The sequence below is a fragment of the Bos indicus genome, chromosome 6 (genome assembly GCF_029378745.1).
Source record: "Bos indicus isolate NIAB-ARS_2022 breed Sahiwal x Tharparkar chromosome 6, NIAB-ARS_B.indTharparkar_mat_pri_1.0, whole genome shotgun sequence".
In the NCBI taxonomy this organism is placed as follows: Eukaryota; Metazoa; Chordata; class Mammalia; order Artiodactyla; family Bovidae; genus Bos; species Bos indicus.
The window spans coordinates 90,755,235-90,827,323 of record NC_091765.1 but is presented as its reverse complement, the minus strand read 5'-3'; the positions used below and the strand labels follow the sequence as shown (position 1 = coordinate 90,827,323).

Sequence of the window (72,089 nt, the reverse complement as noted above, 5' to 3'; positions counted from 1 at the left end):
GGTGCAAAATGGTAAACCTTTGTAGAGGGAAATTCAGCAATATTTATCAAAATTATAAATGCGCTTATACTTTGAGCTAGCAATCTTGTTTCTGGGAGTTTCTTCTAAAAGCATATCTACACACATAAAAAATGACACATGAAGTACTGTTTACAATAGCAAAACAATTGGGACTAAGTCAACTAAGCATCACTAGATATCGGTTAAAATAAACTGTGGTACATTCACACAATGGAAGTCTGGGCCACTGTAAAAGAGAATGGGAAAGCACTCCATGTACCCATGTGGATATTTTGGTAAGGGAAAAAAAATCAAAGTGCAAAAGAATGCAGGTAGACACACATGGTGTGTGGTGAGCATGCTACTATTTGTGTCAGAAAAAGAAGTGATAAAAATATTTCTTTATATTCATGATGTCTGCAAAAAGAAAAGCTGGGAGGATACATAAACTTGCAGAGTAGGTACCAAAAGGTTTGAGGGCCAGGGGGATTGGTACAAAGGGAAAGCAAAACTTCAGTGCATCCCTTCTTTGTTTTTCTAAATTCACACTGAATTTAGAACAGTGTGAATGATTTTGGAAATTAAATGCTATTTATGATACTTTATTTTTCTAGGTAGCACTAGTGGTAAAGAATCCACCTGCCAACGCAGGAGAAGCAAGAGACATGGGTTTGATCCCTGGGTTGGGAAGATCACCTAGAAGAGGAAATGGCAACCCGTTTCAGTATTCTTGCTTGGAAAATTCCATGAACAGAGGAGCTTGGTGGGCTACAGTCCATGGGGTCGCAAAGAGTTGGGCATAACCAAGTACACACACACACACACACACACACACATACATACTTTCCTAGGGAACCTGAATATAATAAAGCTCAGAGGCTACTCCTTGGGAAATAACAGACCAAATCACTCTGCCAGCTCCACGAAATAAGCCCTGCGCAGTCCACTGTGAGATGGTAGCAGTAGTGGCCATAATGACATCTGGTTTCTAGAGGCGTGGGGGCTGTGGGTCTAGTGGCAGCCTCCTGGGTCCCCCATTCAGTGGCAGTGTCAGAGATGTAGATAGGACACGCCACGGGCCTGCTTCCAGCACTGGCGTCTTCACTGAGCCACACAATTGGATGTCCTGGGCCGTGATTCTGTTCCCTTTAGTGCTCTAGATGATTTTGGATTGGAGCCATCAAGCGGGTTGTCTGTAGCCACCAACAGCCTCAATTATTTGTTCAGCCGTGTACTACACATAGTATATTTTTCCACTTATGCTTTCTTTTGAAGAAGTTTAAGAAGCAATGGATTAGAGAACAAGCTTTAGAAGAAAAGGCTGCCTTCCTACCTCCCCCTTCCACCCCCTGCCAGCTTGCCTCCAGGATAAGAAGTCACAAGGATCTTGCCTTGAGGATAAGAAGTCACAAGGATCAAAGCACTCAGATTTGTTAAATAAAAGACATTCGTTTGTTCTGTAGTGCTGAGAGTGGATTTGCTGCTGTTGATATTCAAGTACTCAAAGCTCTGTACTGGCAGCTGGTTTCCAAGGAATTGAAGGCTCCATTAAAGCTGCTTTCCGCCAGAGCATTAGTGCGCTTACCTGAGAGTTGACAATTAGTGACAGTCTCCACCAGATGTACAGGGTAATTTTGGGAAGGTTGATATTTACTTCTATTTTCTCTTACTTAAAGGAACATCCTGAAAAAAATGTGTTTTGAAGCAGAGGGAGGAGGAAAGCCAGGGAGGTGGGGTAATGTGCCACAGAGTGTCTTAGCTCAGTATTCTGTAAGTCCCTTGATGTTATCCATACAGGTCAGCCTCATGGGGTACCAAGTGGGATGGAGATGGGTGAATATTTGATCGGGAGGGGCAAGTGGAAAACACCCCGTACCCCTCGTAAAAATATAGGACAGTATTAGTCTCAAACTGTTGTGTTGGCTTATTGAGTGACGAATGCTATTGTTAACAATCTTCATTTGCCAATTTTGACTGTTATTCTCTGCTCTCTCACCGATAGTGTCAAAGAATAAAGAGCAGAAAGTGGAGTCCTCTGCCCTGACTCCAAGCCCATCTTCCTGTTCTTGATAAATCTTTTCTGGATTTCACTCATCTGTACCTCCCTCCCTCCCTCCAACCAACTATCCACCTTTCCAAACATTCATACAACAAGCATGTCTTTCAAGCATTGGCACAAATTATTTTGTACCAGGTTCTATGCTAAGAACTGAGAATTAAGAGGGGTAATATAATTGCTTTCATGAATCTCGCAGACTTATGGGAAGACAGACAAATAATACAATGTGATAAGTGTTAATTACAGACATGGATATAAAAATTGTAGACAGAGGGAAGCCTGAACCTTCATGGTGGAGGAAAAGTAAGGCTGGAGCTTGGACTCATACTATAGTAGAAGCTTCCTTTATGGACCTTTTTAATGAAATAGAAAAAGCACTTTGTCTGAGTGGAAAAATAGGCAAAGGTGCCCTGTCCAGCTGGACGCAGTCTTGAGCTAGACACGTGATTGGTGAGTGGAACTTAGTCTGATTTCTCCTTGCTGGCTAGGAGCCTCTGCACGTCTCTCAGACTGTTTAAGGACCTTCTTGGTGGCCTCTCTGTTTTCTTGCCTGGAGAATTCTGTGGACAGAGAAGCCTGGTGGGCTACAGTCCATGGGGTTGCAAAGAGTTGGACATGACTGAGCGACTAACACTTTCACCTTTCATAGATTGTTTAACCTTATGGGGCAGTCCTGGCCCTCACATGTGATTTTCCAATCTTCCTACATCAGAGTCAGAGCTTCTCTTTCATTGGGACCTGCCCAGAGAAGTGAATATGTCGGTGGGTGGGGATGATCTAATTGTTATCAGCTCAATTTCCACCATACCTTACTTAAGAAGAAATACTTTAACCAAAAACTGGGAATCAAAAAATTTTTGGAGCCAGGTAGTATGGATCAGTGCTATAGTGTTATTCTTCCTGCTTTATGGGTGTGCTGGCAGACTACAAATAGCTGAACTCACTCCCTTTTCCTTTGTCTTCCTACTACTGATGATACAATAAAGTATATTTGCAAATTTCCTATATAGTAACTATATGAGTGAATTCACACCTCAAAATTTCTGGTGTTTCTTCTTATTTGCCCTTTGAAGGCTCAGCATAATAGCTTCTCTAACATGAAGCAAATTTGTATTCTTTATTGTCCATAAACCACCGAAAGGACATAGTCTAAGGAAACTTACCATCAACAGGGTCTTGTTGGAAATTTGTGCTATAGATTAAAATCCAAACAAAAAGCAAGCCCTGCAGCTGTTTGTGACTGACTGCAGTGAACTACAGCTTTCCATTATTTTATTTTGTAGGATGTCGGTGTTTGAATATTCAAGAAGTGCTCAGCTTTCATAAATTAACAGCACCGTTTGTGGTGGACTGGCCAGGGAACCAGAGCACTATCTGAAGCTGTTTGCATCATTCTTACAGACTTCACCATCCCTACAGCAATGAGAAACTGGGGCCCATGTTTAAAACTTATTTTCAGCATTATTAAATACATTTCTGATTTGTTTTAATTCAGAAAACTGGCTTCTCTCTGTACAATGACAATGATCATTGTTTAAAATTTTTTTTTTCTCACTCATTTTTCTCCTAAAGAGCTCGAAGTATAATCCAAATCAGTTTTCAGGCCTAAAGAGTAGGAAGGGGCTGGCAAAGTGAGAACTGCAAGAACGTGGGAGGGAGTGAGGGGAGTGGAAGAAGCTGGAGGGCAGGGAAGATGGGCGAGGGCAGGGAGGCCAAGGAGTCAGAGATGTATGTGAAGATTCTTACTACAGGCTGCAGTGGCAACAAACAGCTTCTTTATATGGGGAAGTCACACAAGACTCTGGAGACTTAGCTGTCTGTAAAAATTACCTAAATTATGCTAGAATTCCTTGCTTTCTCACCATCACTGGCTTGATGCCAGTGTCATGCAAGCTAAAGAAATATGTTTGTGGAAAGCAAGATAATAGTTAGCAAACAAATGGATTCAAAGCTGGAACAATAGGATTCTGATTCTCATTTTAGAAGGTGCAATTTCATATGGCAGGCCTTGTGTGATTGGTGTTCATTCATAAAGTTTGATGGTCTATTAAGATCAATACTTCTTGTGTTCCTTTAGGGAGAATTTCCCTCCATACCTTATGACTCTCCACTGTATGAGGCAGGTTAATTGTGTATTGGTCAATTGCTTGTTAATAACAAACAACAGCTTACATTGACCAGGTGAGAAGTCCTCAGTGACTAAATTAATTGGAAAACTTCAAGGCTCCACTTACCTTGTGGCTGTCAGAAAATGTCTCTCATTGTTGGTGAGTGATTGGCCATCTTCAGCACCATGACCTTAATATTGTCTTCTCTGTTTACTTTTCTGCTCGCCACAGCCTTGCATATCATTGCTGTTCAGTCGCTAAGTCGTGTCCAGTTCTTTGCGACCCCATGGACTGCAGTATGCCAGGCTTCCCTGTCCTTTACTATATCCTAGAGTTTGCTCAAACTCATGTGCATTGAGTTGGTGATGCCATCCAACCATCTTGTTCTCTGTCACTCTCTTCTCCCACCTTCAATCTTTCCCAGCATCAGGGTCTTTTCCAATGAGTCAGTTCTTTGCATCAGGTGGCCAAAGTCTTGGAGCATCAGCTTTAGCATCAGTCCTTTCAGTGAATATTCAGAGTTGATTTTCTTTAGAATTGACTGGTTTGATCTTCTTGCTGTGTGAGGGACACTCAAATATCTTCTCCAGCACTGCAATTTGAAAGCATCAGTGAGCAGAATTTGAGAAGAGTTAATTGGGAAAGGAGAACAAGTTTTTTTCTTTCAGATTGTAATTTATGATTTGATTTACAGTTGGCATGCTTTCTAAAAATTAATTAATTCAACAAATATGTATTGAGACCTACTATATGTCAAGCACAAGAGGAAGCAGCAGTGAACTCTCATACAAGTGTTCAGTTCTCATAAACCTTTCCATCTAGAGGAAGGAGACAGACAACAAACAATTATAATAAAATAATGCAACTCTAGATAGTGATAAATACCATAAAAAATGAAATAGGGGTGCACTGGTGGGAGGTTGCTTTGGGGCTGAGTGGTTAGGGAAAGGCTCTTGAAGGAGGCAACTTTTGCTTTCTTAAGCTGTGATTTATGGATGCTTTCTATGACAGGTCTGGTCTAAGCCTTTTATTTATGTCAACTCATTCAATTCACACAGTAACCCTATGAGAAACCCTATGATTGTCTCCTTTCTACAAATAGGAAACTGAAAGATGGAGCCATTTGGAGACTGGCCCAGGACCACACAGATGGTAAATACACAGATGGACCACACACTGAAGGCAAGATGCTGTCTTCATTAAGTTGAAACCCCAAAGATCCAAAGAAGCCAGCCTTGTAAAGAGTTGGAGAAGATGTGCTAGGTAGGCTTAGGGAACAGCAAGTGCAAAGTCCTCGAGTACAAAGGAGGTCGTGTTGTGTGAGGAGCAGACCAGAGACCACTGTAGCTGGAGCAGAGTGAACTGGGCTAGAGGGGAGGGTGACAGGCTCAGTGGAAAGAAACCTAGACCTTATAAGAAGGCCTCAGAGTAAGGACTTGTGGTCCTTGGTAAAGAGTTAAATGAATGCTAAGAGAAACCTCTGAAGGGTTATAAGAAGGGAAGCAGTTCTGCCTTTAGACCATATAAGAGGATAAGACCATATAAAGCCTGGGATCCATGCTTTAGTGGTTACAACATATGTCACACGCACACATGCTCATGAATGTACAGACAAACACATGCGAGAAACAGATTCTTCAGGTTCCAGGTATTGCTTTATGGTGAAAATAGTGATGTAAATGGTGACAATTTATATGATAAAATTAAAATGTTTTTAATGCTTTCTGCAATAAACATAAGTATTTATGCAGCTCCATTAAAATATTTGAACACGGTATTAAAATTTGAGGCTTATTTTTGAATCTAAGCTATGGTTTAAGGATTTTATTGACAATTCTGGTTTCTTTTTGGGTAAGCTTCTCTCAGCTGAAATTAATTTTAAAAAATCTAAGAACTACATAATAACCAAAGAAAGGGGATCTAATATGACATTACTATCAATAGAACACAAATTATGTGAAAAGTCTTGATTATAATATATAATTGATTTTACTGGAATGAAGTCAAGAAAAATGAATTTTATTCTGAAAATAGATAATTTATGAGCTATGTACATCTTTTTATTGCTTGCCCTTCAACAGAATACTGAGATATGTATAATAATAATTAAATTCAGTTATTTTTTGATATTTTGCCAACTTTTATTTGTTTTTACATTTTTTATTGAAAGATAGTTGATCTACAGTGTTGTGTTTGTTTCAAGTATGCAATAAGGTGATTCAATTGTATATATATAATATACAAACACACACATATATATATATTCTTATATATTCTTTTTTTTTTTTACATTCTCTTCCATTATAAGTTATTGTAAAATGTTGAAGGTGTGCTATACAGTAGGTCCTTGTAGGTTATCTATTTTATATATAGTGGTGTGTATCTTTTAATCCCAAACTCCTAATTTATCCTTCTTCCCGCTTCCTTTTGGTATCCATAAATTTGTTTTCTATATCTGTGAGTCTATTTGTTTTGTAAATAAGTTCATTTGTATTCTTAAAAAATAAACGATTCCATATATTAAGTGATATCATATGAAATTTGTCTTTCTCTTTCTGGCTTACTTAGCATAATAATTTCTAAGTCCATCCATGTTCCTGCAAATGGCATTATTTCATTCTTTTTTAATGGCTGAGTAGTATTCCATTGTACATATGTGCCGCATCTTCTTTATCCATTTATCTGTTGATGGACACTTAGGTTGCTTCATGTCTTGGCTACTGTAAATAGTGCTGCTATGAACATTAGAGTGCATGAATTCTTTCGAATGAGATTTTTCTGAATATATACCAAGGTGTGGAATTTCTGGATCATACAGAGTTCTATTTTTAATCATTTAAGGAACCTCCATATTGTTCTCCATAGTGGCTGCACCAATTTACATTCCCACCAACAGTGTAGGAGGATTCCCTTTTCTCCACACCCTCTCCAGCATTTATTATTGTAGAATTTTTGATGATGGCCATTCTGACTGGTGTGGGGTGGAACATCACTGTAATTTTGATTTGCATTTGTCTAATAATAAGCATGTTGAGTACCTGTCAAAGTAGGAGGATGGAGGATGGAATATATTTTATTTAATAAGTTAGTAGTGTGATCTATCAATTTAAACACTTAAATAAATAGTATTTGGCTTCCATGTGTCCCTCTGCCCAGGCCTTGCAAATGTAAGGAGTAGTTCTTTAGAGAAGTGACATGATCTGATTCATGTTTTTATTTTTTAATTTTTTTTAAGAGTACAAGAACTATTTTATTACAGTGAAGAAATTTCAAGGTAAATATTATATTTATATGACAAAACTATCTAAGTTTTGAGCAGACACACACAGCTTAAAACGGCATCAAATACAATATGTAACAATAAAAGAAACTAGAGCTTCCCTAATGGCTCAGCTGGTAAAAAATCTGCGTGCAATGTGGGAGACCTGGATTTGATATTTGAGTCGGGAAGATCCCTTGGAGTAGGGAACTGCTACCCACTCCAGTATTCTGGCCTGGAGAATTCCATGTACTCTATAGTCCATGGGGTCACAAACAGTTAGTTGTGACTGAGCAACTTTCATTTTCACACTAAACTAAATAAAACACTTGATATTTGTTGATCTTAATTGTTAATTTATCAAGTCATAGAGACCACAGGCATACTCATATGATCTCAGTAAATCATGAATTCTTTAAAGATACAAAGGAGTAAAACTTTCATCTTAGCTGCATAAGAGCAGAACGCTACTCATGAATGCAATGGCAGTCCTAATAACCTGACAGCAACTCCGTGTTTGTTGTCTGTAGAGATAATATAATCTCTGTTCATATTCTAATATTCTTTTTTAATATAAATTTATTTATTTTAATTGGAGGCTAATTACTTTACAATATTGTATTGGTTTTGCCATACATCAACATGAATCCGCCACAGGTATACACGTGTTCCCCATTCTGAACCCCCCTCCCACCTCCCTCCCCGTACCATCCCTCTGGGTCATCCCAGTGCACCAGCCCCAAGCATCCTGTATCCTGCATTGAACCTGGACTGGCGATTCGTTTCATATATGATATTATACATGTTTCAATGCCATTCTCCCAAATCATCCCACCCTCTCCCTCTCCCACAGAGTCCAAAAGAGTGTTCTATACAACTGTGTCTTTTGCTGTCTTGTATACAGGGTTATCATTACCATCTTTCTAAATACCATATATATGCATTAGTATACTGTATTGGCCAGAGAAGGCAATGGCACCCCACTCCAGTACTCTTGCCTGGAAAATCCCATGGATGGAGGAGCCTGGTGGGCTACAGTCCATGGGGTCGTGAAGAGTTGGACACGACTGATGTGACTTAGCAGCAGCAGCAGCATACTGTATTGGTGTTTTTCTTTCTGGCTTACTTCACTCTGTATAATAGGCTCCAGTTTCATCTACCTCATTAGAACTGATTCAGATGTATTCTTTCTAATGGCTAAGTAATACTCCATTGTGTATATGTACCACAGCTTTCTTATCCATTCATCTGCTGATGGACATCTAGGTTGCTTCCATGTCCTGGCTATTATAAACAGTGCTGCGATGAACATTGGGGTACATGTGTCTCTTTCAATTCTGGTTTCCTCAGTGTGTATGCCCAGTAGTGGGATTGCTGGGTCATAAGGCAGTTCTATTTCCAGTTTTTTAAGGAATCTCCACACTGTTCTCCATAGTGGCAGTACTAGTTTGCATTCCTACCAACAGTGTAAGAGGGTTCCCTTTTCTCCACATTCTCTCCAGCATTTATTATTGTAGAATTTTTGATGATGGCCATTCTGACTGGTGTGAGGTGGTACCTCACTGTAGTTTTGATTTGCATTTGTCTAATAATAAGCATGTTGAGTACCTGTCAAAGTTGGAGGATGGAGGATGGAATATATTTTATTTAATAAGTTAGTAGTGTGATCTATCAAGGAGAAGGCAATGGCACCCCACTCCAGTACTCTTGCCTGGAAAATCCATGGACAGAGGAGCCTGGTAGACTGCAGTCCATGGGGTCACTAAGAGTCGGCCATGACTGAGCGAATTTACTTTCACTTTTCACTTTCATGCATTGGAGAAGGAAATGGCAACCCACTCTAGTGTTCTTGCCTGGAGAATCCCAGGGACAGGAAGCCTGGTGGGCTGCCGTCTTTGGGGTCGTACAGAGTCGGACATGACTGAAGTGACTTAGCAGTAGCAGTGATCTATCAATTTAAACATTTAAATAAATAGTATTTGGCTTCCATGTGTCCCTCTGCCCGGGCCTTGCAAATGTAAGGAGTAGTTCTTTAGAGAAGTGACATGATCTGATTCATGTTTTTAAAGGATGAGAAAAAAGCAGCAAAACTGTACTCATTTCTAAAGCTGATATTGTTGATTTATGTTTTTAAAAGATTAAAAGATCAATGAAACTATATTCCTTTCTAGAACACAAAAACTAAAAAAGATCTTTTACTCATTGATTTTTTTTCTTGAATATTTAGTTTAGAGAAAATGTAGACATTTTATTATAGTATGGGAAAGAAGACACAGGTATCTTGGATTAATCTTTGTCCCACAGCATGTCAAATATGAATTATTGGATGCTGAAAAGCCTATAACAACCCTCTTATGTTTCCTAGAGCAGTAGTTTTCTGTGCCGCATATTAGAAATACTGTACTTGGGATCTGTACTTGTAGAGTTTTTAAAGCATCCATTTACCTGGGCCCCCACTGTAGCAATAGGCATTAATTTGTGTGGCTCTTGAATTTATAAAAGCTTTAGGAGACTCTACTGAGAGATCAGGGTTGAGAATTATTTTTTCAAAGACTTCTTGCTGTCTTCTACTTTATTTGGTAAGTTCAGTGATTTCCTCCACCTTTTCTTTTATCAATTTTCTGGTAGGTACTATCTCTTTATTTCCCTGGCAATTTTCTTCCTTTTATTGGATACAGAGAAAATTAGTATCATTTTATTGGGCTGTGATTGCTTGGAAAAATAAAGTCACATGTGGGTTAAAATTACAATTGACTTAATTGGGAGGCAATGTCAGTGGGGTCTTAGCCCATAACCTTATGTACCAGCTTCAGGTAGATGGTATATGATATGATTAAAAATATTATTGGACAATATAAATATAGTGTGTGTATGTGTATATATATATCTCCACAAATCTGATTTCACTACTCAAGAAAGGTTGTTCACAGAATCCCAGGACTAAAATGTGGCCATCTGTGCCAAGGTTTCTCTGCATACCCTTCATACTGGACTCAGGGCTAAGTTCATTCCCAAGCCTTATAGCAGACTGCATAACGATGCTATGATGAAGGGCAGAGCATCTGAGTTCATAAACAAGGTGCAACATAGGGGATATGTGACTAGCTGGGAAGGACTTTCATGAGAGAGAATCATAAAACTGCTTGCAAGAGGCCTCTGCTAAAAAATATGGCTGTTACTAGCATGGTTTTTGAACAGATTTCAGGTGGAGCAGCAGCCTTTATGAGCTGAGGCAGTAAATTCCCTTTATTAACATAAACAAGTCTCCTGAAAGGACAGAGTCAAGGAAGCTTCAGAATACAAGAGGTCTCTAGGTTAAGGGTTCTCCCCTGGACCCCAGATCATTATTTCTGGGGTTGTGCTGGCTTTTTGTTTATAGATCCTTCCTAGCAATTTACATTCTGCTTTATAATATATTTTTTTTCCATTTCACTGAACCCTTTCACCGTGTGTTGGCTCTTCAGGTATGTTATTTTGTTTTCTTTCTTTCCATCGCTAAGTCATGTCTGACTCTTGTGACCCCATGGATTGTAGCCTGCCAGGTTCCTCTGTCCATGGGATTCTTCAGGCAAGAACACTAGAGTGGGTTGCCATTTCCTTTTCCAGGGGATCTTTCAGACCCAGGAATAAAACCCAGGTCTCCTGCACTGCAGGCAGATTCTTTACTGATTGAGCTATGAGGGAAGCCCTTTCCATTCCTGCCACCACTATTGCAGTCCAAGCTACCAGCCCTGCCTGAATTACTATAAAAGCCTCCAACTGCTATCCCTGCCTCTTGTCTTTGAACCCACTAGTTCATTCTCTACATTCCACATTCCAGATCTTTCTAAAGCTTAAATTGATTAGATTACTCCTCTGCTTAAAAGCTCAATTATTCCTCACTACTCTTAGGATAAAATTTAAATCCCCAAGGGGTCTTAGGAAGCATGTCCTCCCCATCCTCACCTGCCTCTGCCACTTCCTCTTCTCTCTCCTGATCCCTACCCTCTACCCTCTACCTACCAGTTGAGGGTGATCCACTAACATCCTGCATCAGAACTACCTTAAGAGACTTGTTAAGAAATCCAGATCTCTGCATTCTAACTAGTACTAGTTGGACCAGAACTCCAGGGGACTCCCAAGGGGAGTCTTTTAAGTGCCATCTGGAGAAACATCAGCCAGGCCATTGAAATTCCTGAGAGAGATGAAATGCAAGGCACCTGGATCGCAATGAGTGCACCTGTTCATTACCCAGCCATCAGAGGATGATTTCAGAGGTCAGAGGGGTCTGGTTGGACAGAGATATTGCTGACTCTCTGTGGCGATTGTGTCTGATATCACCACACTTAGAAATCTGAGAATCCTTTGAATACCCTTGAAAAGTCTCCTTTTAAAATGTAAGCCATCTTAGACATGTAACTTGCAAAAAGATCTTAAGTTAGACCTTCAGAGATCTAGGTACAGTACAATGCAGAGAATGCAACTTAGAGTCGGATAACCCAAGTAAGGCTTGAAGCTGTCTTCACTTTTATTTTGAACTTGGGCAAGTTGTTTTAATCTCCTGGTTACGTTATAGTTTCCTCATCTGTGAAATGGCACTAATGGTTTTGAGAGGTTTAAATGAAGTGAAGAAATGTTTTATAAACTGCTGATTGCTATCACTCAAGTTTATAGTTATTCTTCCTCTGGTTTTGGGTTAAGAAGAAGGTGAGTAATAGACCCCAAAATGGGATACTTGGGATTCAGAAAGTATTCTGAAGGGCTTTCAATGATATCACGGTATGTCAAAATTTGTGGAATACAGCTTTGAGAGAGATTTAAAAAACTAATATTGAAAATGTTTGTTCTTCAAAAGTAAACTCTTATGAAAATGAAAACACAAGGCACAGAATGGGAGATAATATCAGTTAAACATTTATCTGACAAAAACTTATATTTAGAATATATTAATAACTAAATAATAGGATGACAAATGACCTAGTTAAAATGGGGGAGAATATTTGAACATTTAACCAAGAAAATATATGGATGACTAGTAATCACATGAAAAGATGCTCAGCATAGTGTTATTATGGAAATGCCCCTGAAACCACAATGTGATACCACTACATGTACATGCAGAATCACTCGATTGTGACCGACTCTTTGTGACCGCACGGACTGTAGCCCACCAGGGATGTCCGTGGGATTATCCCAGCAGATTACTGGGGTAGGTTGCCATCTCCTTCTTTAGATACTACTGCATACTTAACCACTAGAATGGCAAAGTTTGATCATATCAAGTGTTGGCAAAGATATGGACTAACCAGAACTCTTATCCACTGCTGGTGGGAGTGCAAAATATTAGTACAAACACTTAGAAAAAGAGCTTGGCGGTATGGGAACCCACTTGGAACCCCAGAGTTGGTATACAGATTATTTTAAACTGAAAACATTTGGGATTCAACAGATGCAGAAATAAGCCTGCTTGGAACTTTCTTTATCTGACTAAAATGGACACTTCTGAGAAATGAAGATTGCCATAAATTTCCTCTTCAGGGCAGCTTCTATTTCCAGGAGGGAGCCAAGAATAAACCTTTCACAAATCCTTCCCTGGAGGACAATTATGATAGCAACTGGGGACAAGTAATGTGGGCATGATTTAATCACTGAATAAAATAGGAATCCATAAAGCCACACTGATATAAATAAGTAAATAAAGAGATATAAATGGAAAGTTTGATTAAAATAGGATAGTTACATAGTTTCAAAGTACCTCCCCACAAAATGAATTACAGAGGGAAAGAGGATAACCTCAGGGTGGAAAAGTCTGGCACACAACCCTCATTAGACGATCTAAGTGAACATCACCAACATGAGGACAAATCAAAAGTATGGGACACTTGGTGTGATGGAAAGTATTTCTGTGATTTTCCTGCCAATGGTGAGTAATCTGAATCTAATCATGTGGAAACATTAGACAAAGCAAATAAAGGGATTTTCTTTAAAAAAAACAAAAAAACTTGTTGATAATATGTGAAAGTATCAAGGTCATGAAGTTAAAGACTGAAAAATCATGCCAGATTGCTAGAAACTAAAGGGGCGTGAAAAATAAATGCAACACGTAACTCTGCATGGAATCTTTTCCTATAAATGACTTACTGGGAAAACGGTGGAACTTGAATGGGATGTATAGCTTTTGAACTGTGGTGCTGGAGAAGACTCTTGAGAGTCCCTTGGACTGCAAGGAGATCCAACCAGTCCATTCTGAAGGAGATCAGCCCTGGGATTTCTTTGGAAGGAATGATGCTAAAGCTGAAACTTCAGCACTTTGGCCACCTCATGCGAAAAGTTGACTCATTGGAAAAGACTCTGATGCTGGGAGGGATTGGAGGCAGGAGGAGAAGGGGATGACAGAGGATGAGATGGCTGGATGGCATCACTGACTCGATGGACGTGAGTCTGAATGAGCTCCGGGAGTTGGTGATGGACAGGGAGGCCTGGTGTGCTGCGATTCATGGGGTCTCAAAGAGTCAGACATGACTGAGCTACTGAACTGAACTGAATAGATTAGGAGGTAGCAATGTATCAATGTTAGTTTCCTGATTTTTTTTGCTGTCTATTCTTTTTATTTTATTTTTAATTAAGTATAGTTGATTTACTAGGTTGTTTTAGTTTCAGGTGTACAACAAAATGACTCAGTAATACACAAATATACACATACTCTTTTTCAGATTCTTTTCCCTTATAGGTTATTACAAAATACTGAATATAGTTTCCTGTGCTATACAGTAAATTTCCTTGTTGTTTATCTATTACGTATATGGTAGTGTGTGTATATTAATCCCCAACTCCTAATTTCCTGGTTTTGATAGGTGTATTTTGGTTATATAGGCTAATTCTCTTGTTTGTAGGAAATGTGATATTCAAGGATGATAAGCATCATATTGACAATTTACTTTAAAATGGTTCAGAAAAGTAAACTTCTTTGTACTACACTTGCAACTTAAAAAAAAATAAATTTGGGATTGTTCAAAACAAAAATTTGAAAAATTTTATACAAAAGAATCAAATTAAAAAAAAAGAAAAATTTTATACGAAAGAAATCATCTTGTAGAGTGGATTAGTATAGGGCAAGAGAAGTCAGGACACCAAGTATGATGTTTTGCAGTAAACAATATACAAAGGACAGTTGTTTCAAACAGGATAGTAGCAATAGAAATGGAAAAATGTGGGGACAGTTTTAATATGCTTAGGAGGAGCAACTGATGGCAGGTGGAACTTGAAAGAAAGAGATAATTCAAGTATGATTTCTAGGTTTGGGGCCTAGACATCAGAGTGGTTAGTGATGCCATTTTATGAGATGGGGAAGACTGGTTTGGGATTGAGTTTGGGAATGAAGCTAAGAGTTCTGATCTAGCTATGTTAAATTGGAGAGTTTCATAAGATATCCAAGCGAAGATGCTGAGTAAGCAGTTGGAAATACACGTATGGCACTTAGGGGAGAGGTGTAAAGTTTGGAGTCACCAACACACACAACTTCAGCCATAGAACTGAATGTAATCACTGTTTAAAATAAGGTTCTTGGCTGAAAACATCCTCCAGTATTGTGTTGGCAATTCTGGGTACTACTTCTCATTTTATTCCTCCCCCTCCCTCTCTCCCCCTCCCCTCCTCTTCCCCTCTCTCCCTTCTTTTTCTTTCTGTCTTTAGAACAGTAGTTTTTCCCTCAATGATACTCTTAACCTCAACATTTGAGATTTACTTTTTCAAATACATCTTTGCATTTTGACAGAAGGAAATGGGGAGGCTATTTGTTCCTTACTTTTATGTTATTATTAAATCCACAAATACGAATTTCCTGTGACTTGTGATCCTGAGAACTTAGGACTCTTGAAAGGGGACCATGAAAAATCTGTTCTGTTGGTGACATTTCCACCCTTCTCTTGTTACTTAGAGGCCTCAGCATGAGAAGTATATTTTAGAAATTCATCTGGAAAGTAGTTTTTTTTATTCTGCAATTTTGCCTTCAAATGAAGCTACAGTTCTCCTGGGCTGACATCATAACCATTTCCTCACCCTTGGTTGTAAAGGCCTCTAGGAGAAAATTATGTGATTGTACGTGTAAATCAGGCCAAGGGAAAAGATTGGCTATTTAGATTAAAAAACAGTGTTTGCCCAGTGACTGTATTGCTTGTCCTTCATTCTAAAGTGCTTTTAAGAAAAGTGACTGTTAGATTTTTCTCATGTTGTATTTGCCTTTACTTATAGTATCTTGGTTTGACTTTTGGAATAAGAACTTCACCAATCTATCTATACCTAAAATACTGCCAGTTCACCCTTGCAGTAAGGAAATGGTGAGAAACCCATTCTTACCCCCTTTTCCAGAAGAATCAGCATCTCACATCTCAAGTATAAGTTTTGACTTTGGAGTCAGAGTGTTAAGGTTTAAACCTTGTGCGAACCCAGTTAAAAACCTGTGTGATCTTGGGTAATTCACCTGAGTCCAAGTTTCCTCACTTGTTAAAGGGTATATTGTGAGGATCAAATAAAGTAACTCTTGGAAAATTCTTACATAGAGCTGACTCATGGTAGGTACTGACTCTGGGAACTCTGTCATTATTATTCACCTTACTGTTCTAAAACCACCCTCTTTGAAGGGCCAGATTCTGACCATGTCATAGTTAGAACTTTTTCTAAGCTCCTGTAGCATCTTTTTTAAAAAAAATTTAAATTGCTTATTTGGCCACACCAGGTCTTACTTGCAGCACAGGCAATCTTAGTTATGGCATGTGGACTTTGTGGCCTGTGGGATCTAGTCCCCTGATCAGGGATCAAACTTGGACCCCCTGCAATGGGGGAGCAGAGACTTAACCACTGAATCAGCAGGGAAGTCCCTCCCATAGCATCTTCTCGAGACTTCTGCTATCATTCTTACCATGTGGTATTAGAGGCAGGGCTGGCCTGCAGCCAGGGTGCCCGTGTGTACTGGCCAACGTCTCTCTGACTGGTTAGTGTCCATAGTATGAAGTTAGTTATGTATTTTGAATATTTCTCTTATTATAAATGTTACATTTCTGCCTTCCCTGTTGACTGAGAGCTCCCAAGGGCAAGGTTTGGGCCTCATTGATTCCCAGTGCCTAAGAACATGCTTGGATTCTATATAACTCTTTGTTAAATCAAAAGAACTTGTGGGACCTTGAGTTACCACAGTGGACTTGAGGTGTTATAGGAAAGCTAGGTATTCTTTGGGTGGGACCATCAAAACAAATAATGTGGAGGAGCCACATCTAGGGAAGAATATGGCCACGAGCCCCATTTCAAGTCAGATCTGTTTGGAGTGCCCCCAACCATGTCATGCTCCGGCCTGTGGCATGTTCCCATCAGCTTTAGCCACAATCAGGACATTCACTCTCAGACGATTGGAGGTTCATTTGGGAGGCATTTACTGCTTGTCTCCACTGAGGGGTTTAGCAGCGCCAACTGGCCTCCAGCTGCTGCTGAGCAACCTGTGCCCTGTTGTCACATGTTCTTTTCTTGCCTCTATTCCCACCTCCCTGCCTCTATCCACCTTCCACACGTCATGGCTAATTTAAGGGCTACAGACAGCATGCAGGCTCCTCTTCTAACGTGCCAGCATAGCTGGAGGAGAGTAGAGATTCTGAGATGGTTTTCAAAACATAAATGAGGGAGACTTCTCTGGTGGCCCAGTGGCAAAGCAACTGCCTTGCAATGTAGGGGACTTGGGTTCGATCCCTGGTCAGGGAACTAATATCCCATAAGCTGCAGGGCAACGAAGCCCACGTGCCTCAACTACTGAGCTCTTCTGCTCTGAAGCCCATGCACCACAACTGGAGCCTGTGCGCCACATGGAAAGATCTGGCATGATGCAACTAAGACCTGATGCAGCCAAAATCAATTAATCAATCAATCATAATTGAGGAAGGAATAAAACATTTCCAACTTATTCAACCAGTTGAAAAAATGTTCCATACAGTCTTTAATACAGAGAGGCTCACACATATAATAAAGCAATCTTTTCAATTCCATGGTCCTGTTGTTGTGGTTGTGTTGCATAGTTTCTCAGCAGTGCTTTTCATTTTGGGGGTGGAGGTGGGGTCTAAGCCCAAATCCAGTCATAAGTATGATGGAGGTAGCTGTAATTAGTAACCCCAAGAAGACACAGCAAAAACTGATTCATGTCTGAAATGAAAGCGAAGGCTCCACTGATCATATAAACTAATAACAGGAGCCTGAAGGTGGGCACAGTGCCAGGAGGAGCTTGGTGAGACTCCTCTGAACTATGGGACTCACTTCAGAAAACATCAACATTATCACCATGATAATGAAAACACCTAAGGCCACATAAATAAGGTGCAAAGCAAGACAAAATTTGTGTGTGTGTGTGTGTGGGGGGGTAAAATAAACAGAGAAATGGAGAGAGGAAGAGACAAAGAGAAAAACTGAAATACAAATCCTTAAAGTAATTTTTTCTTCCTGGGAAAGGAGACTGAATGAATGGAAGGAAGTTTGGACCAGAAATTAGGAGACTTGGGTCTGGGCCTGAGCCCACACTTATCTGCCTGAACCCTGGCCCCATCAGCTGGGAAGACTCCACGGGGTGACTGTGAGGTGATAACTAACAAAGGGTGATGTTGTAGACCTTGACACACTGTCTTAGGCTGACTGTCTACTCAAAGCTATTTCTCTCATGACTAAAGCACATGCCAAGTCTCCTGGCTGCTGGATCATAACAAAAAGGTATAATCATGTTGCTAAGATTATACACCAGTAATTATCTCTTAAAAGGAGATTGATAAGAGAATTAACTCAGCACTCTAAGAACAACCTGGGAACATTTTAGAAAATAAACACTGTAAGATGCCCTGTGGCAAAAATTTAATTGCAGACGGTAAATTTTACCTTTCCACCCTCTCTCCCTTTTCCCCTTTCTTTCTTTCTTTCTCTTTCTTCCTTCCTCCCTCTAGTCCTTCCATCTCAGGTCACACTCTCTAACTCACCTCTTTAAAAAACAATCAAGTACCATCCCCATAAGATACATGCCAGGCTCTGGGAAGACTACCAAATAAATAGGGAATGATCCCTGTCCTCAAGGAGCTTACTGTCTACTCCAGGAAGCATTGAAACTGTCCCACGGCAGTGTATTGGTAAGATCACATCAGAGCCAGGGCACAACATAGTCAGGCTTCGTCTCTACTGCTCTTTCCCTGATAAATTCCATGCCCTTTCCTTATTAGATGGTGGATTCCTTACAGGTCAGCTTAAGCAGTCAGTCAGTTCAGTCACTCAGTCATGTCCGACTCTTTGCGACCCCATGAATTGCAGCACGCCAGGTCTCCCTGTCCATCACCAACTCCCAGAGTTTACCCAAACTCATGTCCATCGAGTTGGTGATGCCATCCAGCCATCTTATCCTCTGTCATCCCCTTCTCCTCCTGTCCCCAATCCCTCCCAGCATCAGAGTCTTTTCCAATAAGTCAACTCTTCGCATGAGGTGGCCAAAGTATTGGAGTTTCAGCTTTAGTATCAGTCCTTCCCATGAACACCCAGGGCTGATCTCCTTTAGGATGGACCGGTTGGATTTCCTTGCAATCCAAGGGACTCTCAAGAGTCTTCTCCAACACCACAGTTCAAAAGCATCAATTCTTCAGCACTCAGCTTTCTTCACAGTTCAACTCTCACATCCATGCATGACCACTGGAAAAACCATAGCCTTGACTAGATGGACATTTGTTGGCAAAGTAACGTCTCTGCTTTTGAATATGCTATCTAGGTTGGTCATAACTTTCCTTTCAAGAAGTAAGTGTCTTTTAATTTCATGGCTGCAGTCACCATCTGCAGTGATTTTGGAGCCCGAAAAGTAAAGTCTGACACTATTTCCACTGTTTCCCCATCTATTTCCCATGAAGTGATGGGACCAGATGCCATGATCTTTGTTTTCTGAATGTTGAGCTTTAAGCCAACTTTTTCACTCTCCTCTTTCACTTTCATCAAGAGGCTTTTTAGTTCCTCTTCACTTTCTGCCATAAGGGTGGTGTCATCTGCATATCTGAGGTTATTGATATTTCTCCCGGCAATCTTGATTCCAGCTTGTGTTTCTTCCAGTCCAGTGTTTCTCATGATGTACTCTGCATAGAAGTTAAATAAGCAGGGTGACAATATACAGCCTTGACGTACTCTTTTTCCTATTTGGAACCAGTCTGTTGTTCCATGTCCAGTTCTAACTGTTGCTTCCTGACCTGCATACAGGTTTCTCAAGAGACAGGTCAGGTGGTCTGGTATTCCCATCTCTTTCAGAATTGTCCACAGTTTATTGTGATCCATGCAGTCAAAGGCTTTGGCATAGTCAATAAAACAGAAATAGATGTTTTTCTGGAACTCCCTTGCTTTTTTGATGATCCAGCGGATGTTGGCAATTTGATCTCTGGTTCCTCTGCCTTTTCTAAAACCATCTTGAACATCTGGAAGTTCATGGTTCACGTATTGCTGAAGCCTGGCTTGGAGAATTTTGAGCATTACTTTACAGTGGTCCCTCTGAAATGTCTTCACTGCTCACCCAGAGTTAATTAGCAACCTCCTTCTCTTTATTTCTGTTTTACTTGGGGTCACAAAGATCCAGATTCAGATGTGGGCTTTGCCCTTTAGCAACTAATTTACCTGTGTTTTGACCTTACGTGTGTAAGTTACTTGGCCTCTTGATCATCAGTTACATTATCTATAAAATGAGGGTAATAATACTCCCCTCCAGGTGGTGGCACTGTGAAGGTTAAATGAACTGCTAAGTCACTTCAGTCGTGTCCGACTCTGTGTGACCCCATAGATGGCAGCCCACCAGGCTCTGCCGTCCCTGGGATTCTCCAGGCAAGAACACTGGAGTGGGTTGCCATTTCCTTCTCCAATGCATGAAAGTGAAAAGTGAAAGTGAAGTCGCTCAGTCATGTCCGACCCTCAGCGACCCCATGGACTGCAGCCTTCCAGGCTCCTCCATCCATGGGATTTTCCAGGCAAGCATACTGGAGTGGGGTGCCATTGCCTTCTCCGTAAATGAACTAATATAATGCAGATACCTAGAACCATTGGTCATCCTTAAAACATGGGTTCAATAAATGATAACATGTATAATTCACTCTGTTAAAAATATTTGTAAGGCTTGACTCCCGCACTAGCTCAATGTCTTGCTTCCTACCTGCATCTCTGAAGCTTTGTGCATAGAACAGTCTTCATAAATATTTGAGGAATAAACTAATGAAAGAGTGGATGAAAAGTGATCATGGTAGGCAAGTAAGAGATGACAGAGTTAGCGTAGCACCATGTTCATGATTAAATTATAATCTTGTGAACTCATTAACGAAGTGGGAGTGTAGTGGGAGCAAGTAATTGATTTTGTTAGAAAACATAAAGCAAGTGTCTATGACCCAGTAATGCTGCTGATAGAGCAGCCTGATGTTTTTGACAGCTGGAGCGAGTTAGCTTCAAGCTGGGTATCTCATGGGCCTGTGGAGCTGCCACAGTATTTGGGGGAAGAAGGTAGTTTTTCCAAAACACGACACCTTGTCATGTTGCCAGGTTGTTTTCTCTCCTAATGACAGAATATTTTAACATTTCAGGATGAAAGTACTCCTCCTGTTATAATGTGTTTATAATAGATTAAAATGAGCTGTACAAATGTGCTCATCATAATTACAGTGACTTTGAGATTGTGATTTCCTCTATTAATTATTCTTCGGTGGTTTAGCAGGGCAAGAGTTCAAGACATCAAAGATTGCTTTGGTTTTATGTATTACCGCTCCTTCTTTTTACATCCTAAGAGTAACCATTTATTAAATGGATATATACCAAGGTGAAAATACCCTCATTTTCAGAGCTAGCATTATATTAAGAATTTCTCCCAGGGAGGGAACAACCTTTGATTAGGAAAAAAATATCTTAATAAATCACTTGGGGGCAAAGTGAGATCATGTGAGTATGGGATGGCAGGAACTAAAGAAACAAAAGACTGAACAGGAATTGGAGAGACAGACAAGAAAGAGGGGGGGGTGAGGATGGAGAGAGGAGGGCTGAGCAACAGGGCAGCAGGCTAGAGCCCAGGCTGTGGAAACTGCCCAGCGACTTACAGAAACAGAATTGTTTGAACTGCAAGCTGTGTCTGCTACAGGGCTGTCAAGCCTATCTCTGGAAGCCTTCAAAAATTCTTGGGGTGGAAATCATGGGCAGTCGGAGTCCACTTCTGGGTTGATAGGCCCAAACAGGGAGATGGTGAGCAGAAAATGAGAGCCAAAGGGAACCTTGGCAGAGAAATGTCCCTGGCTCCCCCTGCCCTGTCCCACCCCCTGAGTTTTACAGGAGTCCTGGAGAGAGGTTCAGACTTTCCACATTTCTCTGAAAAGAAAATCTTATCTGGATTTTAAGGGGAGGGTAAGTAAATAAGCAGCTAAGAGTGTGAGTTCAAATCTCTGTAACAGTTCTATATTACCTGAAGAAAGTTACTTAGTTTTTATGTCTCATTTGTAAAATTAGGCAAGTCATAATAATAGCACCTACTTCTCAGGGAGAATTAAATTAGGTAAAACTAGTAAAGTGCTTAGAACACCCCCTGGCACATAGCAAGTATTTCATAAATGTTAAGTAGTAGTTTATTGTATATGTGAAAACGATCCATTTCTGTTGTGTTTCTGGTCAAAATTATCCTTTTGCTTAGAAGATTCAGGCAGTGAACCCTGCCAGGACTTATACCTTCCAGGGCAGTGATGGGTCTCAGTTCTCTCAGTTCTTGGCAGAGTCTTTTCAGTTTACTGTTTTCAGGGTGGCAACACACAGGCATTATATGCAGAAAATGTCTTCCTTCCTTAGGCTAGTGGGTATATGGCTTACCAACACATGGTTCCCAACATTTAAGAAAATATTTATTTGTTTATCTGGCTGCATTGAGTCTTCATTGAGGCGTGTGGGATATTTGTTGTGTCATGAGAGATCTTTCCTTCTGGAGCACCGACTTGCTAGCTGCAGATCACGTGCTCCAGAGGGCGCAGGCTCAGTTAGCTGCAGCACGCAGGCTTGTTTCTTTGTGGCACGTGGGATCTTAGTTCCTTGACCAGGGATTGAAGCTATGTCCTCTGCATTGCAAGGCAATTTTTTTTTCCCACTTTTTAGTCACATATACTTTAATTTTTTCCCCATACTTTAAACTTTTTATATTGGGGTATAGCTGATTAACAATATTGTGGTAGTTTCAGGTGAAGAGTAAAGAGACTCAGCCATACATACACATGTATCCATTCTCCCCCAACAACCCCTCCCATCCAGGCTGGCACATAACATTGAGTGGAGTTCCGTGTGCTGTACAATAGGTCCTTGTTGGCTATCCATTTTAAATAGAGCAGTTTGTACATGACCTTTCCAAAGTCCCTAACTGTCCATCCCCCCAGCAACCATAAGTTCATTTTCTAAGTCTGTGAGTCTCTTCCAGTTTTGTAAGTAAGTTCATTTGTATCATTTCTTTTTAGATTCCACATATAATGGATGTTATACAATATTTCTCCTTTTCTGTCTGACTTCACCTGTATGACACTCTCTAGGTCTCTCCATATTGCTGCAAATGGCATTATTTCATTCATTTTAATGGCTGAGTAATATTCCATTGTATATATGTACCACATCTTTATCCATTCCTCTGTCAATAGACATTTAGTTTGCTCCCATGTCTTGGCTATTGTAAACAGTGCTGCAATGAACACTGGGGTGCATATATCCTTTCGGATCATGTTTTTTCTAGATATATGCCCAGGAGTAGGATTGCAGGGTCATATGGCAGCTCTGTTTTTAGTTTTTTAAGGACCCTCCGTACTGTTCTCCATAGTGGCTGCACCAGCTTATATTCCCATCTGCAAGGCAAATTCTTAACCACTGGACCACCAGAGAAGTTCCAGTTCCCCAATTTTTGATGGTGACAATAATGTTTTGGAAATGTGCCTGGACCATCATAGTAATTTTAGAGGTTACAAAAGGCTATGCACACCAACCCTGTGAAAAAAGATACCCTTATCCTCATTTTGCAAATGAGAAACTGTGACTCAGAAAGGCAGGTGATTCACATCACCAGATTCAAGGTGGCTACAAATTGGAGTCCGGATTTTTGGACTCATTTTTCATTGATTTTGGGGAATATGAAAGGATATTATTTATCATCTAAAGTGGCTCTAGTATGTGCAAACTCCTTCCCAGAAAGAGAAAAACAGGAGGATAGTTTTGAACTTATTTTACATATCAAAGGAGTTAGTTCTCCCTGTTTAAGATCAGAAGTTTATGCCTGAGTTAAATGCAAACTTCCAGTGCTGATCTTATATATTTCCTTCATTTGAATTCTCTTTGGAATTTGTGATTTGCTATAGTCAGTCAACTAATTTAATGAAAAGAAAATCATAGACTCCATCCTTGAAGCAATTCTAGCAGGGTTTCTTTTATGTACCAAAATACACAGTTCCCTTGACCTTTCCAACTCCCCTCTTCTCAGAGCCCAAAATATTACCCCAACCCTTGTGCCAGAATGCATATTCTTTCCAATTTAAAAGAGAGATGCTGCTGGCTGCTTCAGTGACTCTATGTCCTCTGCCGTCTATTTTTATCTTATTTATGGGATCATGAGATAACAGGCTATGATCTAAAATGCCTTAAAAGACAATATATTTGGGGAGGAAGGGCTGGTATATGGTAGGAAAGAAGGGCAGGCAAGGGAGAAAAGGGGCCTCAGTGAGGACACTAACTTTAGCTGGGGAAGAAGCCTGATTGGAGAAGAAACTAGAAACTCACCTTGTAAAATCTCACTTTAAGTATCTGTTAAGAAAACTGAAGCTGAGACTTCAAAAACTCAAGTGGAGCTAGAAACCCAGAGCTAAAATAAGTGTCTGTCGGAATAATTGTCTAACATTTGTAGAGTGTAGAGGGGTATGCTATGCTAGGGAGGAAGGCTGTTCAGTAAATATAATGCCTTTTCCCTGCGGATCTGAATAGGTTAGAACAACTTTGTTTGATATGACTATGGATAACCCCAGCTGTATGTTTTTTGTTTCAGTTTTTACGGAAGTTTTTCCATCACTTCACTTTCACTCTGTGTGTGTCTTTAGATCTGAGTCTCTTGTAGGTGGCATATAGATGCGTCTCACTTTTTTGGTCCATTTAGCCCCTCTGTCTTTTGATTGTAACATGTATTTCATTTACGATAAAATTATTATTGATAGGTATTGACTGAATGATTCCTGCTATTTTGTCTTCCAGATTGCTGATCAGTTCTTCTGTATCATCTGATCTGCTGTTGATTCCCTCTAGTGTTCAGGTGATCTTAACAAGTCCTTAAGGTGGCATTTCCACACGCTGGAGAGTCTGGCAACATACAGGCTTAAAGATAGTGAGGGTGTGTGTGTGTGTGTGTATGTGTGTATGTGGTGGGCTGGTTCACAGAGGGAGTAGAGGTGGGAAAGTGTTAGAGAGGCCTGGTCAAGGGGAAGTTTTGGGAAGTGAACAATCCCAGAGAGCATTCAACTTCTATAAAGGCCAGGTTACTTAAAAAATACATGTGTAAATTCACTTTGTGTTTTCATTTAACACCTTCCTTGGGGTTCTCTCTTTAGGGATGTGTATTAACACATCCCCACATATTAATGTGGGGAAACCAGACACTAATGGATAAGTTTTCTTGTTGTTGTTGTGTAGCTATAAAAGATATATCTTCTACCTTTGACTTTGCAAACTGACTTGTATCACCCTGCTTTACTATCCCAACTGAAAGAGGGAGAAGAAAGAATGACCCCAGAACAGAATGCTATTCTCCCAACTCTCGATTTCAACAGTGCAGAAATGGTTTAATGAATTAGGGTTTTTAGATTAAACTGAATCTATTCCCATCACTCTGAATATGTAATTAATGACACCAAAGCCTTTTGAACAAAGAAAAATGGCAAAGCTAGTAATGTTAATTAATAATATATAGATTTGAAATGTGCTCTTCTAAAGCTTTCAAATCAAGTCTAAAAGATGCTAAGGGTCTTCAGGAGCAATTAGGGGAAAAACATATCAAGTTGACCTTCGCCATCTTCATTAATGAATACTTATTGGATATCTACATATCTTGCTTGGTGTTGAAAAAGGAAAAGAATCTGGAATTTTATGATAGTTGATGAAATACTTATTAGTTCAATGACAAGGTGAAAAAGGGATAAATGAAACATTTGAAAAATTTTAGAATTTATTGAGGAGATCTCATTAATAGCATCCTGAAAATATCTTCCTGGAACTATTGGATTATGCTTCTGAAATATCAGTTTATTCCTTTAAAAAGAAAGACAGTTAAACCATGGCAGAATCTTTGGTTAGTATTTGAATGTCAGCAACTATCTCTCTCTCTCTCACTACTCTCTATAACTCAATTCAATTCACTTTTATTATATGTATCATGGGCTAAAGTCCAGTGTTAGACTTTGCTGGGGAGATAGAAATTAATAAGATAAGGTCATTTACTCAAAGAAAAGATCTAGTGGTTAAGAGACTTGGATCCTGAGGAGTCTGACTCCTGGCTGGAAAAACCAATGTGTGTTTTTTGGGTCCAATCTTAAGGCAATCACCAAGGCTCTACCTGACAGGTTTCACCTGCACACAGCCCGTGCGAAACAGTTTCTCTGAAGGGAGATGCTGTCAAAGCTTCAGTTCCCTCTGGCTGGTCATGTTCTTTGCATCTGTGCATTCCTGACCCAGGTGCCTTCAGTCTGAGGTCTCTTTACGTGTGCACTTGGTCTGAGATCTTCTTCAGATGCCTCTACGAAGGTCTCTTTATGGGTTGGGTAGGAGGAGGGAGAAACCTTGAAGACACTTTCCCTTACTCTGACTCAGTACTCATTACTTTCATACTCCCAGCTCTTCCCACCTCTGCCCAGGCCCCAGGAGTCTTTTGTTTGGGGTCCCCCAACAGTGAGACCACCTCCATATCTGCACTAATTCACCTGACTCTTGAGCAGTGTGTCATTTCAGGGGAGGAGGAATAGGGGGCACTCGGTGCTTTCTCTCGCTTGAACCTCTTGTACTATGTGTGGTAGTGAGTAAAGACTCACTGCCACTTCCATTTTTGCTTGATGGTTTAACTGGCCACTTTGACGCCAGAAAGCTTCGCTGAGCTCCTGACATGTCCTGGTCCAGGTTCCATCACTTCCTAGTTGTATAAGATTGGGCAAGTCACCAAACTTTCCCAACCTTCATTATGTACTCTGTGTGCTCAGTTGTGTCCAACTTTGCAGCTTCATGGACTGTAGCCTGCCAGGCTCCTCTGTCCATGGAATTTTCCAGGCAAGAATACTGGCATAGGTTGCCATTTCCTACTCCAGGGGATCTTCTTGGCCCAGGGTTGAACCTGAATCTCCCGCCTCTCCTGCATTGGCAGGCAAATTCTTTACCACTGTACCACCTGGGAAGCCTCCCAACTTTCATTATCCTGCTGTAAAATGAATGCAGTATTATAACAGTATACTCCAGAGCGTTTTGGGGAAGATTGCACGAGACGATGCATGTAGTTTGCATATAGTGAAGTTTTTAATAAATATTCTTGTAATATATGCTACTGTATAATAATATATAATACTATTGACAGAAATCTGACAACCTTCTGAAAAGATTGACTGGTGAACAGTCATTCGTTTCCATGCCTTGCACCCCTACTCTGTATCAAGCCCTGATTCTAAGAGACATAATGCAGTGTGTCCTCTTGGCTTTCAAAGAGGCTTGGAATCTGGAGGAAGATAGATGTTCAGCCAATGGCAGTTGAAAATGAGGCACATACAAGATGCTATAGGAGCTTGGGGATAAAGGTAGTTCATTGGTGAGGCTGGCTGTTTGGCTGAAAGAAATAGAAACTCAACTCAAATTGTCTTAAGTAATTTGAAAATTTATTATGGCACATGACTATGTTGGAAGACTGCTGCCCAAGGATGCCATCAGTGACCCAGATTCTATCTTTCTGCTCTAATAGTGGTGGCTTAATTCTCACAGTGTTTAGTAAGGAGACACAATATCCAAGCACATCCAAATATTACAATGTATAGAAGAACAAGGAAAAACATTTCTTTATTTTTCTTTTTTCAGGAGCAAAGAATTTTTTTCTGGAAGTCCACTAGCCGACTTCTCTCATCTCATTGGCCAGACATGGATTATGTGCCTATCCTCTATAAATCACTGCCAAGAAGAATGAAATACCCTTAGAATCTGGAGAAGGGATGCGATGAGCCTCTCTTGAAGTACGTGGATGCATGGAGAAGTGTTATGCTAAAATGAAGGTTATGTTAGAATTAGGGACAGGATGCATGTTTGCAGGAACCAGCCATGCTCAGTTTTGTTGTTGTTCAGTCACTCAGTCATGTCTGACTCTTTGGACTGCAGCATGCCAGGCTTCCCTGTCCTTCACTATCTCCTGGAATTTGCTCAAACTCATGTCCATTGAGTCAGCGATGCCATCCAACCATCTCATCCTCTGGTGCTCCCTTCTCTTCTATAGGCACCCAAATGTGCATGAAAGAGTCAAGGAAAACTTACATGTGAGCCAGTGCCCTGAGCTGAGACCGAAAGATGTAAATTTTGACAGATGTATGACAAGAATCGGAGAAGGCAATGGCACCCCACTCCAATACTCTTGCCTGGCAAATCCCATGGACCGAGGAGCCTGGTAGGCTGCAGTCCATTGGTTGCTAAGAGTTGGACATGACTGAGCGACTTGACTTTCACTTTTCACTTCCATGGGTTGGAGAAGGAAATGGCAACCCACTCCAGTGTTCTTGCCTGGAGAATCCCAGGGATGGGGGAGCCTGGTGGGCTGCCGTCTATGGGGTTGCACAGAGTCGGACACAACTGAAGCGACTTAGCAGCATGACAAGAATAGGTGTTTTGGTGGTGGAGTGTATACCAAACCGAGGAAAGAGTAAGTACAAAGTCAAGGAACCATAAAACAGCATGGGTCTTTTACTCCCTTCCAAGATGGAATAACAGACACTAGATTTACTCTTCCACCTGGACCAACCAATAAAACTAAGGAAAATATATAGAACAACAGTTTTCAAGACACAGAACAGGGGGCAATAAAGGATAGTGATCCATGAGAGATGGGAAACTAACAAGTCAGTCATACAATTGTTTTGGTTTACTGATATAAAAGTTTCCAGGTCAAGGTATAGGGAAGATGTGATTATAGAGAAAATATGTTTATGTTTCCACACAGTTAAGGATTTCTTAGCAAATTTTACTTAACTTGGAATATATTCTGAGAGCTAGTCTTAGAAGTTAATTTATAACTGTATAGAGAGTGAGAACTCCAGAGAGATTTACCTACTGCCAGAGATATGTGTTTACATTTCAAGAGGGGATGGAACTTAGAATTTGGATACATCTCTGAGTTGTAAATCTGGAGACATAGGGATTATTTTTCCCCTGGAGAGATTTATTTACATTCCAAAGGGTTAGAGCAAGACATTTCCAAGGGGATTCTCAGGTGTAGAAGGGGAGGCAGTTGCCTCTTTCTCTTGTATGCAAGAACAGGCAACTTGTTTTGTGTTCTTCACTTATGAGTTGAGCTTGTCATCCACATACCACAAATGTTTATATCTGGTTCTCATCAAGTTACTTTGGAGGCATGGGGGAGGGACATTGCACTATTACTCTACTGATTTTGTTGTGAATATAATAAGAAATCCATCTCTGATTCAAAAACATCAGTGTGCATTAAGGAAAAAATTAGTAAAAGTGAATATTAAAAACATCACTGACAGGGAACCCAGGCAGAGTTTGGCAGATTCCTAAATTGAAGAGATGGAGCTGTGAGCCTGGGGAGACCAAGGCAGCTAGAGTTTGCAAGACAAAATAATAGAAGGAATTGCTACACATAGGGAGAACCCTGGAGATTTGCAGAAGTTTTCTTTGAAAAATTAGCAGATGACTTAGTGCATGTGTGTAAGAAAACTACTCAAGGTGGGTAAATAAAGATGCTCAGTCGTGTCCGACTCTTTGTGATCCCATGGACTGTAGCCTACCAGGTTCCACCATCCATGGGATTTTCCAGGCAAGAATACTGGAGTGGGTTGCCATTTCCTTCTCCAGGAGATCTTCCTGACCCAGGGATTGAACCCGGGTCTCCCGCATTGTAGGCAGACGCTTTACTGTCTGAGCCACCAGGGAAGTCTTAAGTCCTACTCAAGGTAGGTAGAGGGGGAAATTTTTTAAAAGGTTTAGGAAATAGTCCTTGGCATTAACACAGTTCCAGAAATGTTTTTTATTCCCATAAGCCAAACTGGCAAGTTTATAGTTTAGGGTGATTGTGTAGAAAACTCAGTAGCAGGGATTAATTAACCCTAGATGGGAATACCAATTGGGACCTGCATAGCAAATCATAAAAGCAACACTCAAGAAAGACAAACTATTTCTGAGTAATTAAACTGCATCCTGGGCATAATTCACAAATATTTATGTGAGTACAAAAATACTCAGCACCCAGCAAGTTAAAATTCACGATGTCTGTCATTAAAACAAAGATTACCAGGCATACAAAGAAGCAGGAAAACATGACCTGTAACAAGGAAAATAATTAATCAATCAAAACCAGCCTGCAACTGACACAGATGTTAGAATTAGCAAACAAGTACATTTAAACAGTTATAGTTATTCTGTATGTTCAAACAGTTAAACAGGGAAATGGAAGACATAAGAAAGACCCAAACTGAACTTCTAGAGATGAAAACTATAAAGCTTGGGGTAAAAATCACAATGTACTTAATGGCAAATTACACTTGGGAAAAGAGAAGTAAACTCAAGGACACAAAAATAGAAACTATCCAAAATGAAGCCAGATTAAAAAAAAATGTTTTAAAAGCAAAGAGCATCAGTAGCTATGAGAGAACTTCAAGTGGTTAATATACATGAAGTTGGAGTCTCATAGGAGAGAAGGGATTGGGGGATGGGGACAAAAATACTCATATTTGAAGAGATAGTTGCTGAAAAGTTCCCAAATTTAGTAAAAACTTTAAATGAAATCTGAGTGCAAGAGATATGAAGAAAGCCACATGAAGGCACATCATCATCAAGTTGCTGGGGCTTCCCTTGTGGTTCAGTGATTAAGACTCCCCACTTCCACTGCAGAGGACAGAGGTTTGATTCCTGGTTGGGGAACTAAGATCCCCCAAGCCAGGATGTCCAGGAAAAAAAAAAAAATCAGATTGCTCAAACCAGTGATAAAGGCAAAATCTTAAAAGCAGACAGAGAAAAAGGACATGTTAAATACAGAGGAACAAAGATAAGAGTGGCAGCAGGTTGCTTGTCAGAAACATTGAAGGAACATGGTATTAGCGTACCTAGCGAATTACAACAATTGGTGTTGCTAACGCTTAAGGCATAGGAGGGCATGAGGAAATGAGGAGGAGACTGCAGCAAGAGATACGTCTGCTTTGGTTTGCTGAGATCAGATGATAAAAAGTGTTAGCATGCCCTGTTACAGCTGCTAGAATTTATCCTGGAGGTTATAGGGAGCCATTACAGAATTTGGGGCAGGAAAATGTCATCAGACTTGAATGCTAAATCACTCTTATGGCATTGATTGCATGGACGTATTAATAAATGGATGAATGAATGAAGGAAGATGGTTTGGAAGATTGAAAGACTGGAGGAAGGGAGTGCAACCACATGGCAGTTACTGTATTTGTTTCATTAATTCATTTGTTCAAGATGTGTTTGTTAAGTCCTCCCATATCTCAGACTGTAAGCCAGCTCCTTAAGATACCATAGCAAGCAAAATAACTATCTATATAAAAGGCATACTACACTGTATTAATATGTTGTAGACATCTTTTCATGTCAATAAAAGTACAATTTCCCCCCTTATCTGTGGTTTCATTTTCCACAATTTCAATTACGCTTGGCCAACGGCAGTACAAAATATTCAATAGCAGATTGTAGAAATAAGCAATGTATAAGTTTTAATTTGTGCGCTGCTCTAAGTAGTGTGATGAAATCTCTCATCATCCGGTTTTGTCCTGCCTGGGTCATGAGTCATCCCTTTGTCCAGTGTATCCCACACAGTAGTCACTTAGTGGGTTAGCAAGTCGACTGCCTTGGTATCAGAGTTCTTGTATTCAAGTCACTTTTATTTTACTTAGTAAAGATGGCAAAATGTAAGAGTGGTAACACTGGCAATTTATATGAGCCAAAGAGTAGCCTTAATGTGTTTCCTGTAAGTGAAAAGGTGAAAGTTCTTGACTTAAAAAGTAAAGAAAAAAAAAATCATATGCTGAATTTGCTATCATAGGAACAAATCAACCTTTGAAATTGTGAAGGAAGAAAAAGAAATTTGTGCTAGTTTTGCCATAGCACCTCAATTGTGGCCGCAGTGCAGGATAAATGCTTAGTAAAGATGAAAAAGGCATTACATTTGTACAACAAGATATTTTGAGAGAGAAGGAGAGAGAGAAGGATCATATTCACGGAACTTTTATTACAATATATTTTGTTGTTCTATTTTATTAGTGTTGCTAATCTAGTGCTCTAACATAAATTAAACTTTATCATAGGTATGTGTATATAGAAAAATACATAGTATACATATGTGTATGTATATACACATACGTATATGTATAGGGTTTGGTTTCAGGCATTGACTGGGATTGGAATTTATCCCTTGTGGATAGCAGGGGACTGTCATAGACAGTTTTTGTTTTTTATAACAGCTGCATAGTATTCATTCATCCATTTGTCAAATTTTACTGAGTGTCTTCTATGTGTTTGGTTTTGGGCAAAGCACCTAAGATACAACAATGAATTTAAAAACTCCCTGCATTCATGAAGCTAATATCCTGGGTAGGGGTGAGAACACACACGTATATAGGAATGTCACCGAGATCATCCTTTGGTGTGCGGCCAAGATCTTTTTATCTTGGACTCTGCCTTCAAAGCCAGATAGCGGGACCTGCTTCACTGTCATTCTTGGCATCTCTGAACTTTGTGTGGTCAATAACCTCAGGGTTACCGTCATGCATAGCCAGGAAACCTAAGTAATTCAGTTCAGTTCAGTTCAGTTCAGATGCTCAGTCGTGTCTGACTCTTTGTGACCCCATGAATCGCGGCACGCCAGGCCTCCCTGTCCATCACCAACTCCTGGAGTTCACTCAGACTCACGTCCATCGAGTCAGTGATGCCATCCAGCCATCTCATCCTCTGTCGTCCCCTTCTCCTCCTGCCCCCAATCCCTCCCAGCATCAGTCTTTTCCAATGAGTCAACTCTTCGCATGAGGTGGCCAAAGTACTGGAGTTTCAGCTTTAGCATCATTCCTTCCAAAGAACACCCAGGGCCGATCTCCTTCAGAATGGACTGGTTGGATCTCCTTGCAGTCCAAGGGACTCTCAAGAGTCTTCTCCAACACCACAGTTCAAAAGCATCAATTCTTCGGCACTCAGCTTTCTTCACTATCAAATATCAGCAAGCACTTTTTTGGAGGGAAAAATGTCACTATATGTTTTACATGCTGAAATTTTATCACTTGATTGAAGCATAAATGTATATATATTATAAGGGAAAAATAATTAGTGATGGTGGTCAAAGTTGTCAATTTTATGTAAAAAAGCAAACATTAAGTATTTTCAAATAGTTTAATAAGAAAACAGATTGACAACTAATAAAATTATGAGATAATGTGCTATCTATATAATTTTAGGAAGAATATTATATATATTTATACTAACATGTTTATAAAAATATTGACTATTACTAAACTGCTAATAACAGTTAAGAGTAGTAGTAATAGTAATAATGATGAGAATACTTAGCTATATAATTATTATAATCTTTGTAGTTTATATGCTCATATTCATAACAATAAATTAATTTTTGAGAACTGTATCTAAGTTTTAGTTATTTAATTTCATTTAGTCCATGAGTGTTTCATAGAGATGGTTTATTTGGGATTTCTTCTCATCTTGTGAGGATGGATTAAAAGCAGAATGTTAATTTCAGCACCTCAAAATTTCATAGGGATGAAAGACTCTAATCATGCTCAACAACATCCATGAAAACTAATCTTTGATTAAGACATGCTAAAAACTAGGAAGAAAATGAGTTAGAGAAAAATGAGGTACCTGAAACACATTTTGTTTATATGACAAGTCTAGAAACACAGACTTTGTTAGAATCCTTTTGGAAGATGATTCCTTAGACTTAGGAACTTGTGAAGCCTAAGCTTTTAAATAAAAGGATTGTGAAAATGACTGTTATAGTCTGTTGACAATTATCCATAGTCTATTTCAATTTTCAATAGAAGGATTTTTAAGGTATGCACATGAATCTTAGATTAAAGTTTCTTCTACAAAACATGCTACTGAAAATCTCTTTTTCTGAATTATGTCTGCTTTGAACACAAAGGCAGTAACATCATCATTAAGTGTACTACTTTAGTAAACCATACATCAGACATTTCGGCATGCAGAGAGAGCCACATGTCTTTTTCAAAGTTTGACAGCCTGGTGGATTAATGATAAATTCAACTCTGTTTCACTTTGGTAGTTTGCTGAAAGATGTTAAGTCTCTCAACAGCCAACAACATAGTGAGTCTCACTGAAGAAATAGTTATTGAATAGAAAATGAGAAGAGAAATTGTCATGTCACGTGACTAGAAGACTCTGAGAGTCCCTTGGACTGCAAGGAGATCAAACCAATCAATCCTAAAGGAAATTAGACCTGAATATACATTGGAAGGATTGAAGTTGAAGCTGAAGCTCCAGTACTTTGGCCACCTGATGCAAAGAACTGACTCATTGGAAAAGACCCTAATGCTGGGAAAGATTGAAGGCGGGAGGAGAAGGGGATGACAGAGGATGAGATAGTTGGATGGCATCATGGGCTCAATGAACATGAGTTTGAGTAAACTCTGGGAAATAGTGATGGATAGGGAAGCCTGGTGTGCTGCAGTCCATGAGGTTGTGAAGAGTTGGATAGGACTTAGCAACTGAACAATAATGTGATTGTCACTGACAATGAAACTGACATGGTGAAGGCTGTGTGTGATCTGAGAATCACAACTGATATTTTGAATCACACCTTTTGGTGTGTGTTCAGAAAGTAATTACCACCTGGACAAATATAACAGGATTTCAACCCATCAGCAGACAGTAGGCACTGTCAAGATTTCTCTTCAGCCAAAGACAAGTTTCATGAGCTACAAGAAATCTTTGAACCTCATTGTCAAGAACTTAAGAAAAGTGTTCAAACAGGGTACTTAAGAGAAAGGTTTGATGATATTTGGCAGACAAAAATATCAACATGACAGGATTCACTCAGTCAAAGGGTTGCTTGAAGAGAAAGTAGTTTGTTTTTAGACCCCACTGAAGAAATGACCGATATGAAGTATATTGATCATGCAGATATCTTACATGCTAGGTTACATGATTCTTCTAGCATTTGACTACAGAGAAGGTACTAATATGGGTGCTCATGAAACAAAAATTGATATATAGATGGAAAGTCAGAGCTCATTTCGTTGTCTCAAAGGAAATTATTCTGTTGCCATCTTTTTAGATTCAAGGTTTAAGGACAGACTTTTTAAGTGATTGTGTGAAATGGCAAATACATGCAAAAATATTAGAAATACCAGATACCTGCAAGGGCGACAATCTTACAAAAAGCCTCTGAAGTTTGTCAGGAAGCATCTTTCTCAGGTAATGCCCAGAGTTTGTAGAATTTGTTGTGGGACAAGTGATCACTACCCTCAACCAAATCTTCAAATTCAGGAGTTAAGAAGGTAAGTCTTATGTGAGCTACTGTTAGAAAAGAAGGAAAGGACTTCCTTGATAGTGCCGTGGACAAGAATCTGCCTGTCAATGCAGGGGACACGGGTTCGATCTCTGGTCTGGGAAGATTCCACATGCTCTGGAGCAACTAAGCCTGTGTGCCACGATGACTGAGCCCGTGTGCTGCGAGTACTGAAGCCCAAGTGCCCTAGAGCCTGTGCTTTGCAACAAGAGAAGCCAACACAATGAGAATCCTGTGCAGAGCAATGAAGAGTAGCCCCCACTTACTACAACTAGAGAAAACCTGTGCAAAAGCAATGAAGACCCAGCACAGACTGCCGGGGTCCAGCCCCGGCTGATCCAGGGTATTCGAAGCAGGGATGGCATCGGCGAGGATCAGGATACAATAGCTTCAATTAGATATTAATTAGAGATGTAAGGAGTAATAGAATGAGGATAGCTCAGTAGGAAAATTTAGTGGAGAAAAGAGGCTGAGTAGCTTGGTTTACGCGGGAGACCAATAAAACTTCAAGACAAGAAGCTTGCACCACTTACGTAGGCCTCAGGCGTCCTTCCGTTCTCCCGAAGGAGAGGAGACACTGAGGCCTCCCCGGTCGGATCTTAGAAGCCCAGGCAAAATTAGTAAGCTTGGTGGGTTCCGCGCTCCAGATGTAGACTCAGCCAGAGTGAGAGAGAGAGAGACATGGGGAGACCAGTATTTCAAGAAACTGATCCCAATTCTTTATTTTCCATGGTCTACTTTTATACACTGAGATGTTATGCAAAAGTCACGTGGGGTCAGCAGTCCTGACATATCAAAGTCAGGTGCTTCATACAAATGTATACAGAGGTCTTAGAGGTGTTACATCATCTTCTGGCCAGGGGGGCCTGCTGACAATTTATGACCCTCTCCTTGTGACAGTGGTCAGTCAACCAGGACACTTATTTCTCCAGGGGTGATTATTCTTAAAACACACGCCACCCAAATAAAGTTACATTCATATAGGGTGAGGGTATAGTGGGTTTTAGTTAAGGAAAGAATTTACTTAGCCTAAGGTCTAACGTGATTAATATCAAAGGTTAATACTTATTTCTTCTATATATTCATTAATGTGTGTAAGGGCAGGGGATGTGGAGTCTTAGCAACAAACATTGGCTCAACAAATGAAAAACCCTTCACCAATACAATTTCTAATCAGCCCATTATACTTATACTAATAATTTTCTAACTTCTCTAAGGAACCTGTTTTTAGAAGGTTTAAAGCATCTCGTGCCTCTCACAGTTGGGAGGCTGTGAGCAATCACATGTGGCCGGACAAGCCTGTCAGGCAGGCTAGAGAACCTTCAGAGGAGTTTGTAGGTTGAAACACTCTTGTCACGCCCAGGAGTTTTTATTAACCGGAGCTCTAGGTTAACTCCTTCTCCAAAAGAGGTGGTGGGGGACAGCCCCCCGTAAAGTCAGAGGTGTAGGTGAGAGCACAAAGTAGTAAAGTAGGCAGGCTCTGGTTATAGGGGTAGATGCTCGAGGATTTCCAGGGGGATTCCTGAGGCTCGATCCCGCCTTTGCATATGTCGAGCCTCCTTCCTCATGACCTTTGCCACGGGCGGAGTACCTCACTCTGGCCCCCAACAACAGACAAAAATAAATAGATAAATAAAATTAAAAAAGGAAAGAAGATGTTACCTTGGTGATAGCATCACTATCAGCAGTATCCTAAAACAGAAGAGTTTGCCCTCACATACCACCCTCATTTAAAAGTGATTTCAGTTAAAATGTGTTCTATAGTAATAAAAATTATAATTCTTATACTATAATGTCAAGGTTTAAATATTTGAATGCTTTTAAATAACAGAAAAAATATTTTTGAGATTAAGTTTAATATTTACTTTTTAGCCTGGGAGTTCAGTTTATGTGGTTTAGCCATTACTTTTAATGGATAAAATTAGTGATTTGGATAGATATGGCAGCATTGGACAGAGTGAGAAATGATTAGAGTCTGAGTACATTTTGAGAACAATTGACAATGTTTGTTTATAATTAGGTGTGGGATATGACAGAAAGAGGGAGTCCAGGATGACTTCAAGGTTTTTGGCTTGAGTAAATGTCTATATTGAATAGAATGTCTATATACCCTGAGAAATAGAAGACTGCAAAGGGGTATTTTGGATTGGGTGTGAGAGGTGATGGGTGCAGGAGTAGGGTTCTCTTGGACATGTTAAATTTGATATTTTGAGCAGCCTTCTCAGCATCTCTCCTTGCCCATCTTGACATCTGCAATCAACATGTCCCAATCATTCCCAAATGGAATGATTCATCTTCTCCTTAAACGTATCTTGTGTGCTATGTGCTCAGTCGCTTCAGTCGTGTCTGACTCTTTGTGACCCTAAGGACTGTAGCCCATCAGACTCCTCTGTCCATGGAGTTTTCCAGGCAACAATACTGGATTGGGTTGCCATTGGCTACTCCAAGTGATTTTGTCTTACCTGCTGTCTTCTCTGTATCAGTTGATGGCAACTTCATCCTTTCAGTTGGCTCTGACCACAAACTTTGAGAGTCAACCTTGAATTCTCTCTTCCCTCTCCCATTCTCTCCTTCTCTCTTGCTCCCCTCTCTCCCTCTTGTTTTGTCTTCTTTCTTTCCTCTGTCCCTCTTTTTCCTTCTTTCCTTTTCCTCCTTGCTTTCTCTCACACATCCAATCTGTCAAGACATCTTGTGGCCTTTACCTTTGTTACCAAACTCAGGTCTGGCTGCTCATCGCTTGATAGCCAGTTCTCAGGAGACGAGGGAAAAGAAAGGTAACTTTATTTTGGAGGTTGGCAACCAGGGGAGAAGGTGGACTTGTGTCTGCGAACCAACTCCTGATTGCTGCTCAAGGAGCAGAAGTTTTTATAGTGGAGGTTCAAGGTTGTATGCGTGGAGGGAGGGAGCAGGATGGCACAGTCAGCTCTGACAGTCATCTCAGTATCAGTGATGTGATGGTCCTATGAGCATCGTCTTGGTTGTTTTGAGTACAGTTAATCTCTAGTTTCAGAGTTTGTTCCTGCTTCTTTGGGACAGTTCTCGGAATTGTGTGAAGTGGAATAGCTTATGTCACAGCTTTTCTCTGGTCATCATGTAGTCATCCTCTCTTCACAGAGTCATCTTCTTCTGCCTGGTGAGGGGGCTTCAGTATCTGCAAAACAGCTCACAGGATATGGCTCAGAATATTTATCTATGACTCTTAAGGAGTAAATAAAGGTCCTTGGCTCTGCTTAATGACTAAACTATTGTGTTTTGTCTTATGTAAAGACTTAGAGTGTGAGGCATAATTGAGTTTTAGGGTGAAGGTAGTACTTATACCTTTAGGATTATATCCATAATTTAATCAATTCTCACTGCTTCAATTGTCAAAACCCTGCTTGCTAGCCAGGGCTTCCCTGATAGCCCAGTTGGTAAAGAATCCACCTGCAATGCAGGAGACCCTAGTTTGATTCCTGGGTTGGGAAGATCCGCTGGAGAAGGGATAGACTACCCACTTCAGTATTCTTGGGCTACTCTTGCAGCTCAATTGGTAAAGAATCTGTCTGCAATGCGGGAGACCTGGGTTTGATCCCTGGATTCGGAAGATACCCTGGGGAAGGAAACCGCAACCCACTCCAGTATTCTGGCCTGGAGAATTCTATGGACAGTCCATGGGGTCACAAAGAATCAGACATGACTGAGCGATTTTCACTGCTTCCTAGCCACTAGCCATCTCTCTCTGGTTGCAAAGGACTCCTAACCAGCAGTGTCCTTGCTTCTTTCTTCCTCTTCTATAGCTTATTTTCAACATGACTAGTAGAATTATATTTTTAAAACATAAACCAGCCAGATCATATCAGTCATGTGCTTAAAATCCTCTAAGGCCTCCCTTATTCAGAGTAAAATTGAATTCTTCTGTTGGTCTATAAGAGCCTGTGTAGTCTGGCTCTTTGATCCTCGATCCCCCCTGGCCCTGTGCAGTCTGGCTCCTTGATCTCCCATCCCCCTGCCCCTGCCTCTCTGACTTCATCCCCTCTTTGTTCCTCTTCCTCCTCACTGTTCCTTGAAGGTGCTGGGCACTTTCTCACCATGAGGTCCACCCCTAGCTGTTTCCTCTGCAGGAAAATCTTTCCCCTATCTTTGTCCAGGCTCATTCTTCACCTCTGGCGAGCCTTTGTTCAGCGGGCACCTTCTCAAGGAGGTCAATCCAGATTGGCCCATGGAAAGTGCCATCTCACACACATACCTAGCCTGTTACACACCCCATCCTCCCTACTCTGTTCTTCTTTTCCTGTTATTGTAGCACTTTTTTCCTTCTTAACATACTTTATAATTTATTTTAACGTATTTTAAATTTATTGTGTCTCCTTCCACCAAACTATAGTATGATTGCTGAGGGTAAGAACTTTTGCCTGTTTGTTCACTGTGTTCCCTGGATCTGGGATAGTGCCCGGCATACAGTAGGTGCTGTATAAACACTCACTGAATATTAAAAGTTGAGCCTGACTCTCTTGAAGCACTCATGTCTTAAATCTGGATGACACTAACACAAGTGAGAAGCCCAGGCTGATGAGTAGTTTGGTTCCCCCTTAAATAGATATTAAAAAAAAACTTATTCATTCTATGTTTGTTTAGAAGGGAGGCACAGTACAGTCGGGCTATTTGTGGGAAGGACTAAAACAAGAGTGGGGCTCAAACTTCCTTTTCTTATCCCAGGCAATTCAGCTCTGGCCCCAAATATATCTAGAACAGTTAAAAAACAGAGCCCTGTAGTCACTCCACCCTCCTTTCACAGGTCAGTCACTCAATCACCTTTTGGGCGTCTCACTGTACCCACTCCAAGTGGTATGCATATCCAGTACCCTTCCCAAGAGATCATCTGGCAGGTAGAGATTTTTCCATTTTGGAATAGTCTCCGTGGAATTTAACTTGATGGCCCAGGGAGCTGGCTGTTTTTCTGAACTTAGCCCCAGGGGATCTCATTTTGCAGTGCATTTTGTTCAGTCTGATCATTTGAAAAGCCCTAATTTGCTTTTTTTGACATCCTTCTCTGAGACCTCCTGCTTTGGTTCTCTACGGGTCTCAGCAGAAAAGTAGTAGTAGTTGCAAAAGGTGTCACTGTGTTTGAGAAAGATGGACACTATCTACACCCTAGGTTTTCCTCGGTGACAGAATGCTCTTGTCAGCTTAACTCATCCTTTTGGAGATATAGAGTCTCCAAAGCTGGCAACTCCTTTTTCACTATTTTACATCAAATCTACTTTACTTCATTAATAACTTGTTGCTCCTAGCAAGGTCTGAGTAGAACCTAATGTTAACTAGAAGTTCTTAATTGTTTTTCCTTGTAAAAATGGGGCATTGTGAATAAAATTCAGGTCTGAACGGTGAAGCTGGTTTCATTTTCTTCATTTGAAAAAAGAGGGTGAAATCTCATTTCCTATAGCTCAGAATTATTTTGAAGCTCACATGAGATGAAATAGTATATGGGTCTAATTATAATCTTTTCCATTTTACTGAGGAGATCTACTGAGCTAGAAAGTAATTAGTATAGGGAATAGAATTAGAATTAACTTGTTTAGTTGCTAAGTCCTGTCTGACTCTTGTGACCCCATGGACTGTAGTCCACCAGGCTCCTCTGTCCATGGGGTTTTCCAAGCAAGAACACTGGGATGGGTTGCCATTTCTTTCTCCAGGGGATCTTCTCTACCCAGGGATCGTACCTGCGGGTCTCGTGTCTCCTGTATTGGCAGGTGGATTCTTTACTATTGAGCCACCAGAAATGGCTCAAAGGTAAAGAATCTGCCCATCAATGCAGGAGAGTTGTGTTCGATCCCTGAGTGGGAAGTCCATGGGTTTGCAAAGAGTCTTACATGACTTAGCAACTAAAAAGCAACAACATAGAATTACTTATTCTAAACTGAGAAGTTGAGGAGAGAAATGGGGTGTGGTTTAAACTTCTTTTGTTTCTAGGGAAACGCCTGTTTTCTTTTTCACCGAGTGTGAAATGGGGGTGCATAGGCTAGGAAATCTGTGTAAGATTGGAGTGGGAGAAAGTCTCTCAGACACCCTGGGGTTCCCATGGAAACCCTGCCCCACTGCTTCTGGCCACCTGCCCAACCCCCACTCTTACCTCAGGCTGAGAAAGAGGGAAGCTGGTGAGGGGAGGCCAAGAAGGAAGCCCATAGATTCCTCTGGAGTTTGAGTATCATTGTCAGCAGGAGAAAACATATATATATATGGCTTCAAAAAGCTTTATTGTGTCCATTTGGTCCAGGGCTTGAGAGTGGTCTCTCCAGGGTGTTAAAAAGCTGCCTAGTGGGTGTAAAGAGGGGCTTCAGGCAGATGCTCTGATGTTAGGGGGCTCCTCAAAGGCCGCTGGGCTCCAGAGGCTCCTAGTCTTGCTTGAGGGTAAGACTTTCCAAGAGATACTCGCCCAACCCAGCCTGGGGGCCAGCCAGCCTGTGGAGGTGGGTCAGGTGGTCACCCATCTTCTTGACGAGTTTCACCTCCTCATCTAGGAAGTGGTTCTCTAGGAAGTCGCAGATGTGGGGGTCTGTGCGGGCAGAACCCAGGCTCTGCAGACCCAAAAGGGCCTGGTTCAGATTCTTCTCCATGAGAAGGGTGGCTTCCATAGCATTCTTGGTTTTACCTCAGTCATCTAGAGACGCTTCTGCACTTCTAGGAAGAGCATGTGGCTCCCACACTGATTTTGCATTTTCAAGAGACGCTCTGAGCCATTGTGCTTCTCCTTGGCCAATTCATGAAAAGTGGCCCACACCCTCCAGAGCCACATTGTTGAGGTCAAAATAGAAGCCCAGAGAGAGGTAAGTGTAGGAGGCCTGCAGATGCATGTTGACCAGGCGGTGGAGAGAAGTCTCCACCTCGGTGGAATAATTCTGGCGAATCTGGGAGTTTATGGTTGACAGGTAATAAGGAGTTAAACTCAAAAAATAGTGGTTATTGCCAGTGATTGTGGACAGCTGAGTGGCTGATTCTGAATGTTGTGACTGGAAAAAATGTTGGAGGGTGGTCGGAGGCTGGAGCAAGGGGCGTCCCTGGGTCTGTTCCCTCCAAGCACAGTTGAAGCAAGAGACAGATATGCAGGACTGCTAAGTGCACTTCCAGAAAAGAGATCCTTAACCCCTAACTATTTCTTCTCTCACCCCTCATATGTCTCCAACCTCTTTTTTCTAACCAGTCTTAAGGCTTGTGTGTCTCTCACTAGCTCTTTTCTCCTCATGAATCTTTGTGGGTGCATGCTAAGTCGCTTCAGTTGTGTCCAGCTGTTTATAGTCACACACCATAAACTGAAAGTAACAAAGGCTTGAGGCTGGTTAAAGCACTTCCAGTTACTTGTCTCTCAGGCAATGTCCTCCAGGGAAAATTCCAGTAAACTCCTGTTTAGCAACATTTTTCTGTCAATAATCACTCTACCTCCAACCAATGGATTTTTTTTAGAATCCATACTTCACTGGCTTTGGATTCTATTAGTGCAGGTCATCGACCCCTGTGAATAAGGGAATCCATCACATGCTCTTTTGAGCTATAATCAACCACAGCTCACTGTCTGTCCTTTCTTTCCTCTTCCTTTTTGGCACCTTAGAGTTTAAGAACCCTATTCTTAAGGGTTCATCTGGAGAACAGAATTTAGAATATCCTGTTTCAACAAGAGCCATAGTCATCCCATGGGATGAACTTGAGATGAAGCCAGAATATGAGTTAGGGAAAAGAGAAAAGAAAGAGAAATTTAGACCTTGGAGTTATTAGAAGTCAGGTTTATGATATGGGGAAGTGTGTGAGTATGTGTGTGTGTGTGTGCACGCACACATGCACACAAAATGAACATCATCCCACTGGATTTAAGGTGTTAGAGGACAAACAAGAGAGAGAAAGGAGACCCTCCTTCCCTACTCACTGAGAGCAGATAGCCTGTGAGGAAGCAACAAGAGAAACATGGAAAATTTTCCTGGAACTCCATCTGGGCCTGCTTTGGGAGAACAAAGACCATGTGTCTTTCTCTTCCATGTTACAGAGTTGCTGGGGAAGAGGTGGCATGCTTTGTATTCTCTACCCCCTAAGCTGGGTAGGTCTTTCTCAAATGAGCTGAGGATGTTGCACTAAACCTGAGATCTGGGACTGAAAGGTTATTCTCCATTTTTCTTCTTTATGTTAAATTGACACAATCAGCTTGTGGGTGTTACAAGTCATCACTGATCCCACCCCAGGGCAGAGGAGTCAGCAGCAGAGCCATCTTGAAAACCAGATGCTTGAGAATAAGACCAAATAACACATCTGCTGGGTGAAGTTATGGAAAGGATTACATGATGTTAACTGCTGCATTTGGAAATTGTGGAATTTAGCACATTGCTTACATTTTTCATAAAATTATTTATTTAATAAGCAACTAATAAATTATTAGCTTTATGCCCATAAATATATGTATGTGGTACCAATTCCAACAGTACTAACGTGTTTCTGATAGAAGGCAGGTTTCCCTCCCATTCCTATCCCTGCAATAATCTAGTTTTCTCTTCTGATGCAACTATAGTTACCAAGAAAAGTAGTTTAAAAATATATATTTGTGTGTGCGTTAAGTTACTTCAGTCATGTCTGATTCTTTGAGAGCCTATGAACTAAGGCCTGTCAGGCTCCTTTGTCCATGGGATTCTCCAGGCAATAATATTGGAGTGGGTTGCCATGCCCTTCTCTAGGGGATCTTTCTGACCCAGGGACCGAACTTGCGTTTCTTATGTCTTTTGCACTGGCATGTGGGTTCTTTACCACTAGCGCCACCTGGGAAGCCCTTAAACTATATACAGGAGAAAATTATTCACTTTACAATAGCCAAGACACAGAAGCAACCTAAATGTCAGTTGACAATGGAAGTGAATAAAAATGTGGTAGTAATAGAATATTACTCAGTCATAAAAAGGAGTGAAATAATATCATCTGCAGCAACGTGGATGGACCTAGAGATTGCCAAATGGAGTGAAGTAAGTCAGGCAAAGAAAGACAAAGGCCATATGATATAACTTATATGTAAATCTAAAAAAGAATAATACAAATGAACTTATTTTAAAAACAGAAATAGAGTCACAGATGTAGAAAACAAACTTATGGTTACCAGGGGAGGAAGGGGGGAGAGAAATAAATTGAGAGATTGGGATTGACATATACATATAATTCTATATAAAATAGATAACTAATAAGGACCTACCGTATACCACAGGGAACTTATCCAATATTCTGTAGTAATCTATATGGGAAAAGAATCCCCCAAAGTGCATATATGTATATGTATAACTGATTCATTTTGCTGCACATCTGGAACTCACACAGCTTTGTAAATCAACTATACTCCAATAAAAATTACTCAAAAAAAGAGAAAATTAGTCACACCTTAGTTATTTGATTTAAAACTGGAAATAGCCTCTTCTCTCTTGAATGACAACTGCAGAAATGGTTTCTTGTTTGATTTAATCATTCCTTTGTGTTTGATATTCTCCACCCTATTTAATATAACTGTCTTTAACCCAATGTTCCTAAAGTTCAAAATTATCCCTGTTCTGGGATAATCCCTAGAAATACTTTAAGGGTACTGAAAGTATCTCCTTCTAAAAAGTGAATCACAGGATTTTCTTTCAGACTTCAGACTCATGGACAAAAACTTGAACTTCCTAATTCAGCCCAAGTACAAAGCAATTAAAGGATTAAAATGGATTAGAGTTTTGAAAATCACAGGAACCCAAACTAACTCTTGCTCTTAGCTAAATATGTTTGAAATAGCTTCTTTCATTCTAATAGCAGTTCATAGGAATGTTTTCTCTCAGGTTAATTGGATGCTTTGCTGTCTTTTTTTCCTAGGGAAAGAGAGTGTGGTTACAGTATTTTATGAAGGGTTTTTTTTTTTAAATCACAAAACACTTGTCAGACTTCCTGGTCTGTTCCCTGTGTCCCTTGTACTGAGGTTGTTAAGGGAGGAAGTGATTACACTGAAGAGAGGAGACTAGATTTGCTGCCCTGGGACCTCTGTTTAACTTGTGTCTAGTCATTCCAATCCCAAAGAAGGGCAGTGCCAAAGAATGTTCACACTACCATACAATTGTGCTCATTTCACCTGCTAGTAAGGTTATGCTCAAAATCCTTCAAGGTAGGCTTCAGCAGTAATGTGAACTGAGAACTTCTAGATGTCCCAGCTGGGTTTTGAAATGGTAGAGGAACCAGAGATGAAGCTGCCAACATTCGTGGATCATAGAGAAAGCAAGGGAATTCTGGAAATACATCTACTTCTGCTTCATTGACTATGCTAAAGCCTTTGACTGTGGATCACAACAAACTGTAGGAATACCAGACCACCTTACTTGCCTCCTGAGAAATCTGTATGCATGTCAAGAAGCAACAGTTAGAACTGGACATGGAACAACTGACTGGTTCAAAACCGGGAAAGAAGTACGTCAAGGCTGTATATCGCCATCCTGCTTATTTAACTTATATGCAGAGTAACTTATATGCGAAATGCTAGGCTGGATGAATCCTAAGCTGGAATCAAGATACCCAGGAGAAACAATCAACAGCCTCATATATGCAGATGATACCACTTTAATGGCAGAAAGGGAAGAAGAACTAAAAAGCCTCTTGGTGAGGGTGAAAGAGGAGAGTGAAAAAGCTGGCTTAAAATACAACATTCAAAAACCTAAGATTATGGCTTCCTGTCACATCACTTCATGACAAACAGAAGGAGGGGAAAGTGGAAGCAATGACAGATTTTATTTTCTTGGTCTCCAAAATGACTGCTGATGGTGACTGCAGCCCCTTGAAATTAAAAGACATTTACTCCTTGGAAGAAAAGCTATGACAAACCTAGACAGCATATTAAAAAGCAGAGACATCACTTTGCCAACAAAAGTGCATATAGTCAAAGCTATGGTTTTTCCAGTAGTCATGTATGGATGTGAGAGTTGAACTATAAAGAAGGTTGAGTGCCAGAGGATTGATGGTTTTGAATTGTGTTGCTGGAGAAGACCTTAAAAGTCCCTTGGTCTGCAAGAGATCAAACCAGTCAATCCTAAAGGAAATCAACCCTGAATATTCATTGGAAGGACTGAAGCTGAAGCTCTTACACTTTGGCCACCTGATGTGAAGAGCCGACTCATTGGAGAAGAGTCTGAAGCTGGGAAACATTGAAGGCAAAAGGAGAAGCGGGTGGCAGAGGACGATATGTTTAGATGACATCTCTGACTCAGTGGACATGAGTTTGAGCACACTCCGAGAGATAGCGAAGGACAGAGGAGCCTGGTATGTTGCAGTCCACGGGGTTGCAAAGAACTCGATGTGACTTAGCAACTGAACAACAATAACTGCTTCCAGGGCACTGGAGTAGAGGATTAACATCCCTGAAACTGTGTGATTATGAGACAATAAAAAGTTTATGAAATTGGACTTCTGGTTTCCAATCCAGCATCAGGTGTGTAAGGAACTTGGAAGTTGTCACTCCCACTTCCACAACAACAACAAAAAAGTGTGTGACACAGTAAAAAATCAACAACTCATATCCTCCAGAGAATTGTGGTCACAGGGCAAACTGCTGCCCCCCAAATTGGAGAGAGGTGGATACACAGGATCATAATTTACCAGAGCAGAAATCCATGAGCAGAAACCTCTGCAGGAACAAGTGCAAGGGTAGAAAAACTGAAGGTGGCCTTAGTGAATTGCGGGAGGCTTGGTGTGGACAAGTTTGAGAGTAAAAAACTCCACAGGGTTTAGGCTTAGTGAGTTTTATGTCTAGGAATTCTACTACTTTCTCACAATGAATAACTGGAATAGCCATTCTGAAACATGCCTAGAGTATTCTGTTCTTCACAGTGCGTACATCAGGGAAAACTATTTTATAAGAGCCCAACAGACTGAAGTTTTGTCAGAGTCTAACCCTTCTGGTGTTGGAGAAGACTCTTGAGAGTCCCTTGGACTGCAAGGAGAGCCAACCAGTCTATTCTGAAGGAGATCAGTTCTGGGTGTTCTTTGGAAGGAATGATGCTAAAGCTGAAACTCCAGTCTTTGGCCACCTCATGCGAAGAGTTGACTCATTGGAAAAGACCCTGATGCTGGGAGGGATTGGGGGAAAGAGGAGAAAGGGACGACAGAGGATGAGATGGCTGGATGGCATCACCGACTCAATGGACGTGAGTTTGAGTGAACTCCGGGAGTTGGTGATGGACAGGGAGGCCTGGCGTGCTGCAATTCATGGGTTCTCAAAGAGTCAGACACAACTGAGCGACTGAACTGAACTGAACTGAACCCTTCTGGAAGAAAGGAAATAGCAATCCTGCCCTTTGTAACCTTATTGTATCACCTAAGGAGTAGAAAAACAAACTGAGAAGCCCTTGTGAAAGTCTTAACTCTGGGGCACAGGCTCACTAACAGGGTGAGACCTCTCTGTAGGACTACAGAATGCTTTTTCTCCCTACATACTTTACCACCATGTCAGTAGGACTCCTATAAAGTAACAGCGAGTGTCATCTCAGAGAACTGTATGTCTCAGATCTTATTTAAGAGGAAGTCTTTAGGGAAACCCAAGACAACAGGGGCTACAAAAACAAGCATGGAAAATTTTAGCCTCTGATACCTACTTTAGCTTCAGCAAACGCTAAACACACCTAATTCCTAGCCAGATAAAGCACACAAAAAATACCTATTTGCTACATTTCCTTTTATGCAGTAAAGTTTTAATTACAAGGCATACTAACAGGCCGGAAAAAACACCCCAAAACAACGCACACAGTATGACCAGATGGAGCAAGCATCAGAATCAGCCTCAGATTTTGAAATGATCAGACCTAGAATTTAAGACACCTACACTTCCCAGGCAGCCCTAGTGGTAAAGAATCCATCTGCCAATGCAGGAGACCCAAGTGACAAGGGTTTGATCCATCCTGGGGTAGGTAAGATCCCCTGGAGTAGGAAATGGCAATCGACTCCAGTGTTCTTGCCGGGAAAATTCTATGGGCAGAGGAGCCTGGTGGGCTACAGTCCATGGAGCCACGAAGAGTCAGTCAGACATGACTGCGTGACTGACTATAGGTTTAATATGCTAAGGGGTCTAATGGAGAAAATGGACAATATGCAAGAATAGATGGGTACTAATAATGCCCAGGTCTTTTAGTCATACTTGGAGGAAGGGGTATGGAAAAGTATATCGGTTCCAGCTTCCTGAAAGTAGAACTCTTAACTATAACTTAAAAAAAAAAACAAAAACTTCATCTTGTTTTTCTTCATTGTTTGTTTCCTCTGAGTTCCTATTTCTGTGTATTTCTTTCTTTCTTTCTTTTTTTAAAAAAATTCTAAAGACTTTGCTCAGAGGTATGGTGATCCCTGGCTGTCTGCTCTTATTTAAGATTGAGTCCTATAAAAATGAAGCAACCTAAATGTCCATCAATGGACAATGGATAAAGAAGATATGGTACATATATGGAGTGGAATATTACTCAGCCATTAAAAGGAATGAATTTGTAGAGATGTAGATGAATCTAGTCTGTCGTACAGAGTGAAGTAAATCAGAAAGAGAAAACAAATATTGCATATTAACACATATATGTGGAATCTAGAAAAATGGTACAGATGAACATATTAGCAGGCAGTAATAGAAATACAGACATACAATGGACATGTGGACACAGTGGGGAAATGAGAGGGTGGGATGAATTTGGAGAGTATCAGTGATATATATACCCTACCGTGTGTTACATAGATCTCCAGTGGGAAGCTGCTGCAGATCCTGGGGAGCTCAGCTTGGTGCTCTGTGATGACCTAGATTGGTGGGTTGGGGGTGGTGGTTGGGAGGAAGGCCCAAGAGGGAAGGGATATATGCATACATATAGCATATGTATGATTATAGCATATGATTCACTTTGTTGTACAGCAGAAGCTAACACAACATTGAAAAGCAATTATACTTCAGTAAAAAAAAAAAAGAAAGAAAGAAAGAAAGAAAAACTACTAAGTTACATCAGAGAGGTGTGGGACCTGCCCCTCACTGTAAGGTTATTGGACAGGGATCCAGCCATTTCTTGAGAGAATGTGAAAACTTATTAAGTGCCAATTTCTAAAGGTTTTTTGTCTTAGGGTTGTCTGTTATTTCCAGCCAGTCATCCTCAAATATCCTGTCTGGGGTTGAGTCTGACATTCTAGTAGCTGAAGGAGGCAGAGAGTTAACTGCCGCATTACACAGAATTCAGACTTTTATTTAATCTCTTTGCTTGGAGTGTAGCTCCTCACTCCGTTCTCCTCTCCAGGGTTATGCTATAGTCCCCACGGCTCATGGAGTGTGAAGGTGATGCTGGTAGAGGCTTTTTCCGGTCTTCAATCATCAAAGCACACACGTCACAGCAGAGTCATCCCCTGTTCCTGTCTCCACAGTGTTGGGAGACAATTCCCTACCAATCATGGTCTTATGTATTCTACTGTCTTAGGAGCAGAGGCATAGATAGTTTATTCTGGATAATCTTTGCAAGGCTGTTCATATACCAAGTAGCCTTGGACGATAGTGTCTGTCTCTGGAATAGAGAGGAGATTTGTTTGATTCTCAGTACAACAAAGATAATACCACTCTCCAGAATGAAGACCGGGCAGGTTTCCCTGTAGCCTCCTTAACGTATGAGGTTTGCTAAAACGGAGCAGCTCAGCTGTGTGCTACGGGCAACATCCATTCGTGCTGTTCCATGTAGTCCCTGTGGGACTGTGAAACAAGGTAAGTCAATGTGAGCATGGAGACAATGTTGCCTGCTGTGCTCGGAGTGATAACATCCTTAGCCTTTGTCTCTGGTGACTCGTGTTTCTGCTGGCATGTGTGGAACTGTGGCCATTTAACTCATAAGCTCACAAGTACAGTAAAATCTCAGATGCTCAATTCTATGGTGTTTTCTTTTGCTACCATGCCATGTATGGGGCTCAGGAATCTTTACAAGCCTGTCTCTATTCTGTCTTCCTTGATACCGTTTTAGTTGTTGCAATTCTGGCCTTTCTGACTCCTTTATTGACAACTAGACAACTGGGTTGAATCCTGATGCTCTGGGACCCACAATCTCTCTTTCCATCTCCCAGCTTGGGAATATCTCTTTTCAATATAAGGGAAAGCCTTGTCCTTTCATGTTTATTTAAGCTGCTCCTTCTACTCTCACACATTCACATATCCTAAAGATTTAGGTTTTGCAAAACAAAAGCCAAACACATCTTCTAATAATTTTCTTCTTCCAACCCTACCACTCATCTCTTTGGAGACAAAGAACAGCCTCTCTGATGTCTGGGTGTTGGACAAGAAAGGGAAATTCAGGGGAAAAAAGGTTCCTGTGCATTACTATCTCAAAATGCCATTCAGTCACATTTATTCTGTGTTTAAAAAGTGTCTCCAGTTCTCATGAATGCTATTTCTCATATTACTAGAATTCAAGTAATTGGATATTACACCCACCCTCCTGCTGACTTTTCCATGGGAATTCAGTAATTCTCTAATAACTTGCAGAGAGAGCAGAGTTCTTTGTGCATGCACATGTGCTCAGTTGCTCAGTTGTGTCTGACTGTTTACGACCCCATCGACTGTAGCCCACCAGGCTCCTCTGTCCCTGAGATTCTCCAGGCAAGAGTACTGGAGTGGGTTGTGATGCGCTCCTCCAAGTGATCTTCCTGACCCAGGGATGGAACCTCATCTCTCATGTCTCCTGTACCAGCAGGCGGGTTCTTTACCACCAGCACCACCTGGGAAGCTGAGGATAAGAGTCCTCTGAGGATAAGACAAATCTTGAAGATGGAAGCAAGTGAAAGGCTCTATGTTTTTCTGGGAAAACAAAGAATAAAATGAGGAATGGATGGGGTAGAGATATTTAGTTTCATCTGAAAGACTGAGGAGGGGAAAGCTGGGGATGCCATCCACTGGGTTTGAGCAGTATGGGACCAGGAGGGTTAAAGAGAAAAGTCATTCATCTACCCCTTGAGGAGATGGCCTTTCACCCCAATTCAGGAAAAAAATGGCAGTAGGGAGATCATACTTACAATTCGGCTAGAGCTAGAAAAATAAATGTGTAAATGAGAGTTGGGAGGAGGATGCTAAAGGGCTTATAACTATGTCATTTTGTGTCCTAGACTGGCCCAGTGACTTCTTTGAAGGAATTGTCCTGAGTTACCCTCTTTGACATTAGGTTTCAAAAAATAAGTTAATGTTTTCCCAATCATATTTCAAATTGAGACATTTAGTAAATTCACTAAATTTATACATTTAGTGAAGAATGTCTTTGGATCTATGTTTTGAGAAAAGTTATCATCTCAGTATTTTGACAGTTAAAATGAACACTTAATTCATCCAGAGCCATTTAATCTGCACTTCGATTTCCAGCTTGTCCTATGGCTGTTGGAGGATCGTCTTCCCTTAGGGACTTCTGCGTGTGGGGCAATCAGATTTCACCATCTTGAGATACATGACCTCAGACCTCTAACTCATGGACAGAAAACTGGGCTCCTTAATTGAATACATTACCAACAGAGAAATGAAGGGACTGATACTCATACATGATTAAGCAGGAAAAATGAAATTCTTCCTGAGTATAATCTAAAGGCTTCTTTTTGAATAAAATAGTTGATTACTTCTCATCTTTTTGATAGATTGTAGGGATATTTTCCCAGAGAAGGCAATGGCACCCCATTCCAGTACTCTTGCCTGTAAAATCCCATGGACGGAGGAGCCTGGTGGGCTGCAATCCATGGGGTCGCTAAGAGTCAGACATGACTTCAGTTTCACTTTTCACTTTCATGCATTGGAGAAGGAAATGGCAACCCACTCCAGTGTTCTTGCTTGGAGAATCCCAGGGATGGGGTAGCCTGGTGGGCTGCCATCTATGGCTTCGCACAGAGTCGGACACGACTGAAGCGACTTAGCAGCAGCAGTAGCAGCAGGGATATTTTCCAGGTTTGGTTGATGTCTATTTGGTCTTTTATCAGTACAAGGGTTAGAAAGGAAAGAAGATGTAATTAAAATAGTAATCTGATTTCGGTTCCATCATTAAAATAAGGTTTCCTTGTGGCACCCCAACTTCTGTATCTCCTTGCGCCCACTCCTTACTTGCTTGGTGCTGAGTCTTCTGCATGTACTCAGGTCTATTGTTCTCTCTCTCTTGTAGCATAATTTTCATGCATGTTTATGTCAACAAAATATTTCCTTTCACTCTGTTTAAAAAATGCTGCTCCCCACTAGCAATACAGGAAAGAAGGAAATAAGTGATTGGGGGAGAAAAATCCTGTTTTGGCCCTCTAGAATATCTGGATTTCATTTATTTTTCTCCTGAGTCAGATCCAGAGAACCTAAGGGAGAACCACATGCTGGTAGGTGGGAGAGGTGATGGCAGAGGCAGAAAAAAGCAAAAATCTTTTGCTTTGTTTTGGGGGAGCTGGATCCATTTGCTGAGCTTCATAACAAAACAGTAGAGAGTGGGTGGTTTAAAGAACAAAAATGTATTTCTTTACAGTTCTGGAGGCTGGAAGTCCAAGATCAAAGAGTTGACTGGTTTCATTCTGAGGTCTTTCTTGCCTTGTAGATACCCATCTTCTCTCTCTGTCTTCACATAGTCTTTTCTCTGGGTGTCCACAGGTCTGTATCCTAACCCCTCCTTTATAAGGACACCAGTCTTATTAGGTTGGAACCCACCCATACGACCCCATTTCCCCTTAACTCTCTCTTTAAAAACAGTCTCTTTAAAAACTATCTCTTTAAAAACTATCTCTTTAAAAACTATCTCTTTAAAAACTATCTCTTTCCAAATACAGTCACATTTTGCAGTGCTAGGAGTTAGGAGTTCAATATATAATTTGGGGGAAACACAACTCTCAGCCTGTGGCCTTCTCTGGTGGCTCAGACAGTGAAAAATCTACCTGTAATTCAGGAGACCTGGGTTTGGTCCCTGGGTCAGGAAGATCCCCTGGAGAAGGGAATGGGAACCCACTTCAGTATTCTTGCCTGGAAAATTCCATTCCTGGCAGGCTCCCCTCCAAGGCTCCTGCAGGGGAGCCTTGCAGGGGTTGCAAAGGGTTGGACATGACTGAGTGACTAAGAACACACAAACACAGACACAACACACAACTCAGCCTGTGACAAGGACCTGGAGGTGGGGGAGGATGAGGAGCTGGGAAGGCCATGTGGCTTCTTTCATGTGTTGGTTGGAGGAGAGAAATTCACCTATCTGGGGCCTGAGGACATGATACAATCTCAAGTTTATGGTCTCAGCCCTTCTTCTAGTATAGTTTAAGAGCTTGGGGTTACAGATATTCTACTTATACCTTAAAAATTTACCAAAAATGATGGGAAGAAGTAAGGATGATTTGGGGTGAATTATTTTCTTACAGTGCTTTGAACATCTTTTTCTCTCCCATCCTTTAAAATGGAGATGTGATAGGAAAGCAAAATGACTTTCACATTTTGGAGATGAGAGGAATTGTCATTTCAGTTGTTTTAAAATCAGTGATTCTTTCTACCATTAGGGAGTCTTACATTATTCCCTTGGGAATACCTGGCACTAGTGTTTTTAAAAATCTCCCCTGGTGATTCTCATGTGTAACTGTACTCAAAGGCCAACAAGTCATAGTCTCTTTGGTTTTCTACTTTCATCTCAGGAGAGCAACATGGAGACTTCTAGAATCTGGAAGGTGCAAATCCAGAATTCCTGCGGGGAGGGAGATCCATGTGTGCCCACAGATAGTCCACGTTTTCTTTCCTTTGCAATGCACAGAATACTCACCTTGTACTCAAGAAGCACACATTTGGTCTTCAGACAGATCAAACACACTTTGGATTGGGCGAAAAATCATGGTAAGGATCATTGAGATTTGCAAACATAAAGCATGTTTTCTATTTCTCCAATTAAACATGTAAAATGGCCTTTCCCACTTTGTACAAGTTTGTAGACATGTTTCTGACATCATTTTGCTCATCTTTTTGAGGTAGACATTCTCTCCTGGTTCATGTTTCCAGGCTGACCTCACCCTGGAGGAGAGAGAGATGGGTATGAGTACCCCAGTCCCGTGGGGAGGGCCACAAGAGGAAGCTCTGGCTTCTCAACTATCATCCCTGGTTTCTCGCTTTACAGCAGCATGTAGACCTTTAGTTTTAAGATCTAGAGGGACTGTAGAACCTTCCTTGAGGAGTGAACCAGGACCACATCCCAAAGATCCCAAAGACTGAGCCAAAGGACAGGTTGCCATTAAATATCAATTTTGAAAGAGTGTAACATTTTCTATAAACAGGCATAACAAGATACTCACTGGTATATTGGTGGGGGTGGGATGGAATAAAAGACGATGTCTTCCTCCATCTTTCCTCTGCTGCTGCTGCTGCTAAATCGCTTCAGTCGTGTCCGACTCTGTGCGACCCCATAGATGGCAGCCCACCAGGCTTCCCCGTCCCTGATATTCTCCAGGCAAGAACATTGGAGTGGGTTGCCATTTCCTTCTCCAATGGTGAAAGTGAAAAGTGAAAGTGAAGTCGCTTAGTCGTGTCCGACTCCTAGCGACCCCATGGACTGCAGCCTACCAGGCTCCTCCGTCCATGGGATTTTCCAGGCAAAAGTACTGGAGTGGGTTGCCATTGCCTTCTCCTCTAGAACAGGAAATTTCATAAATGCAGAGTCAGATAAAGCTCTCTTTGGATCCCCCCTTCTTTTTTTGACTTTTAAAAATAATCTCACTTCTGCACTCATTTTCTTTCCTCCCTAGTGATTTTCAAGACCAAAATGTCCTCTGTAACTTCTTTAGTTTAAAAGGGCAGTTGTTTATAATTCCAGAAATTAATTTTCACTTTGAAATTAAAAGGCCTGATGTACTGAACTTGACACATCCCTGAGCATCTCCACCTGAGGCTCTGCAAGCCTGCCCAAGCATGGCCTGGAACAGGAAAAGGGCGGGGGCGGGCTCTGTCCTTGGGTCTGCGAGGTCTGTCTTTTCAGCCTGGATGGCCAGAGAATTGGAGAATTGGGATCTTCGAGAGAGTTTGAGTGTAAAATGGTGATGACATGAATGTAATTTTGAAATTTTAAAATATTCTATTAAGGACTTCTCTGGCAGTCCAGTAGTTAAGACTCCTGCAGGGGATGTGGGTTTGATCTCTGGTAGGGGGTCTAAGATCCCACATGCCTCAAGGGCAAAAGACCAGAACATGAAACAGAAGCAATATTGTAACAAATTCAATAAAGGCTTAAAACAAACAAACAATGTCTGTAGGAATCCAACTTTCATTCCGAATATTTGAAATGGTCCCTTCATCTCTGAGTATGAATGTTGGGATGTTTTGTAGGCAATCTTGTTGCCTATTTTGGGTTTGATGTTGTCTTTTGTCTCTGCTATCTCTGCATGAAGTGTTCTTAGGTTCTTAGGCTACCCACTTCCATTCTAGTAGGGCCTGAAGAATAGTATTTCCCCCTCATAGGGATTGGCCTGGAGATTTTTCCTCCAGGTTTATGATAAGGAAAAATGCAATAAAATTATACTGATGCTGCTGTCCCCTAATCTACAAAAGTAATCAGTCTTTTGTTTATATAGCCATTTGATAAAGCTATCATAGCCCATGAGACATTTTAATTTGGCCTAAAACTAACTGTTAAAAATTTAGCTATTTTTTTTTTTTTACCCCTTCTGATAATCGTATTCAAATCCTAGGCCTTTTATCCCTTCCTTTACTCTATCTTATTACTATGGGTATCATGAAGAAAAGTTTGCACATAATGCTGGTTAATTAAAAAAAAAAAAAAAGAAGTGTTTTAATAATTTGAGTTGGCTAATTGGCTAGTGACAAATTATCTTCACTAAGTGTCCTGTTCCACCCTTGCTATAAACTTCAGCCCCCACTAAGGTATGTGCAGAGACACCTACCTGTATAACTGTCACCAGCATTTGAGTCTGTCTGAGTCTCCATAACAGCTGAATAACAGCTGTTATCAGCTCATGGATAACAGCTCATCAGCTGTCGAATGAGCAAGGGATCCTTTGATACAGCGATGAACATTGTGGGGAAGGAGTGAATGAGAGGAATCTTGATTCTGAATGATTGAAAATGGAGTTTGTTAGTGGTGGTGGTAGGAGAGGTGGGGGTGATGATAAAGGAATTTGAAAGATTTATTTTCTCCATCCTCACCATTTTTAGGGATTTTGGTGAAAATGATATCTACTATGGGATAGAAAGTACATCTATTTCTTCATCGGAGAATCACCTCTGTTCTTGGACAGAAAAGTGGATCATTCATAGACCATGTTTATGTTATGGATCTGGTTTTGAAAGACATGCACAGTATTGTAAACCTTTCCTTGCTGTTTTGGGAGGAGAATCAGGGAAGAAAAGACTGAAGGAAATCTCCACTTTCTCTACCTGGTGGGATCTCCAGGGAGGGTGGAGGCTGGGCAGTGACATTTTGATCTCAAAAATTACAGCTTGCTTTTTTGTTCTTCACATGAGGACACGAAATGAGTAAAAACAAATCAACAAAAGTGACTTTGGTTTTCACTGGGAGGAAATTTATTATTTCAAATGTTTTATAATGAAAAATCCAGCTTCACTCTTTTGTATTGTCTGCCCTAAATCTCTCCTTTCTAGACTTTCCAAGTAAAGGGTACAGCTTTTAGCCTTTCATCACCAGCCATGGAAGAGAATCCACCCTAAGGGACATGATTCCTATGGGGAGGAAAATGAATGACAGACAAGAGCTTCTGTACCCAGAGTAAATCCCATCTGTAACATATCCAAGCCTGACCCCTGACCCTTGAAAAGGGAAATGGGCTTTTAATAGAGCCCACACATAGAATAATGAGAGGGCTAATGTAAGCTCAAGACCAATGAAAGAAAATCAAAATTTAGGAAACCTAAGTTCTTCCCATTGCTTAAAACTTAAGAAAGAAACTTTTTCTCATCTTGAAGAGTAGAAAGACATTGACACCTTGTCTTTATGAATCACAGACAGAAGTCCTCATATTATAAAATGGTAATTTACAATCAGAACTTATCTTTGATGTTTGTATCTTTTCAGTTCAGTTCAGTTCAGTCGCTCAGTCGTGTCTGACTCCTTGCGACACCATGAATCGCAGCACTCCAGGCCTCCCTGTCCATCACAAACTCCAGGAGTTCACTGAGACTCACGTCCATCGAGTCAGTGATGCCATCCAGCCATCTCATCCTCTGTCACCCCCTTCTCCTCCTGCCCCCAATCCCTCCCAGCATCAGAGTCTTTTCCAATGAGTCAACTTTTTGCATGAGGTGGCCAAAATACTGGAGTTTCAGCTTTAGTATCATTCCTTCCAAAGAAATCCCAGGGCTGATCTCCTTCAGAATGGACTGGTTGGATCTCCTTGTAGTCCAAGGGACTCTCAAGAGTCTTCTCCAACACCACAGTTCAAAAGCATCAATTCTTCAGCGCTCAGCCTTCTTCACAGTCCAACTCTCACATCCATACATGACCACAGGAAAAACCATAGCCTTTCTATCTTTTAGCTTTACCCTAAAATGGGAACAGTAGGATTCCCCTATCCATGTAGGGACTCTAACTTGGGTGAGGTTTAATATTAGACTAGTGGTGTATGCATAGAAGAACTTCAAGATCAAGAATAAAGTGTGCTGGTGACCTAAATGGAAAGGAAATCCAAAGAAGAAAGGATCCACATATACATATAGCAGTAAAGAGTCCATCTGCCATGCAGGAGACACAGGTTCAATCCTTGGGTTGGAGATATCTCCTGGAGAGGGAAATGACAGCCCACTCCAGTATTCTTGTGTGAGAAATCCCATGGACAGAGGAACCTGTCCTCTGTCCACCTGACTTACATTTCATGTGTTCACAAAGAGTTGGACATGACTTAGTGACTAAACAACAATAGCTGATTCACTTTGCTGAATGGTAGAAACTAACACAACATTGTAAACTAAATATACTCTAATAAAATTAATGAAAAAAAGAGTCAAGTGTGCTCTAGTCCTTTATTCTGGATTTTCATATTGACACATTTCTTTTCCTTAAAGCAACAGTTATTATGGTTTATAAAATTAAAGAACTAAAACATGCTCCACAACAATCATGACATTTGAAAAAATAGGACACAAAGAAAAAAAAATCTCTCCAAGGAAATATTCCTGAGAACTCATCTTGAATATAAAAGTGTTACAACCCAAGGTACCTACAGAGGGTAGAGTGCAGTGTGGAGGCAGAAGAAGCAGTGGGAGGGAACCATTCTGTTCTTGGCACTGGAGTTGGTCAGGCAGACCCTGGGGTTTTTTTCGTCTTTGAATAGAGGACAGGGAATATCGTTTCCATGGTCCAGGAAGAGTTGTGACCTAGGGAATAAGAGAGAATATATTCCGTTTCCCACTTCCCTTCTATGTTGGCAAAACTGCAAGAATTTCAGCAACACACTGGGTTTCTGAAGGTGAAAGTCATGTGGAACACTGATTGAACTGAACTCAGACCTGGAAAACTAGGAAGTACTATAGCTCCCTTGAGTATATAGACTTATTTCTGAAGTTATTACATTAATATGTAAATGATGTATAATATAAAAGATATCTTTTAGCCTAAAAGTGCAACATATACATTTATTTCTTTTTATTATCTTTCTAAAATGAAAGGATTTTCTGTGACAAAGATAAGATTGTTGTAAATATATAACTATATATGCATATAACTAAAGATAGTTATATGTTATTTATATAGAGAGAGGAGAAATGTTTTGCCAATGAGATATTTAGTGAGGTTCAAGTTAACTCTCCGTGTACCATTCCTTCTAACTTTCCCTTGGCTTCTCTACTACCAGATGCATGAGATATCTCATGATTACATAGAAATCGTTTCCCTACAGTTCTTGCCTCACCATTCTCAGAATGATTCCCTAAAGTCTCCTGTGATGGACCAATATCTGGCCTCTGACCTGTGAACAGAAACCTGAACTCCTTAATGTGATTTCTGCTTACATTATTCATTGGGCAACTCTAATCCTTAAGTATTGCATTATCTGTGTAGGAGACCCACTTATATCCCTTGTTATGTTTAGTGCATTTTAAATAGTCTCTTTTCTTCATTTTGTCTTTTATTATATAGCTAATTTTACTTTGTTTTCTTTTGCAATTACTCTCTGTCCTAAATCATATGACTCTAATGGTCTTGAGGATTAAGTCTTACAACCTTCTACGGTCTGATGGGTTTCTCTCTACTTTCCCAGTTTCCTGAGATATGCATGATGCGTTTCACAAATGGAGAAGAGAGAAAGTCAATGTCTGTGTTAGTTACTTTTTTTTTTCCAGCCTCAAACTCCAGAATCTATAAAAAGAGCCCAGAAGCAAATTCTGTGCAAAGAGTCACTTCTAAGAATACCAGGATAAAAATTGGATGAAAGAAAGTTGTATGAAGAAAAGGATAAGTGAGAGGAGGAAGTGTTGAAGAAAATTTCAAGTCATGGGGGAGCTAGAAATTCTAGTTTGGACAGGTGGTGAGGAGATGGAAGTCCCTCCAATGTATCTTGCCCTTAGGGTGGGGAAAAATGATACAACCCAGGAGGGAATGGCCCCTAAGAAGCCCAGTGACTGAGAAAAACCAATGGGACAGGTTGGTGTGGAGACCCACCTATTACCATGTTGATGAGACTGTTGGATGATTACTTATAGACTTTCCAAAGGCATCTGTCAGCTGAAATAGCTGTTGTTAGGAATGCTTGAAAAGGGTTCAGAGAACACTCCAGTAGCTATGAGAGCATGTAGGACCCAGATCTTGGCTTCTAAATATTATTCTCCACTGAAAGAATACAGGGCTCCTTTGAGACATGGCTAACTCAGAGTCTGGAACAGAAAAAGTGCAATGAGAACATGGAACATTTCTTGTGCCAAAATGCAGGGAAGTGCTCAGAGGAGGGGGGCAGGTGCAAAGGACATAGGAGGAAGCTTGAAGGGGCTTCCACTGGCCAAATCTGGGACATTTCAAGCATCATAGTGTATACTTCATAGTAATGGAGTATAGCCCAAAGAATAAAATAAAAATCCTTGAGTCTATACTAACATAAGTAAATGAATAAACAAATAAGAGGCGGAGAAGAAATTTTTCTTCCTTATAGTAGAATTCCAATTAACAAAGTCAAAAAGATGATGGAGTTAGAAAAATCACCTCTTGGCAGCCACTACAATGATAATTGTTTCAGGCAAAAATCAACAATGACTCCTAAAACCAGAGGGTATGATGAAGTATCTCCTCATGATACACTTACTAATTTCAAAGAAAGTAGTGTGTTCACAGTGGAGAAAACTGACATGCACCATTTTTAAAAGGATGTTTTATTTATTTGTTTTATTTTTGGCTGTGCTGGGTCTCTTGCTGTGCAGGCTTTTCTCTAGTTTTGGCCAGTGGGGGCTACTCTCCAGTTGCAAATCACAGGCTTCTCGCTGTGGTGGCTTCTCTTGATGCAGAGTATAGGCTTTAGGGTAAGAGGGCTTCAGTAGTTATGGCTTGTGGTCTCAGCAGTTGCAGTTTCTGGGTTCTAGAGCACAGGCTCAGTAGTTGAGACACACAGGCTCAGTTGCCCTGAGGCATGTGTGATCTTCCTAACCCAAGGATCAAACCCGTGTCTCCAGGATTGGCAGGTGGATTCCTACCCACTGTGCTACCAGGGAAGCCCCTGCATAAATCATCTTAGACATCGGACACATTGACATTGTGTGCCACCTGAGGCCATAACATGTCTATAATGTTCTTGACAAAAGTACTTACTCTGAACCTAATCATCAGGGAATATCAGACAAACCCAATTAAGGAACAGTCTACAAAATAAGTAGCTTGAAATCTTCAAGCTATCAAAATTATGAACTACAAAAAAGAATGAATGGTTCTAGATTAAAGAAGATCGAAGAGATATGACAACCAACTGTAACTGGTGATCCTGGATTTACTTCTGGACTATTTAAAGTGAATTAATGGGACAATTGGCAAACTCTGTTCAAGATCTGTCTACAATCAGGTAACAACACTAGTATTATTAATAATGATAATGGTATTGCATCCATGTTAATTTCTTGATTTTGATGATTGCACTGTGATTATGTATGAAAATGGCCTTCCTTGGTAGCTCAGATGGTAAAGAATGCCTGCAATTCAGGAAACCCAGTTTCGACCCCTGGGTTGGGAAGATCCTCTGGAGAAGGGAATGGCAACCCACTCCAGTTTTCTTGCCTGAAGAATTCCATGGACAGAGAAGCCTGGCAGGTTATACAGTCCCTGGCGTTGCCAAAAGTCAGACATGACTGAAGTGATTAACACTTTATGCATGAAAATATCCTTATTTTTGGGAAATACAACTGAAGTACTTAAAGGTAAAGTGACATTTAAAACTTAGTTGCAAGTGTTTCAAAAGATAAATATTATATCAATGGATATAAGCGAATGTAAAGCAAATGTGATAAAATAATAATATTTGAGGAATCTTGGTGTTGTACAATGGGAAGTCTTTGTCTCGTTTTAAGAACTTCTCTCCCTGGAAGTATGAAATTATTTCAAAACTGTTACTCTGTAAGGGCCTTGGGGGCTTCCCTGGTAGCTCAGCTGATCAAGAATCTGACTGCAATGCAGGAGACCCTGCTTTGATTCCTGGGTTGGGAAGATCCCCTGGAGAAAGGATAGGCTACCCACTCCAGTATTCTTGGGCTTCCCTGGTGGCTCAGATGGTAAAGAAACTGCCTGTGATTCAGGAGACCTGGGTTCGATCCCTGGGTTGGGAAGATCCCCTGGAGGAGGGCATGGCAACACACTCCAGTATTGTTGCCTGGAGAATCCCCATGGACAGAGGAGCCAGGTGGGCTACAGTCCTTGGGGTCGCAAGCAGTCAGACACGACTGAGTGACTAAACACAGCACAGCACAACAATAAAGGCCTTAGAGAGGCATTTAAAAGTGTCAGTTCTGAAGTCATAGGTAATGTGGCTTTTTAAAAAATTTTATTTTTAATTAGAGGATAATTACAATATTGTGATGGTTTCTGTCATACATCAACATGATTTGGCCACAGGTATACATATGTTCTTCCCCTCTCGAACCCTCTTCCTACCTCCCTCTGTCCCCATCCCTCCAGGTTGTCATTGAGCATTGGCTTTGGGTTCCTTGTGTTATACATCCAACTCTCATGGCCATCTATTTTACATATGTTTATATATATGTTTCATTTTTTTTTTTCACTTGGATTTTAAAATATGTTTATTACCAAATACACATTTTCTTTCTTTTTTTTTTTTTCCTTTGGTGATCTGCGTTTATTTATTTATTTATTTTTTCAATTTTAATTAAAAAAAATTATACATGTGTTCCCCATCCTGAACCCTCCTCCCTCCTCCTTCCCCATACCATCCCTCTGGGTCGTCCCAGTGCACCAGCCCCAAGCATCCAGCATCGTGCATTGACCTGGACTGCCATCTCGTTTCATACATGACATTTCACATGTTTAAATGCCATTCTCCCAAATCTTCCCACCCTCTCCCTCTCCCACAGAGTCCATAAGCCTGTTCTATACATCAGTGTCTCTTTTGCTGTCTCGTATACAGGGTTATCGTTACCATCTTTCTAAATTCCATATATATGCGTTAGTATACTGTATTGGTGTTTGTCCTTCTGGCTTACTTCACTCTGTATAATAGGCTCCAGTTTCATCCACCTCATTAGAACTGATTCAAATGTATTCTTTTTAATGGCTGAGTAATACTCCATTGTGTATATGTACCACAGCTTTCTTATCCATTCATCTGCTGATGGACATCTAGGTTGTTTCCATGTCCTGGCTATTATAAACAGTGCTGCGATGAACATTGGGGTACACGTGTCTCTTTCCCTTCTGGTTTCCTCAGTGTGTATGCCCAGCAGTGGGGTTGCTGGATCATAAGGCAGTTCTATTTCCAGTTTTTTAAGGAATCTCCACACTGTTCTCCATAGTGGCTGTACTAGTTTGCATTCCCACCAACAGTGTAAGAGGGTTCCCTTTTCTCCACACCCTCTCCAGCATTTATTATTTGTAGACTTTTGGATCGCAGCCATTCTGACTGGTGTGAAATGGTATCTCATAGTGGTTTTGATTTGCATTTCTCTGATAATGAGTGATGTTGAGCATCTTTTCATGTGCTTGTTAGCCATCTGTATATATATGTTTCAATGCTATTCTCTTAAGTCATCCCACAGTCTTCTTTCCCTACTGTTTCCAAAAGTCTGTTCTCTGTGTCTGGGTCTCCTTTGCTGCCCTGAAAGTAGGATCCTCATTACTATCTTTCTAGATTCCATACATATGCATTAATGTATGATATTTGTCTTTCTCTTTCTGACTTACTTCATTCTGTATAATAGCTTTATACAATGTTGGGCTAGAGATTCCAGGGAAAAAAGGAGACAAGTTTAGAATTTAAAGACAGGGTTTCTGGACTCTAGGGAAGGTTACATTTCTTTTATAATAAAAAACTGAATGATTAAAAAAATAGGACAAAATATATTCTGCAAGTGTGAAGACAACAAAAATGTCAGGTTTAACAATGAGAATTGTGGATGAAACTGATTTAAAAATGCAAATACAGTTTGAAAGCATATATTTATTACAAATGTGCTCTAATAATAATGTTCAGAGGCACCCGTCTCCTTACTGTCATTAGTATGATGTCTGGGGTCTGTCAAGTCAGAAAGATGAGAAATTTGAAGAATTCAATCAGATGCTACTTAAATATCTATAAGATTTCTGTGGGAGCCCACAGAAAAATATGAAAAGTGTTCAGAATGAAACCAGGCAGTAAATGGATTAGTGAAATCTAATCAAGTGCTGAAACAATTTTGGTGGGGATTTGCAGACTCAAATCAGATTGAAGAAATAGAAAATGTGTAACTTGAATTCAGGGGGCCATGGAGCTGACCTATTTGGAGGGCATGGGCTCAGAATTCCTCTTGGCAGAGAGGCTCTATGAAAGAGGTCCCTTTGTCCTTCAGTGGCCTGTGGAAATTCAGTTCTGGCCAAAGCCTTTGTCCAAAAAGCAACCTCAGTACACTCAGACTGTCACTGCAATTCACTTAAGATGACATACTCTAACTCCATTTCTTTGTGTGTATACAAAATTCATTTCACCCAAGGGAAACATAATCTTAGAGATAATGTGTGCATGTGTGGGCTTCCCTATGGCTCAGTAGGTAAAAAATCCGCCTGCAATGCTGGGATGCAGGAGACTCAGGTTTGATCTAAAATCATAATAGTAATATTTTTCTGCTAATTAAGCTAGACTAGGTGCACATTTAGATTTAAAGAAAATTGAATACATTATACACATCAGCCTTGTGATTCCTATTTAAAATATATAATTCAGTAGCTGATTTAAACTTATGATTTTAAGTTAAATGAATTAAATATTTTACTAAGTTTGTAAGTATTATTGACTAACAGAGCTTAGAATTCCCTGTATTTTAAATTTGACATATTGAATTTTGCTAAATTTTTAAGGGCTTTGAATGTTTTCCTTATGGTGGCATTCAAAAGGTGCTTTTAAAACATGCAATTATATAAAATATGTAAATGTAGTAAAATGTTTGTGTGTTAGTTGCTCAGTTGTGTCTGACTCTTTGCAACCCCATGGACTGAGCCCGCCAGGCTTCTCTACCATGGAATTCTCCAGGCGGGAATACTGGAGTGGGTAGCCATTTTCTTCTCCAGGGGATCTTTCTGATCTAGGGATTGAACACTGATCTCCCACATTGCAGGCAGATTCTTTACCATCTGAGCCACCAGGGAAGCCCTGTAAAATGTTTAAGAGATCTTAAATTTATGACAGAAACTAAACATACTGAGCTGATCAAAGATTAATCAAATATTTGATTTGACTTCTCGGGAGTGACTATTGAAATTAACAATTTCATTTTTTAAATTTATTTTTTCTAGTTTTATTGAGATATAATTGACACATTATACTAGTTTAAGATGTACACCGTATGGTTTGATGCATGTATATGTTGCAAAATGACTGCCACAAACTGTTTACTAGCTGCCATCATCTCACATAGTCACATTTTTTTTTCTTGTAGTGAGAACTTTTAAGATCTATTCTGATGGCAATGTTCATATACACAGTGAAGAATTGTTGGCTGTAGTCAGCATGCTGTTAATTTTATCCCCAGAATTAATTTATTGTATCTCTGGGAGTTTGCACCTTTTGGCCACCTTCACCCATTCATCTACCCTCCATCCCTGCCTCTGACAATCACCAATCTGATCTCTGTTTCTATGAATTTAGTTTTTTTAGATTCTGCATGTAAGTGAGGTCATGGAGTGTTTGTTTTTCTTTGAATTATTTCATTGAGCAAAATGTCTTCGAGGTCCATCCATTTATAAATAGAATAAAACATAAAAACTGAAATTAAAAGCTCAAAATTATGTTTCTGAGTTGGTTACTTTAATAAACTGAATAATAATTAAGAAAAAAAAATCCTGAGTTGTTGAAGTAGCAACTCAGAAAAACCACATTGACACCTATAATAAATCTCATGCATACAAATTTAAGGACATTTATCTTTGAAATGGAAAGTGAATTTATAAATAAAACATTAACAACAGTGAACTAAAATGCCCATTAAGATATTTACAGATGTATAATGTATACCAAATGTTCAAATGAAATTTGTTATTGGTGAAATAAGCTATAAACACATGGAAAATGTACATAAATACCTCTTTGCTTCTCCAAACCTAGATTTTATCCCTAAGTTGTCATGTCATTGAAAATGAAAAGGAATAAATAAGACTAGAAACCAGATGTAATATGCTTCATTATCATTCATAAATGTGGAATTCTGGCATAGATAAACTATATGGAAATCAAGAAAATGGATGCCAGGTAAGTCCAAAGTCCTATATCAAAATAATATAGAACATCTGGGAAAAAGTTATTTTTTTTCAATGAGGTCAGTACTTTTATACGAAGTAACAAAATGTAGGCTCAAGGTGAAACTTACATACTATTGAGGGTGCACTTTATTTATTTAGCCACAAGGCTTATGGAATTTCAGTTCCCTGACCTGACTGAACCCAGGCCACAGCAGTGAAAGCCCAAAATCTTAACCACTAGGCCATCAGGGAGAAGGAAATGGCAACCCACTCCAGTGTTCTTGCCTGGAGAATCCCAGGGACGGGGGAGCCTGGTGGGCTGCCGTCTATGGGGTTGCACAGAGTCGGACACTACTGAAGCGACTTAGCAGCAGCAGCAGGCCATCAGGGAACTCTCAAGTGTATACTTTAAAAAGGAAAACAAAAAAGGATTTAAATCAAAGGATTGTAGTAACAACAATTGCATAAGTCTTACTCTAAAATCAGGACAGAAATAAATTCCTTTAAAAAGAATACAAAATAGATGAGTGTACTAGTTAGGAGGTTGTTGTCGTTCAGTTGCTCAGGCGTGTCCAACTCTGCAACACCATGGACTGCAGCACGCCAGGCTTCCCTGTCCTCCACTGTCTCACAGAGCTTGCGCATACTCATGTCCATTGAGTCAGTAATGCCATCCAACCATCTCATCCTCTGCCTCCCATTCTCCTCCTGCCCTCAATCTTTCCCAGCATCAGGTCTTTTCTAATGAGTTGGCTCTTTGCATCAGGGGGCCAAAGTATTGGAGCTTCAGCTTCAACATCAGTCCTTCCAATGAATATAGTTAGGAGGTAGATTAAGTTCATGTAAAAGAGACCCCAAGTTACAGTGGATTGAACCATTTATGCTATTTTTTGATTGATATACAATCCCAAGGGAGGGGGGCCAGGGCTGCTACAGGAGCGCTGCTCTGTGAGATTCTCCAGAGAACCAAGCTCCCTCTGCTGCTTCTCTGTCTGTGAACGTTGCTCTCAGCCACATGGTCTGAGTTATCTTGCCACCAAATCTATAGTCTAAGCTTCAGGTCAGAGGAGGACAGAAAGAGATGGTTCTCTTAAGGGTACAATCTAGAAGTGGTGTGGTGCACAGCACTTATATTCACATCCCATAGCCAGAACTCGGTGACATGGCGCTACCAAACTGGATGAGAGGCTGGGAAATGTCGTCTTTATTCTAGTGACCGAGTGAGCCCAGCTGGAATTCTATGGCACTGGGAGAGGGGAAGAACGGGTTGTTGTTGTAGTCGCCAAATCATGTCTGACTCTTTGCAACCCCATGGACTGTAGCCCGCCAGACTCCTCTGTCCATGGGATTCTCCAGGCAAGAATACTGGAGTGGGTTGCCATTTCCTTCTCCAGGGGATCCTCCCAATCCAGGGATCAAACCCACGTCTCCTGCGTTGGCAAGTGGATTCTTTACCATTGAGCTACCGGGGAATAATGGATATTGGGGAACAATTAGCTGTATCTGTGACAGTGAACAACCTGAGATTGAAAAAGGAAGAACAAATACACCCAAAGAGAGAAAGTCCTTTGTCCCTTCGCATCACCACCGCTGGGCTTTGAGGTTCGTGTTGCCGCGTTTCCCTGATGGTGCCTGAGAGTGGGGATGGGGATGCAAAAGGGATTTCTCAAGATATTTTGATCATGCACAGATTCTTAGAGGCAGATCTGGCTTGTGATTAGACTAACCAGTGTTACCAATATTGAGGGTTATTTTAGAAATTTAAAACCATTTCTGTCTAGGGGAAAGTCTGATTTTTTGAGAGGAAAACTGCCTGTATGTAAGATAGAGTTCAACACTATGCTGTCAGATTGGAGGGTGGTTTGGAGGAAGGGAGGAGAGGAAGAAGTAGTGGATGGTGAATTTTATTTGATTAGCACCTTCTGAAGGAGAGTAATAGGGAATAAGAATGTTTCAGTACTAAAAGAATCTTTCCTCTGAGAGCGAGGGAAGAGGATTGTTTGGAACAGTAAAAACAGCAAGCATTTAATGAATTTTAGGAACTGTTTAGAAGCTTCGTGTGAATGCACTTGATTCTTACAATGACTGTAAGACATTATTATTAGCATTTTGCAAAGAGGATAATTGGGGTATCAAGTTATTAATCAAGGACATACACATGGTTGAAACTAAAATTTGAACCTAAGCATTTTGGTTTCAGTATCTGTGCATGTACCTGCTTTACTGCATTATTCAGCAACCTTTTTTATTTTTATCTGTTAATTTTATATTGGGGTATAGCTGATAAACAATGTTGTGACAGTTTCAGGTGAAGAGTGAAGGGACTCAGCTATACATATACATGGATTCATTCTCCCCCAAACTCCCCTCCCACCTGGGCTGCCACAAAAACATTAAGCAGAACTCTCTGTGCTATATAGTAGGACCTTGTTCGTTATCTATTTTAAATATAGCAGTATATGTATGTCCATCCCATGCTCCCTAACTAACCCTTCCCCCCACCCTTCCCTGCAGGCAACAATGAGTTCTATCTCTGTAAGTCTGTTTCTATTTTGTAAATAATTTCATGTGTATCATTTCTTTTTAGATTCTGCACATAAGGTTTGTCATATATTTCTCCTTTTCTGTCTGACTTACTTCACTCAGTACGATGATCTCTAAAACCATCCATGTTTCAGCAATCTTTTTTAAAGAAAGGAAATCATCTCATGTTTGTCCCAGTCCAGACTGTGCATAGTTCAATGTTGGGAAACATGGCTGTTGTGCTGAAAGCCTAGGCTAGGATAAAAACTAGATTGTGAGTTAACAGGAGGTGGGGTGTGAGAGTGAAGGAGTTCAGGGAAAAACAACCTTCAAGAAGATAAATTGTCTTTCATGAAGCAAGGAGCATCACACCAGGGTTCACAGACCTGGCCAATATCCCTGGATATTCTGGTCATTTTCTATTTCGTTAACTCGGGCAGTGCACTTAGCCTAGTGCTAGAAAATTTTCCTTTTGTAAACTTCTCTGTGCCTCAGTCTTTGCATCTATGAACTGGAAATACTTCCTATCCCCACAGGCATATTGTAATAGAAATAATTGCTGGAAAGTCTTTGGAGATTTTGATCATAGCATTTAAAGCAGTCATTCCAAGTAGTCACAGTAGTTCTATAAAGAATGGATGACTCAAACAAGCACACAAGTGTCTGATAAATGCCAGAGGTCCTGGCAAAAGGATAGGGCAGTGAAGAAGAGATGAATGGAGAACTATAGAAAGATATAGTTTTAACTACAGGGACACCTGGTTGTTTAGTGATGGAGTAATAAGGCTTAGAATGTGAGTGCTGCCTTCAAACTTTTCAAACACATGATCAAGATGGGTGATAATTTACTGGCCTTCTTCATAAGAGAACAAACATGAAGCTACCACAACCCCTACCCAGGAGGACTCTGAATGTGATAGTACCAATCCAAATTCTCTGGATTTCTTGATTCTGTTAGCACAGAAATATTTGGGAGGTGCTGGGTTTTGGGGTTGAGGCTGTTGTCCATTTTTTAGGGCAGTTGTCCTCTGTGCATATTTAACTAATATGTGTAGAAGGTAACATCACCAAGCGGTGAGCAGGAATGTTTGGGATCATTCAGCTTTGACTTGATTTCTGGTCCCTCCCATCAGCCAAGTGACCTTGAATAAATGACTCATCCTGTCTACACTTCCCTGACTATAAAATGAAAATAAGAGGCCCTACCTCTTTAGATTGTTGGGAGGGTTATGAGTGTGCATGCTCAGTTGTGTCTGACTTTTTCCTACCCCATGGACTGTAGCCTGCCAGGCTCCTCTGTCCATGGGGGATTCTCCAGGCAAGAATACGGGAGCGGGTTGCCATTTCCTCCTTCAGGAGATCTTCCCAACCCAGGAATCGAACCTATGTCCCCTGTGTTGGCAGGCAGATACTTTACCACTGAGCCACCTGGGACGTCCCTGAGAGGGTTACAGGAACATGTAAAGTGTTTAACATTGTGATGGAGTGCTAAAATCATGTTAGCTATTATTTTTAATACTATAACTTGCTGCAGAAGACTCTTGAGAGTCCTTTGGACAGCAAGGAGATCAAAATGGTCAATTCTAAAGAAAATCAACCCTGAATATTCATTGGAAGGACTGATATTGAAGCTCCAACACTTTGGCTACCTGATGTGAAGAGCCAACTCATTGGAAAACACCTTGATGCTGGGAAAGATTGAGGGCAAGAGGAGAAGGGGGTGACAGAGGATGAGATGGTTCGATGGCATCACTGACTCAATGGACATGAGCTGAGCAAACTCCAGGAGATAGTGAAGGACAGGGAAACCTGGTTTGATGCAGTCTATGGGGTCACAAAGAATCTGATATGACTAAGCATGTGTCGTGAATGCTAACAACAACTCTTAGGAGAACAACACTCTTAAGAGACCACTCAGCAAGGGGCTACACAGAGCTTGTGGTAATACCAGCTGTACCCATGTGTCTTCCATGAGCATCTACAAAAGATATGATTGATTACCCAAACTGTGGCAAAGTCTCTGTGTCTACGGCAAGACCTGGGGATAGGAATGTGAATTAGCCAAAGCAATCTATAACAATTTTGAAGTTCCTGGCACATGTTGGAGCTACAGAGTATCTTGATGCTTATGAGAAAATCTTGCAACTGTTCTGCTATAATTATATGTAAATCCGAGACTTGGCACTGGCACAATTCCGTTTAGCAAATGTGTCTAAATAAATTGATCTGCCTTGTCTAAGATAGCATGGATATCTCCAACCATTAGTGTTTTTCTGCCACTGGGTTGATTTTTGTCTAGCCTGGTGTAATTCCAGGCAGCAGGCCATTGTCCCAAATGCATTTCTGATTGATTTTCTGCCTAACAACTGACAACTTAACTTTTCAGCAGGAGGTCTGAGCTCAGGCCTCCTTTTTAATGCTTCAGAATGTAATATGATCCTGATGGATGGTTCTGAAGAACAACTGGCTTTTGTGATGGAAAAGAAAGTGTAAGACTTGGTTCCCAAACACACACTGACTTCTTCCATATGGACTACATTACTGTAAATTAGAGAAGAGTGGGGGTGGGGAAGAGGATGGTTGCTTTTATGGGAAAGGTCAGGATTTAATTCTATCATTATCTTCTTGCTTATAATTTAAAGTCCTGTGCTCCCACTTGAAGTCATTGATTTATGAAAGTGCTGGGTGAAGGTGGTTGTGTAATATACTTGACTCCTTATAACTTTGCAAAAGGCATTTAGAATCCCATTTTAAAAACCTGATTCTAAGTAGGTATCAACAGTCATAAATTGTTTAGTGGTTAGTTTTGGTGCTTTATGATACAGCTTGTATTTTGTCTGAAGTAGATGTGATTCTAGAGACTTGATTCTAATTAATCAGGCTACGGTTGGCTCTTGAGGGTTTCTCCACCCAGCAGTTGCATTTGATATTTGCATCCAAGTCATTCCTGCAGGATGGAAGCTTCTTGGACAAACCTCCAAGTCAATCAAAAGGATTACCGGGATATTAATCCCAAATATTAAATCCCCAGCTGTTGGTAAACATATATGAGCTATGCTTCTAAATTATCACAGTTGAGTGACTCTTGAGTTTAAAGTTCCTTTTAAGTGGCAGATGGAATTCCAATTGGTTTAACTACTTTTAAGGCCACAGGAGTCTGGGTTCTATTTAGGTGGTCAACCTAGAAAACTCTAATGGTAAATTCATATTAATCAGTACCAATGGATATACAACGGGTTCAATCCCTGGGTTAGGAAGATATCCTGCAGAAGGAAGTGGCAACCCACTCCGCTATTCTTGCCTGTGAAATCCCGTGGACAGAGGAGCCTGGTGGGCTACAGTCTATGGGGTTGCAAAGGAGTCAGACATGACTTGGCGACTAAACAACAACAAAGGAGAAACATACCAAAACCCGACGTTCCGTTTTCCATGCCTTTGTTCATGCTGCTTCTCAGTCCAGACAGTTTTCCTCCATTCTCGTCTCATATCTCAA

At 40.6% G+C, this 72,089-nt stretch overlaps 1 long non-coding RNA gene across 1 annotated transcript; it reads left to right on the top strand.

Annotated features, from left to right (window-relative positions):
- Positions 1–24,667: 24,667 nt before the first annotated feature.
- Positions 24,668–58,116, top strand: LOC139183649 (uncharacterized). The gene is made up of 4 exons (XR_011567228.1): positions 24,668–24,734; positions 27,527–27,678; positions 53,844–54,039; positions 56,365–58,116. It is a non-coding gene; the product is annotated as an uncharacterized lncRNA (long non-coding RNA).
- The last annotated feature ends 13,973 nt before the right edge of the window (positions 58,117–72,089 follow it).